Consider the following 72,089-nt stretch of genomic DNA (forward strand, 5'->3'; position numbering starts at 1 on the left):
GTGATACATTACATGACGTCCTCCGCCCTAGAACGTTTCCGCCGTTCTCGGTTTTGGGGTGTGACAGTATATGTCAAGGATAGTCGGAGTATAGTTAGCTTTTTGGTATTGTATGTGGATGACATACTACTCATAGGAAATGACATCCCAACTCTGCAGGAAGTTAAGTCCTGGCTTGGGAAGTGTTTCTCTATGAAGGAGCTAGGAGAAGCTGCCTGTATTCTAGGGATTAGGATCTTGAGAGACTGGAGGAAAAGATTAATTGGACATAGTCAGAGTACCTACTTGGATAAGTTGCTGAAGAGATTCAGCATGTAGGACTCCAAGAAAGGAGAGTTACCTATCTAGAGTAACACCAGATTGAGTAAGACACAAACCCTAGTACTGAGGCTGAGATAGAAGAAATGAGTCGAATACCTTATGCTTCGGCTGTAGGATCGATCATGTATGCTATGACGTGTACTCGACCTGATGTAGCCTTTGCTTTGGGCATGGTTAGCAAGTATCAGGGGAACCCTAGCAAGGCACACTGGACTGCGGTAAAGAATATCCTCAAGTACCTATGGAGGACTAAGGATTGGGTTCTTATCCTCGGTGGGAGTGATGACTTGAGAGTTGTAGGGTATAGTGATGCTAGCTTCCAGACTGATAGGGATAATTTCTGCTCTTAGTCAGGCTGGGTCTTTACCTTAAACGGAGGATCAATTTCTTGGAAGAGTTCCAAGCAAGAGACTGTGGCTGATTCCACTTGTGAATCAGAGATATAGTAGCGAGCAAGGCAGCAAAGGAGGCGATATGGCTGAAGAACTTCATTGGAGACCTTGGAGTTGTACTAGCTATTAAGGAGCCATTGGAAATTTTCTGTGACAGCAATAGTGCGGTTGCCTTAGCCAAGGAACCAGGGGATCACGGGAGATCCATACACATCGACAGAAAATACCATTTCATTAGACATCGTATAGAAGAAGGACTCCTCGTGGAAAAGAGGGTATCATCGGATGAGAATCCAGCAGATCCCCTCACGAAGGGACTGACTCGGGTTAAGCATCTCCAGCATGCTCGGAGCATAGGGTTGAAGGATGATATTAGATTTAGTAGTTAAATAACCTTGAAATTGTAAAATGTAATTGACATGACATTAGATGATGAATAAAAGGTGTTTTATTTATGAGTAAAGTGTTGCTATCTCTTGTCGATCGTTTAGTATATTTCTTTTGCATGTTTTGACTTCCAGAATAATTATGTTTGGAATATCATATTATTCGAACCTCCACAGTCGGTCATATGTCGGAAGTAGGTATGAATCAAGACTGTCATGATTGGTTGCAGAGGTCTAAGTTGTTGGACATGGCTACAACACTCACGAGTGCTCATATGTTCTGAGCATTGGACTCAACCCACGCTCACTGGAATCACTTCATGTAATTTATTTCGGGTGATCGTGAGACGGTAATATCATATAAGTCTTGAAACCTAGAGATATGATTTGTTACTTATGAGTTGGTTATGCATTGATTGTACGAAAACGCATTGGTAACTCGATGTTATAAAACATGCTCTTGTGTATAATTCAATGAGTAGTAGAACAAACATATGAGTCGACATTTATCTGTTCCTTCTTGGATTAGAAGCTGATATCTAGGCCCCTCGATGATTTTGTTTTGACCTATGTACCGGGCCCGGTCAGAACTAAGTTGATGTGTTGAATTAAGTTCTTTGTCAAACAAATCGGAAATCGGGAAACAAACTGTTGGACAATAAGTAAGACATTGTTCCATGTATTTGTCCGGCTGATATCTAGAACAGAGGATTGTATGATCACTTATCTTAATTGGTGTATCAACATCTTCTCAGTTTCGAGAGACCTTGAAAGAACCACGATTTCCGATCGGTTCCTGAAGTATTGCAGTTATAGTTATTAAACTTATCCAAGTGGGAGACTGTTGGATAAGGTGTCTAAGTCGATAACTATTTCTGGTATGTACTTGACCCGACCCGGCATGGTCCATTTGGGTTGCATGGCACCATGCAATTAGATAAACTAAAATGAGAGAAATAACACTTATGGTTTATTAATATATTATAAGTTCTAATATATTAATAATATTATTTAATTAGTTTGATCAAAAATTAATTTAGAATTAATTAAGTGATCAAAAGATAACTAATTAAATATATGGGTTGATTATGTAAATCATCCATAACTTGTATAGTGGGCTAAGAGGCTCCATGGATTATCAAGTTGGGTTAAACCCATAGGATGCTCCATGGGAGTTACAAACCCCTGGGTCATGGAAATGAAGACTCATGACACATTAGGGTTTACATGGTGTAACCCTAGATCTGTCAACACTATATAAGGAACCCATTCTCCACCAAAATCGGTTACACAAGAACAAGTGAGGGCTAGGCCGATTTTTCAAGTGTGTATTCTCTCAAAAAGTTCACTCCTTTACATTTGGTGTTGTGTGAAGCATTTGAGGCATCACACTTGGGGTGCTAGGCTCACAAGGTTTCAAGGATCATAAGCAACAACAAGGTATGTTATTCTATCTTTCATTCCAGTTAAAAATTGTTCCCCATGTATGCTAGATAGGAATATAACCTTGGAATTCAACTTTGCATGATAATTAGACAAACATAGATCCAAGGTTATTAGGGTTGCATGTAGACTTAGGAAGTGTTAGAATGCTCAAAACCCATCAATAGCATATGTAATCAGTCCTATATACCAAGCATATGGGATTTGATACATAATGTCTTACATAAAGACATGACACTTTATCATTCTCTTGCTATAATATTTCCATATATAGAACTTCAATATGTTGAATCATTTCAACATAACATTCATATATGTTTATGACTAAGTTCAACTAAAATTTCAATCTATGTTTTTAGATTTGAAATGAAGAATGAGTATCCTCTCCCTATAACTTTCCATAAAGAAACAATATCCAAACTTACAACTTTGCAAACTTGTAACCTTTGTTTCCTATAAAGAGTATTACAACCTTGCAATACTTAGTATAATAGTTACTGTTGGGTCTATTAGATTGCGTCATGGGCTCGGTCCTTAGCCCAGTTTGATTGTCGGTATTGGGCCTGTCCAACTATGCATATTTTTGTACTAGGGTTTAGTATATAATCTGCATGCATGCAGACTTAGTAGTTATCGCTTTCACTGTTTATTTGCTTCATAATTCTGTAAACCCTAGCTTGCCTCTACATCGAAAGTTCTTCATCGAGCTCTGCTGAGGCGTGACTCTGTTTTGAATCATCAGCATATATTTGATTCATATATGTTTTCATTCTCATATTGTTTTTGAATTGTTTGATTTCCATAATCGTGCTTGTGAAAGATCTAATCGATCTAAGAGTTTTAAACTCATCAATTCGTATCAGAGCGGGAAACTGTGTAATTCATACACATCTCTGCTGTCGAAAAAGTTCTTAGGGTTTTAATTCCCGTTGATTGACATTTATTGAGCTGTCACTTTTATTGATCTAACCCTAACGATATATTACAAGTTTGATCTTTTACAGGTTATCGATCAAAAGTATTTACATTGTCCATGGATGATTCACAGACCAATCCGATCAATATCTCCAACAGCATAAGGTCTACAACAAGAATACCGATCTTGTATACACAAGACTCTGAATTTTGGACGCATCACTTTGAAGACTACGTGATTGGACCGGAGGATAATAGTAATTTAATCTGGGAAGCTATTACTGCAGGCCCATTCGCTCACTCAAGCACATCTAAGATTGTTAAAACATAGAAAGAATACAATCATCTTGTCAATGATGTCAAAGATATTCCTCAGGATGAAAAGGAGAAGTTTCAATGCAATATCAAGGCCCTAAGGATGATAAGGTTTGCGCTGCAGTTGGACACATTTCGCTTAGTGAGTTCCTGTGCTACAGCCAAAGAGATTTGGGATAGATTGAAAGAATTATATTCCACAGACGAAGATTTGGAACACTCTATCCAAACTCTCTTGTTGTCTAAATTTGGTGAATTTAAGCAGAAGCCTGAAGAAAAACTTGTTCAAACTTTTAACCGCTTCAATCATCTTTTAAGTAAGATGATAAAGCATGGGATTGAAAGGAAAGTCATCGAACAAAAGGTTACTTTCATGAATGGTCTCAGACCTGAATGGATGGCTGTTGTGTCAACAGTCAAAGCTCATGAACAGTTCAAATCTTATTCTCTGGCAAAACTAGTGGGTATTTTAAAATCCCATGAGAATGCTTTATCTAAGGAAACGAATGTGGTTTCTAGTATGGGTTCTTTAGCTCTTGTCTCCAAAGGAAAAAGTTTGGTTGAAGAAGAAGAAGAATTAGATCTTGCAAATTATGATCTAACGAGTGAAGAATACGCCATGATGGTGTCCAATCCCAGAAAATTAATTAAGAAGAAATTCCCAGCCAATAAGAACCGAAATTGGCAGGGTAGTTACAGCACCGAAAGGATCAAGGAGGAACCGAAGATGGGGTCAAAGTTTGAAGAGTCAAAGAAGGAAGAAAAAGTTGGAGGATACTCAGGATTCGACTGCCATTACTGTGGAGGCAAAAATCATTTTGCTAAAGACTGTATGTTGAGAAAGAAAAAAGAAAAGACAAACGAAGAAGATGAGGAAGCGAGCCTCCTGAGAAGATTGGAGGAAATAAATAAAAGAAAGTTTGCTGCTAATAACTCTACCATGAATGCTTTAATTGTGCAGGATACAAACAACAGAAATGAATTTGGTGGTGTGGAGGTCTGATCCACAGATTCGGAGGATAATGAAGTCAGGAAGCCTACTCATGGAAATGCTATGCTGGAAAAAGAAGAACAAGCTACGGGAAGATGCTTTGTAGTGACCGAGGGTGTGTCCCAAATGAGAAGATACACAACTAATGGGGGAGTTGAAGAGGAGAGGGAGCGACAGGACAGGTGTTTTGCTGCCAAGCCTGTCAGTGCTCAGATCAACGAATGTGATGAGTTGATCAAAAAGGTACAAAACATTCTTGCTTCTCTAAAAATACCTGTTATAATTATGAAAAGGAATTAAATAACTTAAAATCAAAATTCTCAAGCATAAGTATCAGTCTCACCCAAACCCGTGTCACAAATTCTAACCTAACTGATCAAATCAGCAGGATTTCTTCAAAGAGTGAGGAACGAAGGATGTGGATCGAGCAAAAGGAAAAGGAGTTAATTAGATCTAAAGATGATTCTATTTATTTGCAAAGAGACAATCTTAAACTTCTTAAACAGTGAAATGTGTTTTGTTTAATTGCTAAAAGACTCTATTTTAACATCACTCAGTTGCATCTTGATTGTGAAATAGGGAAGAAGATACACAGTATGATTTTACCCTTCCTTGAATTTAAGGAGGATGAAATCAATGCTGAAGCATACAACTGTGAAAGTGTTGTATCTTATGATGAAGTGTCTCCAGCATATAAAATAGGTCTGGACAAAATTGAATCCTACATAAAGTCCAAGGACCACAAGGACATGCTCAAAAATTTGTTAGACGAAAATGATAGATTGAACTTGAGAGCCGAAACTATACAAAAATTTGACTCTTTGAATGCCAATTTAAGTTCAGAAAATAAAATTGATGTTGAAAATACATCTGAACTTAATGAGGATGATGATATGAGTGAAATCTCTATAGAGGATCTGGTGGACTGTTCTGAATTAGCCAAAAACGAACCTAAGTCACACAATAACCTAATTTCTGAAAACTCCGTTGAGTTTGCTTGTTCGTCTACCGACAAAACCAAAGTTCTCAAAGCTAAAGCTGTTGTATACCAAAAGGTTCAAACTACCCCAAACCAAGTCTACACAGTGCCAGGAGTCACTCCACAACAAACTATAGAGTTAAAAACTATGGTAGAAGAAGACAACGCTGGAGGATGTGACGAATTCTTCTGGTCGGCCCCAATAGACAACGCAAATGAGATGAAGGGTCTTTCTCAGAAAACATCATGGAGAGTAAAAGGTAGATACATACCTGAACCACTAAATGAGCCTACAAAGTATGATGTCCCGAGCACAAGTGGAACTAAAACCCCTTTGGACGAACCAATGCAAACCACTAGTGATACTTCTTCGGCAAAAAGTGAATGTTGTGCCCATACTTCGAAACGAAAGGCCAACATTCACAAAAATCCAAAATAGGTGGCTGATCGAAAGCATCAAAGAAATCTGAGATATAAGAAGAATCTCTCAGAGAGAAAACAGTTTTGGAATTCTCAAAATCCTAATTTTGTAAGGATAGAAAGGAAGCACAAATCACAAGAAGACTCAAGGAATCGAAAGAGAAGTTTCGGTCCCTCTTCAGGATGAATCAAAAGAGCAGTTTTGGTCCTCACCACAATACCAACCAAAAAGATGGTTTCGGTCCTTCATCTAATAGGAACTGAAAGGGTGGTTTCGGTCCATCGACTAAAAACAACCGAAAGGAGAGTTTCGGTCCTTCACCCATTCACAACCGCAAGAACGGTTTCGGTCCCTCAACCAATAACAACCGAAAGGAGAGTTTCGGTCCTTCACTCATTAACAACCGAAAGAATGGTTTCGGTCCCTCGTCTAATAACAACCGAAAGGAGAGTTTCGGTCCTTCATCCCATGGCAACCGAAATAGTGGTTTTGGTCCCCATCCATACAAGTCTAATCAGAAAAACCGGGATTCTAAAGTCACTTCTAAATTCAACTCTTCTCATTCAAATTCCAGTTCCCCAATCACTTCTAAGGGAAAAGAAAAACTCTACCATGAAGATAAAAATATTCCAAAAGCGAATCAAAAGAGCACCAATGTTAACATCAAAAACTCCAGTTCTACTAAATCAACAAAAATTAAAGTTTTCACCATTAAAAGGAAAGATGAAACAACTTTAAATAAACGTACACACATGGTTGATATTTCTCTTAATATTCCCTATCCTGTAAAAGGCTCACAAGGACCCAAGAAACTTTGGGTTCCTAAATCTGCTTAATATTTTGCAGGTTATAAGTGACGAGCAGTTTGACGAAGAATGGTACATCGATAGTGGTTGCTCGCGTCACATGACAGGAAGGAAGGAGGAATTGAGAGAGTTTCGTTCTCTCAAAGATGGTGGCATTGTAAAGTACGACAACAATTCTTTTGGAACTATCAAAGGCTATGGAATGATCACTAATGGCGAGTTCTCTATAAGGAAGGTAGCTTATGTTGAAGAACTCCAACACAATCTCATCAGCATATCACAACTGGTAGTTGGTACTGGATTAAAAGTATCATTCGACGATGAAGGCTCAGACATTGTCGAGAAAAGAACAAACAACATTCTGTTGAAATCATAGTGAAAGGAGGAAATGTATCCTTTGAACCTCAACCCGATAAGAGGTAAACCAGCTGTATGCTTACTAACAAAGGCTCACTCTAATGAAAGTTGGTTATGGCATAGAAGACTATCTCATCTGAACTTCAAGGATATCAACAAGCTGGTTTTGGGTGATCACGTTCGAGGTCTTCCAATTCTAAAATTTGATAAAGAACATACATGTGCAGCGTGTGAAATGGGAAAGCAGAGTCAGCAGAGTCATCCTTCTATTATCAACACTTAGGTGATAGAACCATTGGAGTTATTGCATATTGATCTATGTGGTCCATTGTCCATCGAAAGCATTAGAGGAAACAAATGATTTATCAAGATTTACATGGATTTTCTTTCTCAAGCAAAAGTCTGAAGCCACTCCAAAGCTCAAGCTCTTTATTAAATAGATAGAAACGCAACTAAGAAAAGTAGTTCGTAATATAAGGAGCTACAATGGCTTGGAATTCAAGAACAAAGATTTTGAAGGTTTTCTTGCTGAAAAGGGGACAACTCACAATTTCTCAGCCCCTTATACTCCACAACAAAATTGCATTGTTGAGAGGAGAAACTAGTCCTTCTGTGAAGCTGCTCGAACTATGTTATGCTTCGCGTCCTTACCTTTGTATTTCTGGGTTGATGCAATTGCGGCTGCATGTTACACTCAAAATAGATCATACTTGAATAAGCGGTTCTCACTTACTCCTTACGAGATCCTGAACAATCGAAAACCAAATGTGAAATTCTTTCATGTGTTCGGTTCAAGATGTTTCATTTTCAACTCCAAAGAGAATCGAAACAAGTTCGATGTTAAGGCGGATGAAGGAATTTTTTTAGGCTAGTCCCTGAACTCCAAGGCGTATAGTGTTCTCAATAAACGCTCAAAGAAAATTGAAGAAACATACTATGTCACCTTTGACGATAGTTATGTTAACAAAATGAAATCAACAGAAGCTGTATCACACGACATATTTCCAAAGAATGTCAGGTCACTATCTCTATCTCGAATCTTTTCGACCAATTCATGCTCCTATTTGATGAGCCTCAAAAGGTGATTGACTCTGAATCAACTGCAAAAGACAACAAAGTTGATAATCTGAAACAAGTTATAGACGATGCTGCTAAGGATATGGCTGAAGATCAATCCAAAGAAATCGAAGGCGCAGACACAAGCGAACCTTCTTGTGACCGTCCTAAAGTCCAGGGGAGGGTTCCTCTCCTCATCACGATCAAGGATCTTCATTCCAGGGGGAGAATTCATCGCCAAATACATCAAGCTCTACTGAAATTCCAGCCAATGAAGGGGATACAAATGCTGGTCCTGAACTGGAATCATTTGTCGAGGGGGAGAACACCAATATTGGTGATGGTGACATTCTGTCTGAACTAGAGGAAGAAATCAACGCTAAATTGGATCCTATCTATGATCCAAAGTTTCCTTCACTTATCAAATGGATCAAAGATCACCCTCAAAGTCAAATTATTGGGGAATCCTCAGAAAAAGTGTTAACTCGCTCTCAAATCAAAGCGAAACAGGTTGTACTCTTTTCAAAAGTCGAGTTTTGCATGTTCAATTCATTCGTTTCCAAAGTTGAACCAAAGACTGTTAACTCAGCTCTTGATCATTCAGACTAGGTTCAAGCTATGCAGGATGAGTTAAACGAGTTTGAACGAAACAAGGTATGGCGTCTTATTCCAACTCCAAAGGATGCTTCAGTTGTAGGTCTTAAATGGGTATTCAAAAACAAGATGGACAAAGAAGGGAATTGTCATTTGTAACAAAGCGAGGCTGGTCGTCAAAGGATATTGTCAGGAAGAGGGAATCGATTATGAAGAAACCTTCGCTCCCGTGGCAAGATTAGAATCTGTTCGTATCTTTCTTGTGTACGCTGCTCACAATAACTTTGAAGTCTTTCAAATGGACGTCAAATGTGCTTTCCTCAACGGTGAACTTGAAGAAACCGTATATGTTGAGCAACCGCTAGGCTTCGTGAATGAGAAGTATCCAGATCATTGTTATATTCTTGACAAAGTTGTATATGGCCTCAAACAGGCTCCTAGAGCATGGTATGAAACTCTCACTTGTTTCTTAAAAATTTCTAAATTCAAACAAGGTTCGGTTGACCCAACCTTCTTTCGTAAGCGAGAAGGTAACCACCTTATGATAGTCAAAATTTTTGTTGATGACATCATCTTTGGCTCCACGAATTCTAGCTTAACAGCTGAATTCAGAAAGTTGATGGAAACTAAATTTGAGATGAGCTCAATGGGTCCAATTAACTTTTTTCTTGGATTGAACATTAGACAGGGACCCGAAGGCATTTTTATTAATCAGGAAACATATACCAAGACTTTGCTAACCAAGTTTGGAGTGATGGGAGACTCCAAAGTGAAAGTGCCTATGGCTTTTGGAACTAAACTCACACCATCATTGGAGAAACCAGCAGCTCATATAACACTTTATCGACAGATGATTAGGTCTCTAATGTATCTTACAGCCAGTAGACCTGATATCATGTTCTCTGTCTGCTACTGTGCACGATTTGAAGCCAACCTACGAGAACCTCATCTTCAAGCCGTAAAGAATATCTTTCGCTATCTGAAGCGAACTTCCTCTCTCGGTGTGTGGTATCCAGCCAATTCAGGATTCTTTGTTCAAGCATTTTCAGATGCTGATTTAGGTGGCTGTGGATTAGATCGTAAAAGCACCACAGGAAGATGTCAATTCTAGATGGTAAATTAGTCAGTTGGCAATCGAAGAAACAAACCTGTGTTTCGCTTTCTACTGCAGAAGCTGAATATATTGCTGCAACATCCTGTACATCTCAAGTTGTATGGATACAAAGTCAACTTAGGGATTATGGGCTAAACATGAAGAAAATCCCGCTGTATTGTGACTCTAAAAGTGCGATTAGGATTTGTCACAACCCCGTGCAACATTCGAAGACTAAGCATATAGCACTGAGGTACCATTTCATCAAGGATCACATCGAAGATGGTAATGTAGAAATTCACTTCGTCAGAACGATTGATCAATTGGCAAACATATTCACGAAGCCTTGCCCGAAGCAAGCTTCAATAAGATTCTTCAAGGCCTAGGAATGATGCAAGCCGAATCTGTACTGAAATCGCCTTCGCTTCCGTAAAGGTAACTAGCAAAATAGAGCGAACCGAAATGAACCGAACGTTCGGTCTATTTCGCGTTTGGTCTACTTCGGGAGAAGTTCGATCATGAACCGAAATGAACCGAACGCTCGGTCTATTTCGGGTCCGGTCCTTCTGAACTCGTTCGTTTTCCTTTTAAGGCATTTCAACTGTTTTCTTATGTACACCTTTTCATTACTTCTTTTCTACTTACTTCAATTGGTCTATTCTCACATAATTCAAAAATATTTTTTATTTTTTAATTTTATTTTAATTTTTTTTAATGTCTTTATTTTTTTAAGTATGATTCTCGATGGCACAGCTAAGGCAGGTAAATGGTTTTATTAGTTAGGAGTCCCTAGAAGCATGCTGCTGTATGTTGACTAAAGCCTCGACAGATTTTGAGTGAAGCCTTAATAACATGATATATACCAATCGTGTTTTCCCAATCCAGGCTATCAAATTCACTCTAATCGTGAGCCACCTTACTCTACTCAAATTGAGTTTAGAGTATTCTGCTTAGTCCTTTTCTTTAGAGCAGAGGTACATTTGCTTCTTATACCATCTTCATCATTTTTGTCCACTATAATTCGTTTCCACAATATAACCCCTGAGACTTTTAGTATTAACCACTGAGGTTTATGGTTATACCAAGTCTATGTTCATGATCTTAGTTTCATGTCACCATGTACTAAGTGAAACCCAAAGTTCAACACCACTAATGTATTGACGGTGAATTCAAAAATTCAAGATCTTACTTGTTACCATATGAAATCTTTTTTTTCCTTGAGTGATCTTTATGAGCTTGCCTTTCACCAAGGCTTCTCTAACCCTAAAAGATCCAATTTAATATTTTTTTTGACATTTCTTCCTTCCCTCGTCACTATAAAATTTATCATACCTACTTGTTCAACAGATCACAATGATCTCACAAGTACTTCATTCAGTTTCGGTCTTATGTTAAGTATCGAAATTATGATTTGAAGCAAAAGCCACCCTCTTTAACCTTCAAAAGATGCCTTTCAAAACTTCTCAACAAGTTATTGATCGTTATTCAATGGGAAACCAAACAAGCACTTTAATGTCTCTCTTGACTTTGAAGGAAGTGATTTTTGCCCATAATCAATTGTTTTATGTCTGCTTACGACATCACAGATTATCCCTAAAATTTTATTTTATTTCTTTATCTTTTACACCCTATGCACGAAAATTTTCAATTTTCCAAATTCTAGTTCTGTTCAGAATGATCATTAAAACGCTAAGGGCTACAAAGATTCAAACGTCGTGTGGAAAAACTATTGGGATAAAGTGGAAGCTGACTCAGCGGCTATCCAAACAGTTTTGCGATTTGAAAAAGTACATTTTATGGAATGGCGTGTAAAAAGGAAACGTCCTTTCTCTTTTCTGCGTCATTTTCGGCATGCCAACTGTTCACCCATCAAGTAAGGCGCTATTTTTGAGATACTCCAAGATTTCAGCCGGATTTTTCTCTCTCTCCTTGTACATATAAAAGGAAATGGAACGCTACTGTCTCTACTTTTATCATTTTCATAATCTCTCAAAGAACACCGGTGATTCTCTGCAACTGTTAATCATCTTCTCCAAGCTACAACAATGGTAGACTCATCATCCGTTCATGATACTTCAGTTCGTCAACCTCTTCTCACCATCAAACCCCAACAGAACCTGATCATTGATCTCACCCCATTTGTTTATGAGCCCTATATGCTGTATGTGGTTGAGTGTCTCAAATACTCACCACTCGTCGACGCATTGACTAAAGTTGAAGTTGTTCCCATGTCGTGCTTGTTTCTTGTCTACTCTATTGCCTTCTATAACATGATTAATGAACGCATTCACTTTGAACTCCACGATGAGAAGACCTACATCTCCAAGCATCAATTATGTGCCCTAATTGGTCTTTCTCAAGATCCATCTCTGGTAAACCCTAACTCTATTACAACTGGTCAATTGTTTTCCATGTTCTATCAAATAGGGTATACTGAAATCCTAACCACCATTACGAAGTTCAAGAAGTCCTACCTTCCTCCTCAATGGAATGGCCTTTTTACGCTGTTGTTCAAGGGGCTTTCTGGGCGAAGCGCTGGCTCTGATGGTGCCAGCAAGTCCTTCATGACGGTAATGTATAGGTTATACAATGGTATTGACCTAGATTATGGGTCCATTATCTGGCAGCAGTTGGTCCAAAGCTTGGTCTCTTCATCCAGGCATTCTGAGATATCCTGTGGGCGTTTTTGGTCTCTCATCACCAATTGGGAAATGGACCGCCTTCGTGTTCCAATAATGGCGGACTCCTTGCTCTCATCCACTGCTACCTTTCATATGACAAAAATTATCATCACGGATCCCACCGTTTATTGGATCCATTCCTGAAGCAATGCTCAGTCGTATTTCTGAGTCGAGTAAAGTTCTTCAACAGTACTGGAAGCGTCCATCTGTTGGCCCAAGAGAACTTACTCCGGCCATGATTCGTTCAATTGAAGAGGCTGACAAGCCAGCCAAGAGAGGTAAGAAGCCTGAAACACAGAAGGAAGGTCTGATCATTAAACCAACTAAGGGGCAAACCCCCAAGAAGCGGAAAACTGATAAAGCTGCCACTTCTCAGGCTCAACCGAAGAAGCAGTTGAAGCCTGCTAGGAGACTTATTCTTCAATCCTCCAGTGATTCAGATTCAGAATATGTTCCCCCTATGCAGAAGAACGCTCCTCTTTCAGAATCTGAGGGCGAAAGTTCTGACGATGAGGCTTCGGGCCGAGGTGCTACTCCGCCTCGCTCCCCTACCCCAGAAATTCCATTTCGCTCTAATCCTCCTTCCCCTCCACCTGTAACAATCCCAGTCTCCATCCCTCCTATCTCTCCAATTACCACCTCTCAACCATTTACTACCACTCCTATTCCTACTCCCATTTTCACAGATACCACCACTACCACCACTACCGCAAAACCTCACTCAACTGTTCCCAATCCACCTGCAACCGAACCTCCCGTCACAACCGAACCTCCACCTTCTTCAAAACCCTTATCTCCCACACAATCTACTGAAATAACCCCTATTCTAGGTGGTGAGGATTTGGAATTTGATTCCACATATTTCAGTCCTTATCGAGTGCAGAGCGATGATGATGACGATGAGCCTGTTACATAACGTCATCTCAAGGCAGTAAACGAAAAGCTTGATCAACTACTTTCATCCTCTTCCTCTAGTGCCTATTTTGAAGCTGCCTTGAAGGCCTTGTTCTCCTCGGTCGTCACCGAACACAGTGCTACTTTATCTGCTGCAGCCAAGGGAATCGAAGCCTCTACTTCCTAATGTCAACAAGCCTCTCTTGCTGTTGATGCCTCTACTAAGGAGTGCAAGGAAGCGACCGCAAAATTCGATAAACTAGTCTCCGAAGCTCATTTATTTCTAGAATCCTTGGAGGCTGCTACTGCCAAAAACGCTCAAACAGTCAATGCTTTAGTAGAGAACCTTCAAAAGTCTCTTCAATCTGAGCGCTCGAACCTTGAAGCGGAACGCCAAGCCATTGAAAAAGCCAATGAAACACTCCATGCTAATGTCGACGATCACTTAACTCAACTGGAGGCGGATTTAGCTATGGAGAATCTCATTGTGGATGAGCTAGACAGACGTACTGCCCAGCTTAAATTGCAAACACACAAGTTGCGTACTGCTAATGCTGAGATTGATGACCTCAGGTCATAAAAGGAGGTCATTAGGAGTTCTGCTGCAGATGTTCACTCTATCCTTCTTCATCTTATTGAGGCTCATGATCCGATCATTACTATAACTGTCAGGCGTCATCTGGCGGACAAGCTTAGACCGGCATTGGACTTTATTAGCCGTATCGAGGATGTTCCGATGACCGGGGACCAACCGAAACAAGGGGGAGAGAAAGTGACAACGCAACCTCCTCCCTCTGGATCAAAACCATCTACTGAACCGAAGGGTAATGAAGCTTCGGTCAGTAACAAAGACAAAAAGAAGAAGAAAATTGGCGATGACGACACAGACAATGAAGATGATGTCTATGTCGAGAATAATCCCAAGAATCCCTTCCAGAAGGTTAAGACCTCTGAAAAAGAATTGGAAGAAAACATCAAGAAACATCAAGCTAACCTAGAGCTGAAGCGAAAGGAGACGGAGCTCCTAGAAAAGAAAAAGTCCATGTTTCCTGTGTGGACAATAGACTCTCTTCAAAGATGTGCAATTGATGAGCCAAGCATTCTCTGGCTTGAGCCAATAATGTCCTTTGGTCTTGATAATTCCAAGGATGCAAAGTTCGATATGCCAATCACACGAAAGGCATTTGTCTTCCACTACTTTAACTCGACTATTGCTATTCCTTCCCCAGATGCGAAGGTAGATACGGATCTTCTGGAGTTTTACTTGGAGTTTGCTCAACCCTAATACCTGACTTGGAGCTCAAAGAAAATAACCACCGTCAAGGTAATGAAGCCCTATTAAGTAGGGAAATTTATTAATGTCAAATTCTGGGTGCCTCGAGGAACCGAAGGCTCGGTCTACCATTTTACCCTCGCTGATCTACCAAACCTTAATCCTCACGACTGGATACTCCTCAATAACATTCTTCTGTTGAATCCTCTGGAGTATCAGCCAATAATTAATCATGTCAAGCGTATGCTTGTTTGCTACATACATGAGGTAGCGAAGATGGACTAGGAGATTGCCTCTGCCATACACAAGCGAACAACGATCAAGCCTATGGGCAGAGCTGGCAATGTCAATACCATGATCAAGGGGAAAATCGATTTAAAGTATCACACAGTTATGTTCCTCAGGGGCGAAGGTCAAGAATGTCTGTTCGCTCTTGTAGACAAACACCTCTTCTCAATGTCTTGTCTTGAGCATATCCTTGAGATCATTCAGAGGTGCGATCAGAACAATGCTGCTGATAAGAAGTTATTTACCGACATGCTGAGGTGGTACATACAATTTAGACAAACTCTTCTCGCCATAATTCCGCGTTTGTTTAAAGTTATAAAGACGGTGAAGCCCACTAAGAGGAAATAATCTCTCGCCTCATATGACGCTAAGGGGGAGATTGTTGGGTCTATTAGATTGCGTCATGGGCTCGGTCCTTAGCCCAATTTGATTGCCGGTATTGGGCCTGTCCAACCGTGCATATTTTTGTACTAGGGTTTAGTATATAAGTTGCATGCATGACGACTTAGTAGTTATCGCTTTCACTGTTTATTTGTTTCATAATTCTGTAAACCCTAGCTCGCCTCTACAACGGAAGTTCTTCATCGAGCTCTGCTGAGGCGTGACTCTGTTTTGAATCATCAACATATATTTGATTCAGATTTGTGTTCATTCTCATATTGTTTTTGAATTGTTTGATTTCCATAATCGTGCTTGTGAAAGATCTAATCGATCTAAGAGTTTTAAACTCATCAGTTACGTTCCCACTAGCTTAACAATTATACTCTTTCTAGCATAACAATTTTGTTTACTTTAGGACAGCCCTTATGCTCCCACTAGCCTTGACGTGTACCCATAAATCAGCTGGACTTCTAGAAATCAATACTTATTGACTTTCTTACCAAATTTCAGATTTCTGATACTTGGTGCTTCGAAAAGTCTTTTCCAAACTTCTCAAGCTCATACACCTTTCTTATTAAATAGCACGAGCGTGTGTTTGAACCTTTTAGAACTTAAAATAATAAGTCCCGAATGTTCAAACTATTTGCCATTTCTCACAATTCCAAGTTGGAAGAGGGATGCCGTAATCATAATCGAATTTGAGAATGCAATTATCACAACTGCTAAATCTAATCCTTTAAAATCTACTTAGTGAAAGCATTTCCTCACAATCATTTACATGAATTGGAGAGAAACCTTTTGCCACTTAGATTTTATGGTGTATATGTTCATATCCATGTCAATCTGTCATTTCGGACCACTATCATAAGAAAAGTTTTATGACAAATTCAAACTTATATGGACTGAACTTGCTTAATCTTAATTTCTTGCCATCTGGTAGCACATGGGTCCTACCATTGCTTCCATGTTATTCAACAGCTCATCCATACCAATCAAAGAACTTTCACTGAGCAAGGTGCATTGCCTTATGCAAACAATTGAGAACTCATAGAAGTCACATGCATAATCAACTTAAATTGGAATGGGCACAGAAACAAGAATATGTCAATCACGATAGGTTATAAACCTCATGTTGTGTGCTAGTGATAACTAAAAGGTTTATTCTTGATTAGTTCTTGAAACAATTCAAGACCATTAAGACTCCCACTACCTTCTTGACATATAAGATTCTCATGTCAAGAAACATTCCTTGATAAACAAATATTCAAGATTTAGTGTGAGATCCTATCAAGAGAACACTTCTTGTAATTGGTCTTAGTTGATCTTTGTTTTATCCAAAACATCACAGCTACCAATTTCAAATGTGTAAGAAACATTTCTACTCCACATTTCATGAGGCATTATAAACCTACTTAAGATATGTCACTCAATGTACAATCTTGGAGTATGACTCTAAGACTTGATAATGGAACGAAGTATGACTCATCTTCTTGATTTAATTATTTCAACAATTACCGATTCCTCTTCTTGGTCATACTTATGCACTAATGTATCCTTAGAGGATCAATTGTGACATGTTTCCATAATCAATATGATGATTATAAAACAAGATACTCAAGTACTCTCCTTTCCTTTTAGAGTGGAGAACCTTTTATCTTTATGCCTTATTTGATTCTTCTTATTCGTTCGGATATACTTTGAATCCTTTCAATGTATCAAAATTATACTTCAATCTTGTAAGCATAATCATATTTACTGAGCTTTCAGTAAATCATGACGAATAGACTTTATCGTCCTTTGTGGTGGATCTGACGAGTTCACATCAATATGTACTAGATCCTTTTATCTTTCACTTAAGTTACATACTTATGTAAATGTAACACCCGTGTTTACGGGCTAAGCATTAGTGAAGTGATGTAATAGTCAGGTCAACCATTGTAACCTATTTTGATGAAATAAAGATGAATTACTTGAATATTATGTGAATTATGTGAATTTATGTGCTTTATATTTGTTTATAATGACATAATAAATAAAAGATAAAAAAAAGCGTCAAAATTTAAGTGTTAGATAAACCCGATATCGATGAAGAAAGTTGTAGTGGTCGTGACAAGGATTCTTGAACATATAAAGAATGCCGAAATTCGAGTTATAACGAAGAAGTTATGGCTTGTCGAAGTTTCTCAACAGAACCGGCACGACACTGTGTGGCGTAAATAGTGAATTTACAATAGAGTGATTTTAGCCTTAGCAATCTAAACAAAATTCGTAGTATACGTTAAACAACGAGCGTCCATAAAAAGAACACCTAAATCTGACTTCATATGAGGAAGTTATGATTTTTCTAAGTTTCGGCTTAGCAGTGTGCAGCCCGGAGTTCGAATATTAGATCGAGCGATTTTTAGCCGACACAACCTAAACGAGAATCAAAGATCTCGTTAATAGTAGCGTAACGGTAAAAAGACAGACAAAAACGGACGTCGGATGAAGAATTTATGAATATTTAATGGACTATTCCTGTCCCGGCCTATTAAAAATATAACTTTAAAAATAAAGTCAAAATTAGCCGACAGAGTCTGAACGAAAGTCATAGAGTATGGTCCCGCCTACGTATGGATTTAAAGAACGATGAAAACAGAGCTTGTATGCGAAAGTTACGAATTTTAGAAGCCGAGTGTGTAAAATGCGAAGGTTGTGCGAGGGTATAGGGTACTCCCCACGTACGAGCCTTGTGCGGTTCCGAAGCGAGCCACTTAGAACCACCACATTTCGGACACATGTCTTGTATGAATGCGCATCATCTGAAGGCTAAGCCTAGTGGACCGAAGTACGCCCCACGTACCCGAGGATTACGCCCAACGTACCTGCGAGGCTCCGCGTATAAAAGGGCTGCGAGGGAAACCGATTTTCTCATCCCTTCCATCAATTCTTTCTCTCTCTACTATCTCTCTATACTAACCTAACCCCCCCCCCCCTCAAAGCCTAGGGTACCCCCTAACACCCAAAGGAAGCCCCAGAGCTCCGGAAGGCTCCGAGAAAAGAGCTTTTCGGCTCAGAAACTCCGCTTCGGCGAAGCCCGGTTTTCGAGAAAAACCCGCTGTAAGTGAAATACACTTACCTAATTTTTAATATAGCTTTTATTTAAATATATTAATGTTATTAGGACTTTTGAATAAATATCTGAGCTATTATTATGAGTTATATAAGTGTCGTTATAATATCTTTTTAACTACTCGCGGTACGGGGAATCTGGTTTGGAGGGCGGCTTGGGTTGTTGGATTTCAGAAGTGCTATATGCCAAAATGGTCCTACCCCCCGGTGTTTCATATCTGGCCCTTTTCTGTACATGGTGGGTGAAAAGTATTGTTTTAACGCTTATATAATAGTAATAATAGCAAGACTATTAATTAGTCTCGGTGAAAATTAGACTAAACTCTAGTGGTAATGATACTAGGTTTTGTCAAAGGAAATTGTTTTAAGTAAACGAAGCGTTGTCTGAGTGCAGAGTCACCACCTTTACAGGTGAGTGCATAGTTAATTTCATCTTGGACATAGATATGAAGTATTTTATATAAATTACGTGCTATGTGTGCATATTATCTGAATACTTGTTGTCTACGTTGGATGAACATTTTTATACATGTTTTAAATGATTTAAACTGTATATGTATTTTATATCTACAATAATGTTGGGGTAAAACATGGTTAGATGTAATAGACGATGTATGATAAAATGATGAGAGGCCTTGATGTTGATGTTGATCCAGTCATCTAGCGGAGTATAGATGACGACCACAGACTTTTCTAGACAGTCTAGTGGAACACTAGCAGGCTCGCAACCTTTAGGTGTTTGTGAATGATGTGTTCACCGATGTACTCCATCCCCCTCATGGTTGCCTTAAGGACATTTATTGCTAAGGAACCCCCTCGGTAGTAGTGTGCACCCTAGTGATCAGCAATAAATGTCCTTAAGGCAACCGATTCTTCCTTTTGATAGAATCCCCTCTCCTTCTGCTTGTATTTCTCCTCCTTAGCCTTCTTGTATTCTTCGTATGGGAGCCATTCCTTCTTCGGTTTCCGCCAATTCTCGTCGTATCGATCGCCACTTGAATAGAACACTTGAGCCTTCTTATTTCCATTTTCATCCAAATCACAATCCTTTGTGAGATGGGGCCCTCTACAATTCTCACATCCAACCCGTATAGCATGGATTTTTTGATCCATTTTTGTCATCCTTCTATCTAGACTATCGAGCTTAGCTATCAGTGCCGCCATGCTATCATTTTCCGAGTTCACTACCGCCGACTTGCTTCATTTCTTGGATTGTGGTATTCTCTAGAATGCTTAGAGAATTCTTCAATTAGCTCCTTGATTACCGGGGGCGCCTTCTTCGTGAGCGGGCCTTGTGAGTCGAGAAATTGCCTTGTAGTGACATTGACTCCATCATAGAAGATGGAGACCTCTTGTTGGCTATTGAGGTCATGGTGTGGGCAATTCCTAAGCAAGCTCTTGTATCTTTCCCAAGCTTCATACAGAGATTCTCCAGGTTGTTGCTCGAAGTTGGCAATGGCTTTCTTTGGCCCATGTGGTGACCGATCCGGGAGGAAGTGACTTTAGCCAATCCTTTGCAGCACCTTTGAACGTGACTGGAAGCATGCGAAGAAGTTGGGTCTCGCATGGAACATTCGGTACGTTGAAGTAGTCAGCCACATCATTCACTTCGTCCAAGTGCTTGTAGGCATCTTCATGGTCCTTCCCATAAAAAGGAATCTCCTTTAGTTGAGCGAGAATATGGCCTTTTAGTTCAAATGTAGCGGTTGTGGGAATTGCAGGTTGCACAAGTCCCGGGCCGGTGTCATCGCGCATCCTCTTCTTCCATTACCCCATGGGGAGTTCATCGATATTAGCCATAGCTAAATCGTCTTCAAACTCGGATTCGTGCTCGTATGTGGGTTCTTCTTCTTCCTCGGTCTCGTACTCAGTGTCTTCTTGAATTGGGTCTTCGATTGTCAAAGAGGCACTGGATGCTCCTGATTTGCTGCTCCTCTTCTTGCTGAAAACGGATTTGAGGTTTTTGAGTGGCAAGTTCTTTGAAGAAGCGGATTCTCCAACGGTTTTGCCTTTGCTCCTCCTTAGTGCGGATTCCGGGTCTTCAAGAGGAGGGACCAGAGGTGTATCAGATCCTCGGGTCATGAAACAACTATAAACAAAAATAAAATAAAACATTAAAACTGTAACAGCGATGTACTCGCCGAGTCGGCACGAGTGCACTCGGCGAGTTCAAGGCAAAACACAGAAAATTTTTTCTAGTTACTTTAAAAACGAATTTTTATCAAAACTTATACTACTTACTAAATTACCTTTTAAATAACTTTGTGTAAGATAAATCCCACACAAAGGATCAATAAAACTAGAATTTAACGTTAATTTTAGAACCGTTCCCCGACAACGACGCCAAAAACTTGATGTGTGCAAACTCACTTAGTTTTAAACCTACTTTTAATTATAAAATAAACACACGAAGGCAGTGAACCTATCAATTGTGGTATAGTTAAATAAGTAGGATATCGAACACAGGGAACGGAAAATTAAAACTAAAAACTAATTCTATCTAAATTAACTAATAAGTAGGGGGTTTTCTTCTAGTTTTACAAGACTAGAAAACTTACTAACTATTACTTAATTTAAAACATAGGAAAACAAAGAATTAACTAGATTCAATAATGGGAAAGAACTTCTGTTTAGTTCAACTCAATTGATGCTATGGTTGATTTCAAGGTAATAGTGCAATGGATTAACTCTTTTGTTGGTTACCGATTCAATTGATTAGATTCGCATTCACTACACTAATCCTTAGCAAATAAACTAACTTAAACAGTGGCCAGTTGTCTAATTTAATTAAATTCACTAGATTAATTATTCGGGTTAATTTAGACTTGCAATAGTTAACTAATTTGGTTCTTTAATTAACTTCTTGTTGATGGTCATCACACAAGCTCATACATGAATTTACTTAATTTTCTTATTGACTCTAGTTTCATGTTCATTATTCCTAGACATATGACAAAGTGATCACATAGCATATGAGGTTGATAATTAATAGATGTTCATGCTAATCAATTACCTTCCTATTAACAGAAAATTAATTATCATTCACACATAAGGTTCTTTAGCAAACTAAAATAACAAAAATCACCAACTTTAAATTAATCCTACCAAGAATCAAACCATAGTATCAATTTTGTATCCCCAAACAGAAGTTTAAGAGTTTTAGCTCTTGATTGAAGTAAATAACAACAAACCAACAGATTCTAATTGTTTAACCATAATGAAAAACAAAAGATTAAGTAGAATGATGAAATTTGCCTCAAATCTCCTTCGTAATTGGATTCTAGCTTCTAACTTCGTCCTCTGGGGTTTTTCTGACTCTTTAATCGCAACTAACCACTTCTGAATTGTTCCAAAATTCTCCTCTATCGTTCTGAGGAGTTATCTTTATATATACGAATCGACTCGTCGAGTCAGGTGTCGACTCGTCGAGTCCATCTCACAGTCCCCATATGCGATAAGTCTCTGGCTCTCCGAGTCATTATCTTCTCGAATATTCGTGTGGAATCGCCGAGTAGTCGACCCTACTCGCCGAGTAGGTGTTATTTTTTGTGTTTTTTTCTTCTTTGTTCCATTCTCGAGCTCTCAACCGCTTCTCCTGCTTCCTTGTGCTTCCGAGCTTCATTTTTTGACTAAAAATATAAGTCAAACACTTTTAAGTACCTTTTGTCCATGAAATGCAATAATTTAGCTAATAAATGAATAAAAATCTACACTTAATATGAACTTTTAAACAAAGCATAAACAAAATCGGTCATTTCTGGCCGTGAAAATGGGGATGTCATAGTTGGTATCAGAGCATTAGTTTAAGCGAACTAGGAATTTGTAGGATTTCTAGACTTAAACTTAGAAAGCTAAGCGATGATAGTGAGATGAGTGTCTACTATATTTTAGACACGAGCACTAGCGTATTTTAGGAAAGATGCCTAATATACTTTTATATGCTAAAAGTTTTTTACCTGATATGCTATTATGTGTTCGGATCTATGGTATGTTGCTGACCGGATCTGGAAACCTTATGTGCTTAGGATTCTAAACGTACGACTACAATATTAGAACTAACATGTAAACGTTTCAGAGAGATATGGATGATTTAAACGTCTATCGAAAATATAGATCTAAATTCACCTATTTCGATGTATAGATCAAAATGGAAAGAACCCGAAGTGGAGTCAGGAATGCAAATGGAAACAGGAATCAACATCCCCCATTGATTGAGAAAATACCTATTTTGGTAGCCGCTACTGAACCACTCACGATGGCCGGAGTACAAGCGATGATCCAAATGTTGTTGGATCGTCAAATGGAGGAGACCAGACGTTTACTTCAACAGAATCGAGAGGAAGCTACAATACTGATCAAACATCCTGAACTAAATGATGGGAAGTCAGAAGGAGGGAACTAAAGTGGGACCGTTGATCTAGCCAACCCACCGATATTTAGAAGAAACAACCAGGATAGAGGAAAGGATGAACGTGGTTGCAAATACAAGGATTTAATGGCATCCAAACCACCATGTCTTTCTGGAAGCCCAACACCGGTGGAAGTTATGGACAGGATCTCCAAGATGGAGGCAATGTTTGAAAGTTGCGAGTGTAGCAACAGGTAGAAGACCACTCTCACGGTTCCCCTATTAAAATATGGAGTACTGAGTTGGTGGAAGTTACTAGCCGATTCAATGCCCAAGGGCGAAGTGAACAAAATTTCTTGGGAGGATTTCTTGGTGCAGCTGAAGATGTCATAGTGCTCTGAGCAGGATCTTATGGAAATCAACAATGAGTTCCAAAATCTGAATAAGGGAAAAATGAGTGTCACTGAGTATGCTACAAGTTTTACGGGAAAGATGAAGCTTGTTCCTTACCTATTTCCAACCAAACTCTCCAAGGTTAACAAGTTTGCCCGTGAATTACCAGTGGACTTTGGTTTGATGGTCAAGCAAGCAACCACTCTGAAAGCCGCCATCTGGGCTGCTAAGAATGTGGACACCCAGATAAGATAGAATGGTCTATAAAAATAGAGGTTAGTGAGAAAAGAAAATTTGATGGGTCATCGAAATTCAACAAGAAGAGAAAGTTCTCAAAGTCTGGTACTAAGAAGTTTGGAGGAGGTGAAGCCAAATGGTGCGACAAATGCAAGAAGATGCACCATGGGAAATGTGATGGGGAGGTCACTTGTTTCAAATGTGGAAAGCCTGGGCACTATGCCAATGAATGCACCCTTGCCAAGAAAGTTTGTTATGAGTGCAAAGAAGAGGGGCACATCTTGAGGGACTTCCCGAAGAAGAAGGAGGCAACAAGACCCAACATTCCACTGAAACCGACGGCGAGAGCCTTCCAAATGACGCTTGAAGCTGCGAACGAGGCAGCAGATGTCGCTTTAGGTACCTTTCTTGTAAATGCATTACCTGCCAATATACTATTTGATTCGGGAGCAAACTACATGTCACACCCCAAAACCAGAACGGCGGAAACGTTCTGGGGTGGATGACATCATGTCAAGTATCACAACACATGCATTATAGTAATCAAAGTACAATAACCATTGAATTAATAGAAATAGTTTTACATGGTTTACATTACAATACAACAAAGTAATACAAGTATTAATATAGGTACAGCTTGGTACTAAATTGTCTTCATCAGAAGCTCCGAGGATGTACTTGTCTAATGCTGACCTAAGAATACAAGTTATTTGCAAAGCGAGTTTCAACATTTTTACAAATGCTGGTGAGTTCATAAGTATTTAGTGTCATTTTATTCAAATAACTTTAATAAAAGTGGTAGTTTTAGAGTATCCATTAAATTAGTGTCTTTTCCAGAAAATCCTATATCATTATCAAAAAGTAGTTTTCCCTTAATCACTATCATTATCAAAATACAAAATTTGATTATTAAAGAAAGCAAGAGAAATCAGGGAAAATAACATATGCCTCAGCATTGAAACTGCTGACTAAGGCAAAAGGACTCATAGACTCCAGGAGAGTATCGAACAAACGACACGCCAAGCTCAGTCTAACAAAGGGAGACACAGACCCCAGACTGTACCAAATGAAAGGTACGGCTAGCAAGGTCTAAAAATAGAGACTACAGACCCCAGACAGTATCAAATGAAAGACACAGCTAGTAAGGTCTAAAACAAGGAGTACAGACCCCAGACTGTATCAAATAAAAGATACAGCTAGCAAGGTCTAAAAATAGTGTGACTCTAAGAGTGGGTTTTCAGCATACAGTGTAAAGTACATTGTAAAATACAGTGAGAAATACCGTTACCTTAAGGCCATGAATTATAAGGTAACCTGGGATACTCGTAACCATACTAACCGACACTAGACTACCTGACGCCCTACAAGCGTCAATATAAAATATGACATTTGTCACCCCTTGGCTTGGTAGGCCGTGGAATGTAGCTAGCAGTCAAGGTGCGGGGGTGTAAATCCCGTATAGATCTATACACACAATGTCTATTCTCCCTACAGGAGACTCTGGTTACCAACTAGACGACGGAGAAGGCCGTGTCCCGAAGATGCATCCCAAATAGTGGGTAGTGGGTTTCCAATATAAGTGTTGAACTAGAGGTAGAGACTCATAACTGAACTAACTAATGTAAACCTATATGTCTATGCTTGCATACATAATATATAACTAATAAATCAAACGACCTTCGGACGGCCATCCGATCCCACCAGACCACATCTCAACGAAGAAAAGGAAATAGGGCGGACAAGCCTTCCTAAGTCCTTCCATCATTATTTATATGCATCTATACAAGCACAGAGATACATCTAACTACGTCTGAGTGTTTAACAAGTGGAAATGTATTGTGAAGTATAACCGAATCGTGATGTATAAGCGAATCGTGAGGTATATCCGAACAGTGTGGGATAACCGAATCGTGAAGTGTGAACGAACAGTGTGGAATAACCGAATCGTGAAGTATAAATGAACAGTGTGGAATAACCGAATCGTGAAGTGTGAACGAACAGTGTGGAATAACCGAATCGTGAAGTATAAATGAACAGTGTGAATAACCGAATCGTAAAGTATAAGCGTTACCAAATATAAGTGTATCACGAAGTGGAAACGTTATCAGGTAGGAGTTTAAACTAAGTAAAAGCGAAGCAGCGGTATCTAACAAGTAAGAGTATTCGGCATGAAAGAGAACTTTGATGAAAACCTTGGAAAAACCTTTATACTTAAGAAAATCACAACTTGGTATTGTTTGGTAAAATAAGTTTGAAAACCTTTAGAAATTCTTTGGGAACCTTTCATAAACCAGTTTAAAATGAACTTTGATAAAACAGTATAAGTAAGAGTTTTGAACAAGTAAAAACATTTTAGAAAACCATTTATAGTATCCTACTCGGTAAAACAGTTTACAGTGTGGTAAATCCTTGTGCATGCGGGTTATCAATCACATGTGATTGATATGATAACTGGCATGTTTAACTTGTATTCCCCCCCCTATAAAACATGTAAAAACATTTAAAAGGTTCACTCAGGGGTATGAACTCACCTGATGTAAGTGGATCCGACGAAGGTGCCGGTTGGGTGCTCGGTGTCAAGTAAAGACTTGAATACACTTAGTGACCTATTAACCTATGGTAACATATGTTTTCATACAATTAGTATATATAATACCAATTATACAAGTACACGCATCCTAAAGTGCGGAAAACACTTTGATTAAGTGTTTGGGGTGTCCCAGGTAACATTTAAGGGCTTGAATGGCTTAGGAATGGAGTTTACTCTTCAAGAGTAAACTCTATATATAGAGTTCACGGCTCTGGGACAACTCCCCATGAGTTTACGGCCGTAAACTCATGGTGAGGGTGTTCTAGGATGCTAGATGGTCTCATATCAATTGTAGATTTATACTAGGTCCCAAAATAAATTATATGAATGGATTTAACGCTTCACATGGACCATTTGAGGAGTTTACGACCCTAAACTAGGAATTTATGGCCGTAAGCTCCTATATACTCATTCTTTTGGTGTTTTGAAGTCTTAAATGGTAGAGGATAAAATCCTATGCATTTTTCCAAGTCAAATGGGGACTTTTTGGGCACCACTTAACCACTTTATAGGAGTTTACGGCCCAGGTACCCTTTCATCAGGGGTTTACGGCCATGAACTCCTTATGGAGTTGTTTTAATTGAGTTTAAGGCCCCTAACTTGTTGGTGGTTGATTCTTGAACTTATTCTAAGGCCATTGGTGTGTTTAAGTGGCTTTTAAACACTCAAATATGAGTTTACTCCCCATGAGGAGGAGTTTACGGCCCAAGTATGTTCTTGGGCAGTAAAATCATGTTTACTCTTCAAAAACTCGTTTCAAGGTGTTCTAAGTCCGAATATGTAAGCCTGAAAGTCATATCCAAGTCTTAAGGGCAATTTGGAGGGGTTTTGGGGCTTAAAAACCCCATTAAATGGTGTTCATGGTCCAAGAGTGTTCTTGGGCCGTAAACACTTCATTCTGTCCCTAATTTATGATTTAAACTCGAATTTGCAGGCTAGATATGCTATATTACAAGTTAGGATAGTTGGCTTACTCATTTGGGGCTTGAAACAGACGATTTTTGGCTCGAATTTAAGTTGTAGAGAGAGAGAGTGGAGAGAGTGTAAAAAGTCTCTAATGGAATCCACTCACCCTTATATAGGGGTTGGAGTTGAAGCTCAGTGGGAATCTACCCGATACTGCCGTTAAACGGGGCTTTTGGTTGCACCCGATTTAGTGGTCGTAATAAAATTAACTTTTTCCAAATTAATATGGAAATGTAACTTAAGTGTTTTTACTTTACTTTATTACGACAAATAACGACATAGAATATAAATAAATAAAACATTTATTTATTTTACGACCTCAAATTAACGGAACTTTTATAAAATGAAATATTCCGTTAACAGTAACGGGGTAATGTAACGGAATAAACATTTGGTTGTCACATCATCCCCCCGTTAGAGGGAATTTCGTCCCGAAATTCAGGTCTAGGCAAGGAAGTAGGTATGAATGATAGAGGAAGGAGGGTACTTCCTATTCGGTTTGTCCTCGCATTCCCAAGTGAACTATGGTCTGTGTTTGTCATTCCAATAAACCTTCACCTACGGGATGCGGATTCCGTCTCGTGTAGTTAGTGGGTTCCGACTGGTGTATTTACGAGGTTAGGGTTCTCAATGGTCTCTATCAAGATGAGTGGGATACGAAGAGTGACGTTGGGTAAACACATATCAAGTCTAAGAAGTGGATCGATCGGTTGTGAAACTTGTGGAATATCCGGAAGTAGTAGTGGTCTGACGAGGGTTGGACCAAATCTCCGCGAGGATTCTCAGATGGTCCTAAGCTCTCGGAAGGGTAGAGCTTTTCAGTACTTAGAACATAGTGTACTTCTATGGCAAGATCACCACTGGCGTGATCGCCATTCCGAAGTTCCTAACGTTCTCTCCCATACTGGTAGTGCAGTCCTTCAGGTTGGTTCTTAGGAAGCTCAAGTTTTCCTTGGTTTCGCGTTTTCCTATCAATTGGCTTTTACAGGCTTTTCTAGGTCATCGAATGGGTTATGTGACTACGGTTTTCTGTTTGCTGTAGAGTGTCTATCTCAAGCTCGTGCAAAATGAACCTGCACAATGAATCTTGAGATATTCCCAACGGAAACCCTCATGGTTAGGGAGATAGGCTTTCACTAGATGAGTGTTGGACTATCTCGGGAAGTGGTTCTACTATTTCTGCGTGAGATAGTATTCGTGGAACACCTAATAGTCCAATGAATCTCTAAGACTTTGGTTTATTCTAGTGCGGAAAGTGCATGCTCCTGCATAACCCCTCGACTAACACCAAGGCTGGTGTTAAGTCTATAATCTGTTCGGGATCTGGGTCATGAGGCTTAACGCAACTACTTTCGCACTTTGATCAAGTATTCTTGGTTGCGGAGGTTATCCTGTGGTTCTCGGTATTCTAGTGTTTACTTCGGAGAATGAAGTCTATCGTCTACAGGGCGACGATGATTTCCTCCATGCGAGAGGGTGGAGGATCTTAGGCACTACTAGTCTATAACAGGGTGGAAGAAGTGCCTGAGTAGTGCGAGAATCTACTGCAGCTACTCTTCCGAAGGTTCTGAGTTTTCCCGGTCTAGGTCAAATCTAATGAGTATAGGTTCCCATCACTCGGAACTTTAATCTCTTTACTAACTGAGGGTGTTAGCTACTATGTGGGCTTAACCTGTATGACAGCAAATTTCAGATTTGTGGTCATTATAGTAGCTCAACCCACAGTGGTTCTCTTAACTCCAACTCCTATTTTATGGAATAGGATGAAGGGATTTACTATGAGGTTCGTGGTAGAGCTCATACTTGGCTTAACCACTAATACTTGGTGTATGCATTCCATATATAATTGAGGTCGGCAGGATGATCAATTGTGTGACCCCACCCCAGACCCACGACCCAACGAGGAACAGGGAGTAGGGAGGAAGCACACATCTTAAATCTTTTTGATCTCAACTATATACCACCTTTATGCATATGCCTAGTTATAGTGGTCAGTCTCATGAGTTCTATCCTCTGGGTTCACGAACCTGATGTGCGAGGTGCGAAGGGTCTTTCTGGGGAATCTACGAAGTATGCTTCAAATGGTTATTGTCTTCTGGAGTTTCCTGCAGTGGCTTTCGCTTCGGTTTCCATATGACTAAGAGGGGTCGGTCAACAGCGCGCGGTACCCTTCTCTTGGGTACTTCGGAAGGTTTGAGATAAGAGGGACGACTGACGGATCACATTAGGTTTGGTTATTTGTATTATGTTTAGGTTCAGAAGAACCTTTATTTGCCGACATGGCTATGGAGAAAGATCTTTTTACACAACACTAGGGATGTACGCATGGTTGCACTACGTCAAACCATGATCGATGGAGTCGTCGAAGTTGGCACACTTTGACGTGATATAAAATGAAGATCAATAGAGTCATGCGCCGATCAGACACACAAGTTCTAGGCGTCTCGGGTTTCGTCCCGTGTATCACTGCTGCGGATACTTGGACCGATAGAGTCGACACGGAACTATAGAGAGTCCTAAGTGTTTCCGAGTAGAGTACCTTTTCATGAATGGATTCTCATGAGGCATTTCTATAATCGCCTAACATATACTAGTCATGTATAGTTAAGGTGGGGAGGATTGTTGACTGAGCGACTCTGCCCTAAATCCACAACCAAACGAGGAACAGGAAATGAGGCGACATTCACTCACTCTAGGTCTATCCATCTTAAATATACATGGCCGTAACGTATATGTTTAGCCCTTATAGTTTTACCTGATGAATTTTAAATTTTATAACAGTGCGACAACTTTCGCCTTAATGGGGAAATATTTACATTAGAATTAGCCTTTTAATGTTTTGCGTTGGTTATTTGAGATTGAGAGACGTACCAAAAATCTACCGGGTTCCTTGATGCTTCTCCTTAAGCAGTAGAGTTAGGCTCCTCCTGTGCCTTTGTTGTTTCCTTCTGTTGGGCAATCCCTTTTGAAGTGTCCAATCTCACCACATAGACGACAAACTGGATTGGTCGTCACATTGGTGATTGGTGCAATACGCTCCACCGGAGTTCTGCATACACGAGCAGTATGCCCCTTCATGTTGCACCTAGCACATAAGAGTTCCCGACATATACCATGATGATGGTAGCTACACTTGCCGCAGTGGGAAGGTTTCCTAGGTATGGTCTTTTTGAAGTCAGGAGGGAAGGATTGACATGGGTATTGAATGTCTTAGCTCGTTGTCCTTCGGAAGGTCCTTGAGCCGAGGTACCTCCCTCCTCGATTTTGAGTTTTCTCTTCAGTGGATTCAGTTGAGGTTCTTGGGTGGCTGGGTATGCAGGGGTTGGTTGCTGCTGTCCATTGCTAGGATCGGGATTCCCGGTAGGGCCCTTGCTAACATTGGCGTTGTTAGCATTCAGGTGAGCCATGACAGCTGCTACGGCTGCCGAGACTGCAGCTTGGAACGTAGCTTCATCGAATAAGAGAGTAGGTTTCTTGCTTGTGGACTGGTTACGCTTCTTTGGAGGCATGGCTTTCCTACACGGAAAGGTATACAAGATAATGAGAGACGATGACTAACCATGGACATATCTGTCCCGACTGTATTAGGCATAAATTTTTTCCTGTGCCTCGGGTACTGGTTGTCTGAGTGTCGACCTACATCCCTATGATGTAGTCCTGGTAATCAAGGTAGGAGTATGGGTATCAGGAAAAGGCCATTAGATGCGATTCGTTCCTACTTAGTCACCTTTTAAACTGGGAAAGGTTTCACTCTCCGACTTGGAGAGATTTGAGAAGAGTTCGGAACGAAACCGCGGAAAGAGAGGCTTATAAAGACTTATGGCTAAATACCCTCAATAGAGGTGCGGGGATCCGCTCTAATTGTGTAACTGGCAACGGGAAACGACGATTTACCTAACACATAGCGTGGGTAGTGTAACCACTAACTCACCATATTGTATTATTTTATAGGTGTATTAGCGTGACGAACACGAGGAAAAGACACTTCTCGGGTTCCATGTACTGGCTCCCTCTGTCTGCCTCGTATCTTCGACTGGAATCGGCGTTGTTTTCCTTCGGGTAATTACCTAGGGTTCTCTTCTCGTATGGACATATTGAATCTCTACTACGCCTTGCTTCCGAATCCGACTCTGGGTGTCATCACCTCATGATGGATGATTGGAAATCTCGAAAGTTTAGGCGAATTTCTCATCGATGTACCTAAAAAGATATAGGCACTTGGTGAATTCAATAGTCTCGACCCAGTTCATTTATTTCCGAACTAGAAACCTTCTCAATGAACCTCCTCTGGGTCTGAATCAACTCTTCTGTCAGTCACTGAAGTGGATAGGGTTTTCTACAGGGTTCGTGCGAGTATGGAAATGTCTAATGAATCCTAAAAGATTATTAACATTTCACCGGATGATCCATATCGAGTCCTGCTACGATTACACAGGATATACAAATCATATATAGCTTAGATCCGATAGGCCTTCGAATATGTGATACTACTCTATATCCACATCCCAACGAGGAAACGGAAGTAGAGCGAAACCACACATTCTTAGCCTATGGGATCATTAGTATATATAACCTTGGGAGTACACTCTCTGTAATTGTAGGTATATCAATAAGGATCTTTTTAGTTCTTCACACAACGTTAGTTATGGATCCTAAAATACCCCTATGGTATTTTAATTTCTTGTTTGGTTCTTATCTTCTGAATATGGTTATGGGATTAGTGTGAATCTTTTAGTGTTCCAAAATACTCCTATAGTATTTTGACTTTATGTTTGGCTCTAGCATTCCGAGTTGGTAAGTTTCAGACCTGTTGCACACCACTATCACTCCCAAGCACATGTTCATCACATCTCGAATAATTGTAGTTGATCAAGTTACATTTATTCCAGCTTACGATTACATAACTGCCCAAGTTTGACGGTAATGCTCAACATCCGAAGACTTTTATTATTGTTCTTCTTGTGATACTTGTGTTCGAGTGTTTAGATTCTGGATGTTCTTATACTTTGGTAAAATATGGTTATATTTTAAAGTATAATTCTTGGTCAAAGTGTTTTATCCCTTTTGTATTTATAGACTGTATATCTTTTATGAATTGATATACTTAGCTCACTATAAACAATGCTCTGATACCAATCTGTCACACCCCAAAACCGGAACGGCGGAAACGTTCTGGGGTGGATGACGTCATGCCAAGTATCACAACACATGCATTATAGTAATCAAAGTACTGTTGGATTAGTGTCTAAGTCCATAACTATTTTGGTATGTACTTGACCCGATTATGAGCATGGTCCTTTTGGGTTGCCTTCACCATATCAATATGTAGGATGAATTAAGGAGAGAGAGGTTTAAATATGATTTATTAATATATTATGAGAATAATATATTAAAGGAGAAATCATATTGTTTAATTAATATTAGTCAAGAATTAATTGATAATTAATTTTGTGGCTAAAAGAGATTAATTAAATTTAGGGGACTGAACTGCAATTATTGGATAATTGAGTTATTGGGCTAAGGAATGCTAAAGGAACAAGGGGTGAACGAAATTATGATGGAAGCCCATCATATTTTCGTCCATGGCCTTATCCAGAAGGTTCCATGGGCTGCTTAGAGTTTAAGTTGTCCATTAGGGTTTTGACTGAAACCCTAGCAGCCCACACAAGTATATAAAGGACCCTTTAGGCCCCAAAAACGAGGGGAACTGATTCTCTAGGGTTTCTAGTCGTTTTTGGGTAGCCTCCTTTCTTCTCCTCTTCATCCAAGTTGTATATGGTGTTTGTGACTCCATTAGAGGTGCAGCACTTGAGGCACTAAGCTTTTGAAGCCAATCCAAGCAAGGAATTGATTGTTATTGCTATATAACAATCAAAGGTAATTCTCTAAACCCTAATTCAGTTTATAATATGTTAGATGTTAGTTTATTAGTCTTGGATTCAAAGCATGTACAATAGAGAAACCTAGATCCAAGCATTAGGGTTTGTATGAGCACATAGGATTGTTCTTATGCCTACAACCCATCAAGTACAACAACCATTGCATTAATAGTAATAGTTTTACATGGTTTACATTACAATACAACAAAGTAATACAAGTATTAATATATGTACAGCTTGGTACTAAACTGTCTTCGTCAAAAGCTCCGAGGATGTACCTGTCTAATGCTGACCTGAGAATACAAGTTATTTGAAAAGCAAGTATCAGCATTTTTACAAATGCTGGTGAGTTCATAAGTATTTAGTGTCATTTTATTCAAATAACTTTAATAAAAGTGGTAGTTTTAGAGTATCCATTAAATTAGTGTCTTTTCCAGAAAATCCTATATTTTCTTTAATAAAAGCAGTCTTCTACCAAGACTGGACGGAGTTATGTGGTAAAAAGTAGTTTTCCCTTAATCGCTATCATTATCAAAATACAAAATTTGATTATTAAAGAAAGCAAGAGAAATCAGGGAAAATAACATATGCCTTAGCAGTGAAGACTGCTGACTAAGGCAAAAGGACTCATAGACTCCAGGAGAGTATCGAACAAACAACACGCCTGACTCAGTCTAACTAAGGGAGACACAGACCCAGACGGTACCAAATGAAAGGTATGGCTAGCAAGGTCTAAAAAGAGACACTACAGACCCCAGACAGTATCAAATGAAAGACACAGCTAGTAAGGTCTAAAACAAGGAATACAAACCCCAGACAGTATCAAATAAAAGATACAGCCAGTAAGGTCTTAAAATAGTGTGACTATGAGAGTGGGTTTTCAGCATACAGTGTAAAGTACAGTGTATAATATAGTGTGAAATACCGTTACCTTAAGGCCATGAATTATAAGGTAACCTGGGATACTCGTAACCATACTAACCGACACTAGAGTACCTGACGCCCTACAAGCGTCAATATAAAATATGACATTTGTCACCCTTTGGCTTGGTAGGCCTGGACTGTAGCTAGCAGTCAGGGTGTGGGGGTGTCAATCCCATATAGATCTATACACACAATGTCCGCTCTCCCTACAGGAGACTCTGGTTACCAACTAGACGACGAAGAAGGCCGTGTCCCGAAGATGCATCCCAAATAGTGGGTAGTGGGTTTCCAATATAAGTGTTGAACTAAGGGTAGAGACTCATAACTGAACTGACTAATGTAAACTTATATGTCTATGCTTGCATACATAATATATAACTAATAAATCAAACAACCTTCGGACGACCATTCGATCCCACCAGACCACATCTCAACGAAGAAAAGGAAATAGGGCGGACAAGCCTTCCTAAGTCCTTCAATCATTATTTATATGCATCTATACAAGCACAGACATACATCTAACTACGTCTGAGTGTTTAACAAGTGGAAATGTATCGTGAAGTATAACCGAATCGTGATGTATAAGCAAATCGTGAGGTATATCCGAACAGTGTGGGATAACCGAATCGTGAAGTGTGAACGAACAGTGTGGAATAACCGAATCGTGAAGTATAAATGAACAGTGTGGAATAACCGAATCGTGAAGTGTGAACGAACAGTGTGGAATAACCGAATCGTGAAGTATAAATGAACATTGTGAATAACCGAATCGTAAAGTATAAATGAACAGTGTGAATAACCGAATCGTAAAGTATAAGCGTTACCAAATATAAGTGTATCACGAAGTGGAAACGTTATCAGGTAGGAGTTTAAACTAAGTAAAAGCGAAGCAACGGTATCTAACAAGTAAGAGTATTCGGCATGAAAGAGAACTTTGATGAAAACCTTGGAAAAACCTTTATACTTAAGAAAATCACAACTTGGTATTCTTTGGTAAAATAAGTTTGAAAACCTTTAGAAATTCTTTGGGAACCATTCATAAACCAGTTTAAAATGAACTTTGATAAAACAGTATAAGTAAGAGTTTTGAACAAGTAAAAACATTTTAGAAAACCATTTATAGTATCCTACTCGGTAAAACAGTTTACAGTGTGGTAAATCCTTGTGCATGCGGGTTATCCATCACATGTGATTGATATGATAACTGGCATGTTTAACTTGTATTCCCCCCCCCTATAAAACATGTAAAAACATTTAAAAGGTTCATTCAGGGGTATGAACTCACCTGATGTAAGTGGATCCGACGAAGGTGCGGTTGGGTGCTCGGTGTCAAGTAAAGACTTGAAAACACTTAGTGACCTATTAACCTATGGTAACATATGTTTTCATACAATTAGTATATATAATACCAATTAAACAAGTACACGCATCCTAAAGTGCGGAAAACACTTTGATTAAGTGTTTGGGGTGTCCCAGGTAACATTTAAGGGCTTGAATGGCATAGGAATGGAGTTTACTCTTCAAGAGTAAACTCTATATATAGAGTTCACGGCTCTGGGACAACTCCCCATGAGTTTACGGCCGTAAACTCATGGTGAGGGTGTTCTAGGATGCTAGAGGGTCTCATATCAATTGTAGATTTATACTAGGTCCCAAAATAAATTATATGAATGGATTTAAGGCTTCACATGGACCATTTGAGGAGTTTACGGCCCTAAAATAGGAGTTTATGGCCGTAAGCTCCTATATACTCATTCTTTGGGTGTTTTGAAGTCTTAAACGGTAGAGGATAAAATCCTATGCATTTTTCCAAGTCAAATGGGGACTTTTTGGGCACCATTTAACCCCTTTATAGGAGTTTACGGCCCAGGTACCCTTTCATCAGGGGTTTACGGCCATGAACTCCTTATGGAGTTGTTTTAATTGAGTTTAAGGCCCCTAACTTGTTGGTGGTTGATTCTTGAATTTATTCTAAGGCCATTGGTGTGTTTAAGTGGCTTTTAAACACTCAAATATGAGTTTAGTCCCCATGAAGAGGAGGTTATGGCCCAAGTATGTTCTTGGGCAGTAAAATCATGTTTACTCTTCAAAAACTCATTTCAAGGTGTTCTAAGTCCGAATATGTAAGCCTAAAAGTCATATCTAAGCCTTAGGGGCAATTTGGAGGGGTTTTGGGGCTTAAAAACCCCCATTAAATGGTGTTCACGGTCCAAGAGTGTTCTTGGGCTGTAAACACTTCATTTTGTCCCTAATTTATGATTTAAACTCGAATTTGCAGGCTAGATATGCTATATTACAAGTTAGGATAGTTGGCTTACTCGTTTGGGGCTTGAGACGGACGATTTTTGGCTCGAATTTAAGTTGTGGAGAGAGAGAGAGTGGAGAGAGTTTAAAATGTCTCTAATGGACTCCACTCACCCTTATATAGGGGTTGGAATTGAAGCTCAGTGGGAATCTACCCGATACTGCCGTTAAACGGGGCTTTTGGTCGCACCCGATTTAGTGGTCGTAATAAAATGAACTTTTTCCAAATTAATATGGAAATGTAACTTAAGTGTTTTTACTTTATTTTATTATGACGAATAACGACATAGAATATAAATAAATAAATGTTTATTTATTTTACGACCTCAAATTAACGGAACATTTATAAAATGGAATATTCCGTTAACGGTAACGGGGTAATGTAACGGAATAAACTTTGGGTTGTCACACTACTCCTTTGTATCACATAGATTCAGTGGGAAACTACCATTACCTGTAGAAAACTTGATAATGCCCTAATTGTGGAAGTTGCCAATGGCAAGTTCATACATGTTATTGATCATATTAAGAACATTGTCATCGACTAAAACGAAAACGAATTTCTCGAAGAGTTGTTGCCCATAGAGTTAAACGGTTTCGACATCGTTCTGGGAATGGATTGGCTTAGCGCCAACGATGCCGAGATACTTTCCCAAAGAAGATAGTAAGAGTAAACCCACCTGGAATAGAGTCATTTATGGTCTACGAGGACAAATGCTGAGTGAATTCTGGAATCGTTTCCCTAATGAAAGCCAGAAAATGGTTTTCCAAAGGATACACATCATACTTGGCATTCGTGATCGATGCTAAGAAGAAAAAGAAGGAGATCTGAAGTATATCGGTGTTGTGTGACTATCCAGAGGTCTTTCACGAAGATCTTCCTGGATTACCACCAGATAGACAAGTAGAGTTCCGAATAGACTTGTTACCAGAAACGACACCCATAGCGAAAGCACCATACCGATTAGCACCGAAGGAGATGAAGGAGCTTGTAACGCAACTTTAGGAGTTGTTGGACAAGAGTTTCATAAGACCTAGTTCATCACCCTAGGGAGCTCCGACGTTATTTGTGAAATAAAAAGATGGAAGCATTAGAATGTGCATAGACTATAGAGAGCTAAACAAGGCAACGGTAAAGAACAAGTACCCATTGCCGAGGATTGTTGACCTATTCGATCAGCTGCAAGGTTCGAGCTATTTCTCAAAGATCAATCTTAGGTCAAGATATCGTCAGCTGAAGGTAAGAGAGCAAGATATTGAGAAAACTGCATTCAGAACAAGATATGGACACTATGAGTTTTTGATTATGTCGTTTGGATTAACCAATGCTCCACCAGCATTCATGGATTTGATGAACAAGGTTTGTTAACCATTCCTTGATAAATTTGTGATAGTGTTCATAGACGACATTCTGATTTACTCAAAACTCCAGGAGGAGCATGTCGAGCATCTACGGGAAGTACTAGAAGTATTGAAGAAGGAGAAGTTGTATGCTAAGTTCTCCAAATGGAAATTTTGTATCTGAGAAATCCAGTTCTTGGGTCATGTGGTTAACCAAGAAGGGATAATGGTTGACCTAGCAAAGATCGAAGTTGTGATGAAGTAGGAACGACCGAAAAGTCCCATGGATATTTGAAGCTTTCTAGGATTAGCCAGATATTACCAAAGATTTATCCAAGGCTTTTCTTTGATAGATGCTCCATTGACAGCTTTGACCCAAAAAATAAGCTACATATACATGGACCGAGAAGCACGAAGAAGCATTCGAGAAGGTAAAAAAGAAGCTATGTGAAGCACCGATTCTTTCTCTACCCGATGGAGTTGATGACTTTGCAGTTTATAGCGACGCATCTTGAGTTGGGTTGGGTTGTGTTCTGACCGAAAGAGAAAAGGTGATAACATATGCATCTCGACATATGAAGGAGCATGAAAAGAACTACCCAACTCATGATCTGGAGTTTGCAGCGGTAGTTTTCACCCTAACGATATGGAGGCATTACCTCTGTAGCACGAAGTGCAAACTTTTCACTGATCATAAGTGTCTCCAGTATCTCTTTAATCATAAGGAATTGAACATGAGACAACGACTCTGGCTAGCGTTACTCAAGGACTACGACTGCGAGATACTTTACCACCTCGATAAAGCAAATGTTGTAGCCGATGCTTTAAGTTGAAAAGTCAACCTTGAAAGAAAAAGGCCAAGAGCGATGAGAATAGAAGTTGTCTCGACAATTGTGGAAAGCATAAAGAAAGCTTAAGAAGAAGCTTCGGAGAAAAATGACCGAAAGGAAGAACGTTTGGGAAAAATGTTGGAGTTCGGTACAAACAATCAAGGATTGAATGTATTCCAAGATAGAATTCGGGTACCAAAAATGGGAAGAGTAAGAGATCTTCTGATGGAAGAAGCTCACAAGACCATGTACTTGAGTCATCCCGATAGCACTAAAATGTATAGGGATCTAAAACCCTACTACTGGTTGCCGACGATGAAGCTTGATTTTGCAAAGTATGTGGCCGAGTGTGTAACATGTGCGAGAGTTATGGCAGAACATTAGAAATCATATGGGAGTTTAGAACCTTTACCTTTACCCATGGGTAAATGGGAAGAGATCTGATGGGTTTTGAGCATAATAACAAGTAGCACATGGTTCCTGGTACATAAATCTTATTTGAGTATTTTCCATTTTTAGCCTTGGACTCGGCGAGTCATAGGTCCGACTCGCCGAGTAGAGACAGGACCCGGGACACGTTTAAGTTGGCGACTCGGCGAGTCCATATCCTATACTCGGCGAGTCACCGCTGTTGGATGAAACCCTAAGTTTCAGGGGTTTGCGCCCTATTTAAGCCTCATGTCCGCCCCCCCCCCCCCTTCACCCTCAGAAGCTCTCCTTACATTCTAGCTCTTGTTCTTGTGAGTTTGAGACATTTTAGTGTGTGTTCTTGAAGATTTTGAGAAGGAAGTGGAATAGATCAAGAGGAAGGGAAGGAAGCCAAGCATCTTAGTGTTCTCTCAGTGATTTCTTTGAGGTAAAACTCGTTTTCCCTCTGTTTCTATGCTTATTACTCCATTAAAGTCTTTCTTGAGCCCTTCCCCAAGTTGAGTTGTGCATTGTTGGATGATTGAAGATGTTTAGCCTTTAGATCTAGACCCTATTCAGTCCCTGGAACATGGATCTACCGCCTTTATGGACCCATGTTGCTTGTACACTCTAGATCTACCCCTTTTAGTGCACTTTAAGCCTTAAAAACCTTATTTGTGATGATCTACACGTAAAGTTGGAAACTTTACGTGTAAACCAGGCCCTAGGAGCCCAGATCTATGAATGGCATGGACTGGATTCGAGCAAAATCACGTATATGGCTCTTGCATGAAGCAGACTCGGCGAGTCGCTCATCTGACTCAGCGAGTCTCTGAGTTGTCCCCTTTTTCGTCGTGTCGAGTTGTGTAGAGAGTCCAGGGTGGACTCGATGAGTTGGAAGCCAAAACTAACCCATAAGGGAACTCGGCGAGTCGATGCCCAGACTCAACGAGTTCAAGGCAATCTCCTTAGATCAAGAACAGACTCGGCGAGTTGTTCATACAACTCGGTGAGTCGCAGCATAAGTGTCCTTCGGATGAAGACGAACTCGGCGAGTTGTTCATATAAATCGACGAGTAGGATGAAGGACTTGAACATCAGTTTAGAAGGAGAACTCGTCGAGTCAGCGCCTAACTCGACGAGTAGAAATGGGATTCAGGGCAATCGTTTGGGTAGGAACTCGGCGAGTTGGAGAGCCAACTCGGCGAGTCGGGTCAACTGAAAGTTGACTCTGACTTTAACTCATGACATGATCAGGGGTAAAATGGTCATTTTACCCAAAGGGCCGTTAGCAATGTTTGATTGAGTATGTTGTGGGAATTGCAGCCGGAGGATTTCCGGAGCAGCAGCAGCAGCAGTAGACAGTTAGTTCCCGATCAGATCAGCAGCTACTTTGAGGTGAGTTACCTTCCACTAGCGGTGGGTCTACGGCCACAATGCCGGCCCACCAGTAGGAGTCGTATGTTAGATGATTGTCTTTGTGATATCATCTAGGTTTGCTGCTACCTAATATATTATATGCTAGCATGATATGTTTTATGTGATAGAGATAGAGATCGGTTGTTAGGACCGAAGGGCAGTTCGGACACCCCAGAAATGTCTGACAGTATATGATTATGTGTTTGCATGCTGGCTTGTTATGTATATGCAATAGAGGTAGTAGGAGGGGACCAGTCCCCGAGTTTGGTTGTTAGGACCGAAGGGTAGTTCAGACACCCCAGATATATTTGATAATATGTTATGTATGATATATGTGTTAGTAGCAGTAGGGGGTGAAATAGTCCCTGAGGATCGGTTGTCAGGACCGACGGGTAGTTAGCACCCTAGAATAGCTAGACACGGGTAGTCAGCACCCCAGAATGGCTTGACACGGGTGGGACGGCACCCCAGAATGGCCGCACGGGTAGTCGGCACCCCAGAATGGCCGTACCGGGTAGTCAGGCACCCCAGAATAGCCTGGCAGTATGTATGTTATGCGTTGTATGGTATGTGGTACGATCGGGGAACTCACTAAGCCTTGTGCTTACGTTTTTCAGTTGTTGTTTCAGTTACCTCTTCAGCCAAGGGGAAGGAGCAGGCGCGGTAGCGGCTCATCACACACACTCTTTGATTCCGCATTTATGAGTTTAACCTGGGATTGATACTCTAACATTTTGGTTGTTTAACTGTTATGGATTTCGAATTCGTTTTTCGATGTGAAATGGTTTAATTAAGCAATGTTTTAATTATTAATGTTTTCTAAAGTAATGTTTTAAAAACGAACTTTTTGGACGTGAAAATTGGGCCGTTACAAGTTGGTATCAGAGCCCTGGTTTGAGGGATTCGAACACACCTTCGGGGGTGTTTGAACTCAAATCGAGGGATTAAAAAGATTTTCCAAAAAGGAAAATGTTTTCTAAAATTGAGAAAAGAGTTTTGAGGAAGAACGAAGTGTGTGATGTGCGCGACCAGCCTAGCTCAAGTAAGTATTCCCCAAAGTACCCATACAAGTTTATGCTATGTTTATCAGCTTTCGTAGAACAGCATGCTAGAATAGGACTAAGGATCTAGGAGTGATGCCTTATGTGCCTGCTTTATATGTTTCAGTTGTAAGAGAAATTGCATGCTAGTATTGAGTAGACAGTAGTAGGATAGCCTGTTAGGTTATGCCTGATAGTATGAGTTTAGCTCTGTATGCTAGATCAGTTTTTCTCTATGAGAGCGGATTTGCTTGAGATTGTTCCCTTAGTTCAAATGCTACTTGCTTTGTGCTTTGTGGGACTCTGAGTAGTGGGAGTTAGCCATTAGATGAATACGTCACGTCACATGTGATCAGGGTTGAATAATCTTAGAGTGTTGGATTTGGCCCTATTGCGCAACTCTCGTTTGAGTCTAACCGTTGTAGGGATGAGCCTGTTACTCGAAGGATTATTCGAGCCTCACCACATGTGATGGTATTCAGGTAATGGTTAATTGGCACTACTAAGAGGCCTTCAACAGCTGAGGACCTGGTAGGGTGGAGCCTGAGATTTCCCTAGGGCAAGCCTAGGATAAGTATAGCAGTGATCAGCCGTAGTGGAAGGGATCTGGTGGAGTCGACGCAGTCCTTCAAGAAGGTACGGATAGATGTGGAAGGTAGTATGGGCCCGTACTACTGAAAGAAGAGGATCCGTACCCGAACCAAGGAAGGCCAAGATAAGACCAGGGAACTTGTAAGTAGTTGTGATCCCTCAGGAAGTATCAGTAATCACTAATGATTGTTATTATGTATTGCAGAGTGGTGGTACTTCGATCGAGGCCGATAGATGGCGGTTCAGGAGATGGGTCAGGTTCGGGATCATGTTCCGAGCCGGTGGATGAGGGACTATGCAAGTTCATCGCGTTAGAGATTACCAGAGGCATCCTTGAGTCGACCCCCATCATATTTGGGTCGATCAAGGAAGGGATCATCGAGTTGATGGAGGATCGCCTCGGGGTAGTGGTGCGCCAGATTTCGCATGCTGTCCTTTAAGGACTTCTGGGGCAGTGGTGCGCCAGATTTCCATGGGGTGAAAGACCCTATTGCTGCCAGGCGATGGATCACAGACATCGAGTCTGCACAGTTGACGAGCTTCTGCCCCGAGGGGTCGAAGGTGAGGTATGTAGCAGGGTGTTTACGAGACCGAGCTCGAGATTGGTGGGAGTCAGTGGGTAACTCGTTGGGAGCCTCAGCTATCGAGGCTATGACCTGGTCGGACTTTGTGAACAGGTTCAGGGCAGAGTTGCGCCGACGGTCGAGCTTCAGCAGCTGGCAGAGAGTTTTTAGACATGAGACAGACGACGGAGACCGTGGCGGAGATCACCGCCAAGTTCTGGGAGAGGGCACTGTTGGTGCCCCAGTATGCGGGCGATGAGGACATGAGGAGGACCCGCTATCATGGCATGCTCTGGGCTGATATCCGGGAGCACGTTAGTTTTTCAGCTTGCCCCACCTTGGACTCCATGATTGCCAGGGCGAGGGAGAGAGAGATAGATTTGGAGCACATCCGGAAACGGAAGTCAGAGGAGGGACAGACAGGAGGGGCTTCGGGGAAGAAGCCCAAGGGATCAGATGGTAGGCCGAAAGGCCAGTCAGAACCGAGCCGCTGCCAAAAATGCGGCAGGCCGCACGAGGGGGCGTGCAGGTTGGGATCATCAGGCTGCTACAAGTGCGGCAAGTCTGGGCACTTTAGCAGGGATTGCACTGCTCTGGCAGCAGTTATTCAGACGTCTGAGTTGCTGTGTTTCCACTGCAACCAGAGGGGCCACAAGAAGGCCAATTGCCCCCAGTTGACAGTTTCAGCGCCAGTGAAGGTGCCAGCTCCAGCGACCCTGCAGATCACGGATAGCCGGAAGGGCAAGGCAGAGGCTCTAGTGGTGAGGAGCCGAGCATTTCAGCTGACTACTGAGGAGGCACGCGCCGCACCCGATGTGGTGACGGTATGATTCTTTCCCTCTATTTTATTTTTATGATGTTACGATATTGATATGTGCTCCGTATGTATATGTATCCATTAGGATGATTCCATGTGAACGGCATCCCAGTTCAGGTGTTGTTCGACTCGGGTGCATCCCGATCATTTGTTTCCCTTGTGCTTAGCAAGAAGTTTCATGGGTCTTCGGGCGAGTTAGATTGCCCTTTAGAGGTAGAGATTGCTGATGATCGATCAGTGCGAGCATCGATGGTATTTCGAGATTGCGTATTGCGTTTGTTTGAGGAGCGCTACTTGGTAGACTTGGTTCCCATTCAGTTGCGTGGGAACAAGGTGATTATAGGCATGGATAGGTTGAGCCTTAATGGGGCGGTGATAGATTGTGTTCAGCAGCTAGTGCGAGTCAGGACCCCAGGTGGGGGAGAGTTAGTGATTCATGGCGAGAGGCCACATTGCGGACCCACTGTATGTTCAGCAGCAAGGGCTAGGCACTATCTTCAGCAGGGATGCGTAGGATATGTCGCGTATGTGACAGATACCCGGGAGGCGGGTAAGGCGACGATGAGTGAGGTTCCGGTGGTGCGAGATTTTGCGGATGTCTTTTCAGAGGAGATTCCTGGGATACCTACGGAGCGACAGGTGGAGTTCAGGATTGACCTCGTTCCTGGTGCGGCTCCGATAGCCAAGGCACCATATCGGTTGGATCCTCCTGAGATGCAAGAGTTGTCTACACAGCTACAGGAGCTGTTAGACAAGGGATTCATTCGGCCGAGCAGTTCGCCCTGGGGAGCCCCGATTCTGTTCGTGAAAAAGAAGGACGGGTCGCATCGGATGTGTATAGATTACCGGGAGCTGAACAAGGTAACAGTGAAGAACCGTTACCCACTCCCGAGGATTGATGATCTCTTTGACCAGCTTCAGGGAGCATCTTGGTTCTCCAAGATTGATTTGCGTTCGGGTTATCATCAGATGAGGGTCAGGGAGGAGGATACGCAGAATACAACGTTTCGAACGCACTATGGCCATTATGAGTTCGTGGTGATGCCGTTTGGGCTCACCAATGCTCCTGCCACGTTCATGGACCTCATGAACCGCGTATGCAGACTGATGCTGGATCGGTCTGTGATAGTCTTTATCGATGACATCTTGGTTTATTCCAAGACGCAGGAAGAGTATGAGGAGCATCTGAGAGAGGTATTGGAGACCCTGAGGAGTGAGAGCTTGTATGCCAAGTTCCCCAAGTGTGAGTTTTGGTTGCGCGGGGTGCAATTTCTCGGGCATCTTGTCAACCAGTACGGGATTCTGGTCGATCCGGCCAAGGTCGAGGTCGTGATGAGATGGGAGGTCCCGAAGTCTCCATCTGAGATTCGGAGTTTCTTAGGACTGGCAGGCTATTATCGGAGGTTCATTAAGGATTTCTCCAAAATAGCCGTACCCCTGACACGGTTGACGAAGAAAGCCGTGGTCTTTCGGTAGGGACCCTAGCAGCAGGCTGCGTTTGAGACACTGAGACAGATATTGTGCGAGGCGCCGATCTTAGCCCTGCCAGAGGGCGTAGAGGATTTTGTGGTTTATTGTGACGCGTCCGTTTCAGGGTTGGGCGCGGTGCTGATGCAGAGGGGGCATGTCATTGCCTACGCTTCGAGGCAGCTCAAGCCTCACGAGGCGAACTACCCGACGCATGACCTAGAATTGGGGGCGGTGGTTTTCGCCCTCAAGATTTGGCGGTATTACCTCTACGGGGTTCGATGTACCATCCACATGGACCACAAGAGTTTGAGGTACCTCATGGATCAGCCGAATCTGAACATGAGGCATTGTCAGTGGTTGGACGTGGTGAAGGATTATGATTGTGAGATCCTTTACCACGCGGGGAAGGCCAACGTGGTGGCCGATGCACTTAGCCGCAAGGCGGCGCCGATCAGGGATATTTGCATGAGGATGACCGTAGTGATTCCCCTATTGGAGCAAATTCGAGAGGCTCAACAGGAGGCTATCAAGGAGGAACATCGGAAGAGCGAGCATGTGGTGGGTCAGGTTTCCTCCTTCGATTATGATAGCCGAGGACTATTGACACTACACCGTAGGGTGTGGGTGTTGTATCACGGAGGTGTGCGCCAGATCTTGATGGAAGAGGCACACAAGTCCCGATTCTCTATTCATCCCGGGGCGACGAAGATGTATAGGGATCTTCGTCCAGATTATTGGTGGCCATGCATGAAGCGGGATGTGGCATGGTACGTGGAGCGGTGCTTGACCTGCAGGAAGATCAAGGCCGAACATCAGAGACCACATGGCAAGATGCAGCCGTTGGACATCCCATTGTGGAAATGGGAAGATATCACCATGGATTTTATCACGAAGCTTCCCAGGACCGCGCGTGGAGTGGATTCGATTTGGGTCATCGTGGATCGATTGACCAAGAGTGCTCACTTTATCCTGATTCAGGAGAGCATATCGGCCGAGAAATTGGCCGACATCTATATCAGGGAGATCGTGGCGCGGCACGGGGTGCCAGTATCGGTTATCTTGGTAAGGGATGTGCGTTTTACTTTCAGGTTTTGGAAGAGATTTCTTGACGAGTTGGGCACTCGTTTACATTTTAGCACCGCCTTTCACCCGCAAACGGATGGTCAGAGCGAGCGGACCATCCAGACATTGGAGGATATGTTGCGGGCATGCGTGTTAAATTTCGGTGGTAGCTGGGATACCTATCTTCCCTTGGCCGAGTTCTCTTACAACAACAGCTACCACGCGAGTATTGACGGTCCCCTATTTGAGATGTTGTATGGTCGGAGGTGCAGGACCCCGATATGCTGGGGTGAAGTTGGCCAGAGAGTCATGGGGAGCACCAAAGTGGTGCTCAAGACGACCGAGAGGATCCAGCAGGTTTGGATCAGGCTTCAGACTGCTCAGAGTCGGCAGAAAAGCTACGCCGACAAGCGCCGATCCGACCTGGAGTTCTAGGTCGGGGATATGGTTCTCCTAAAGGTGTCACCGTGGAAGGGCGTCATTCAATTCAAGAAGCGAGGCAAGTTGGGCCCGAGGTTTATTTGGCCGTTTAGGGTTGTAGCCCGGGTGGGCAAGGTGGCGTATAGGCTGGATCTGCCAGTCGAGCTCAGCCAGATCCACAGCACTTTCCATGTTTCTCAGTTGCAGAAGTGCCTAGTGTACGATTCAGCAGTAGTGTCGTTAGAGGATATACAGGAGGATGACAGCCTGAATTACATTGTGCGCCCTCTCGAAATCCTTGACAGGAAGTCGAAGGATTTGAGGAACAAGAGGGTGGAGCTAGTGAAGGTGGAATGGCAGCACTGCAAGGGTTCAAAATGGACTTGGGAGCCGGTGGACGAGATGAAGGAGCATTACCCCGAGCTGTTTCAGGATCGAGCAGCAGATTTCGAGGACAAAGTCTAAAATAAGTGGGGGAGATTTGTAGCACCTAGTTCCTGGTACGTAAATCTTATGTGAGTATTTTCCAATTTTGGTCTTGGACTCGGCGAGTCATAGATCCGACTCGCCGAGTAGAGATGGGACCCGGGACACGTTTAAGTTGGCGAATCGGGGAGTCCATATCCTAGACTTGGCGAGTCACCACTGTTGGATGAAACTCTATGTTTCAGGGGTTTGCACCCTATTTAAGCCTCATGTCCGCCCCAAGCCAGCCCCCCTTCACCCTCAGAAGCTCTCCTTACATTCTAGCTCTTGTTCTTGTGAGTTTGAGACATTTTAGTGTGTGTTCTTGAAGATTTTGAGAAGGAAGTGGAGTAGATCAAGAGGAAGGGAACGAAGCCAATCATCTTAGTGTTCTCTCAGTGATTTCTTTGAGGTAAAACTCGTTTTCCTTCTGTTTCTATGATTATTACTCCATTAAAGTCTTTCTTGAGCCCTTCCCCAAGTTCAGTTGTGCATTGTTGGATGATTCAAGATGTTTAGCCTTCAGATATAGACCCTATTCAGTCCCTAAAACATGGATCTACCGCCTTTATGGACCCATGTTGCTTGTACACTCTAGATCTACCCCTTTTAGTGCACTTTAAGCCTTAAAAACCTTATTGGTGATGATCTACACGTAAAGTTGGAAACTTTACGTGTAAACCAGGCCCTAGGAGCCCAGATCTACGAATGGCATGGACTGGATTCGAGCAAAATCACGTATATGGCTCTTGCATGAAGCAGACTCGGCGAGTCGCTCATCTGACTCGGCGAGTCTAGTCGCGAGTCTCCGAGTTGTCCCCTTTTTCATCGTGTCGAGTTGTGTAGTGCGTCTAGGGTGGAGTCGGTGAGTTGGAATCCAAAACTCACCCATAAGGGAACTCGGTGAGTCGATGCCCAGACTCCGCGAGTTCAAGGCAATCTCCTTAGATCAAGAACAGACTCGGCGAGTTGTTCATACAACTCGGTGACTCGTAGCATAAGTGTCCTTCAGATGAAGACGAACACGACGAGTTGTTCATACAACTCGGCAAGTAGGATGAAGGACTTGAACATCAGTTTAGAAGGAGAACTCGTCGAGTCAGCGCCTAACTCGACGAGTAGAAATGGGATTCAGGGCAATCGTTTGGGTAGGAACTCGGCGAGTTGGAGAGCCAACTCGGCGAGTCGGGTCAACTGAAAGTTGACTCTGACTTTAACTCATGACATGATCAGGGGTAAAATGGTCATTTTACCCAAAGGGCAGTTAGCAGTGTTTGATTGAGTATGTTGTGGGAATTGCAGCCGGAGCATTTTCGGAGCAACAGCAGCAACAGTAGACAGTAAGTTCCCGATCAGATCAGCAGCTACTTTGAGGTGAGTTACCTTCCAGTAGCGGTGGGTCTACGGCCACAATGGCAGCCCACCAATAGGAGTCGTATGTTAGATGATTGTCTTTGTGATATCATCTAGGTTTGCTGCTACCTGATATATTATATGCAAGCATGATACGTTTTATGTGATAGAGATAGAGATCGGTTGTTAGGACCGAAGGGCAGTTTGGACACCCTAGAAATGTCTGACAGTATATGATTATGTGTTTGCATGCTGGCTTGTTATGTATATGCAATAGAGGTAGTAGGAGGGGACCGGTCCCCGAGTTCGGACCGAAGGGTAGTTCAGACACCCCAGATATATTTGATAATATGTTATGTATGATATATGTGTTAGTAGCAGTAGGGGTGAAATAGTCCCCCGAGGATCGGTTGTCAGGACCGACGGGTAGTCAGCACCCCAGAATAGCTAGACACGGGTAGTCAGCACCCCAGAATGGCTTGACATGGGTGGGACGGCACCCCAGAATGGCCGCACGGGTAGTCGGCACCCCAGAATGGCCGTACCGGGTAGTCAGGCACCCCAGAATAGCCTGGCAGTATGTATGTTATGCGTTGTATGGTATGTGGTACGATGGGGGAACTCACTAAGCCTTGTGCTTACATTTTGGTTGTTTAACTGTTATGGATTTCAAATTCGGTTTTCGATGTGAAATGGTTTAATTAAGCAATGTTTTAATTATTAATGTTTTCTAAAGTAATGTTTTAAAAACGAAATTTTTGGACGTGAAAATTGGGCCGTTACATAACATTCCTATGTGTACATGAAAACCCTAAAGATTTGGATCTAGGTTTCTCTATTGTATATGCAAATCATTCAAACCTTATGAACCCTAATACTAGCATAACAAAATCGAAAATCACTATCTAACAAGTTTAGACGATTACCTTTGATTAGTAGAAAGAATCTTGAAGCTTGAGAGCCTAGTATCACAATTGTAATACCCCTAATCGATCACAAACACCAATGCAAGAAGGATGATCTTGGATGGAGGAGATGGAGGCACAAAATCGACTCTAAGAACTCTAGGGTTTCACTGGTAGTCGATTTTTGATGTCCTAGGGTCCCTTTTATAGGTAAGCTGCTAGGGTTTCAGTCAAAACCCTAATTGGATAGCTTAGGCCTTAAGCAGTCCATTAGAACCTTGTGGAACAAGGCCCTAGACGATTTCAAGGTGGGCTTTCATCCCAATTTCGTCCACCCTATTATCTATAAGGCTCCACAGCCCAAAATCCAATTATCTAATAATTGCAATTCCAGTCCCTTATGTTCAATTAATATCTTTTGATCACAAAATAAATTCTTAATTGATTCTTGACCAATATTAATTTAACAAATATGATTTCTCTTTTAATATATTATTCTTATAATATATTAATAAAGCATATTATCCTCTCTCTCTCTCTCTCTCGACTAATCATCCAGTCAAGTTGCTTTGGTGAAGGCAACCCAAAAGGACCATGCTACTATCGGGTCAAGTACATACCAAATATAGTTATGGGCTTAGACACCTAATCCAAAAGTCTCCCGGTTGGATAAGTCTAATAACTATAATTGCAAGTACGACTTCAAAATCCGATTAGCAATCATAGCTCTCAAAAGCCTATGTCAACTGTGACCCAGTAAAATGACATATCCTTTATATAAGGTATCGTATAGTCCTCCGTTCTCAAGATATCGTGTGGACAATCACATGGAACATAAACATACTTATTGTCCAGCAGTTTGTTTCTCAATCTCTGATTTGTATGACTTAGAACTTAATTGAAAACATCAACTTTGTCCTGACCGGGCCCAACATATAAGTCAAACCAAATCATCGAGGGGTCCAAGATATCGCTCCTACCCTTGTGAGGTAAAAGGAACAAATAAACTTCGGCTCATATGCTTGTACTATTTTCTCATCAAATCGTACACAATAATACATTTTATAACATCAAGTTACTGATGTGTTTAGACATTATCAATGCACAACCAACTCGCAAACAACAACTCATATATCTTGGTTTAACGACTATATGATATTATCTTCTTATAATCACTCATGATTAGATTCCATGAAGTGATTCAGGTAAGCGTGAGTTTATTCCAATACTCAAATCTTATTTCATAAGCACTCATGAACATTGCAACAAACTTTTGCAATGTCTAACCACCTTAGACAATCTACACGCCAATTCATGACAGTATTCTTTCATACCTACTTCCAATGTATGATTGAATGTGGATGGTTCGAATAATCTTATTATTCAAGAAGTCAAAACATGCAAAGTGAAACAATAGTAAATAATCAACACAAGATAGTGACTTTACTCATAAATAAAAACACCTTTATTTAATCATCAAATGTCGATTACAATTTATCTATTACAACTTTCTCAACCTATCTAATCACAAAAACTAATATCGTCCTTCAGCCCAATGCTCCTAGCGTGCTGCAAGTGCTTAACCCTACTCAGTCCCTTCATAAGGGGATCTGTTGGGTTATCCTCTGACGATACCCTCTTCACTACGAGGAGTCCCACTTCCACACAATGTATAATAAAATGATATTTCATGTCAATATGTCTGGATCTGCCATGATCCCTCGTTTCCTTGGTTAAGGCAACCGCACCTTCATTATCGCAGAAAATCTCCATAGGCTCCTTTATGGCAGGTAGAACTCCAAGATCTCCGATGAAGTTCTTTAGCCGTGTCGCCTCCTTTGACGCTTCACTTGCTGCTATGTACTTTGATTCGCACGTTGAATCAGCCACAGTTTCCTGCTTGGAACTTTTCCATGTCACTGCTCCTCCATTTAGGGTAAAGACCTAGCCCGACTGAGATCGACAATTATCTCGGTCTATTTGAAAACTGGCGTCACTTTACCCTCGTACTCAAGTCATCATTCCCACCGAGGACAAGGGACCATTCCTTGGTCCTTCATAGGTACTTAAGAATATTCTTTATTGCGGTCCAATGGGCTCTACCAGGGTTCCCTTGATATCTGCCGACCATGCTCAAAGTGAAGACCACATCAGGGCAAGTAAAAGTCATAACATATAGGATTGAGACAACTGAGGAAGCGTAAGGTAGTCGGCTCATCTCTGCTATCTCAGTCTGTGTACTCGGGCTCTGAGTCTTACTCAGTTTGGCATTGCTTTGGATTGGTAACTCCCCTTTCTTTGAATTCTCCATGCTGAAATGTTTCAATACTTTATCCAAGTAAGTACTGGACTAAGTCCTATTAAACTCTTACTCCTGTTTTTCAGAATCCTTATCCCTAGGATATAGGCAGCTTCTCTGAGGTCCTTCATAGCGAATCACTTCCCAAGATAGGACTTAACCTCATGCAAGGTCGGGATGTCGTTTCCTATGAGCAGTATGTCATCAACATATAACACGAGAAAGCTAACTTTGCTCCCACTAGCTTTGACATATATGCAGGACTCATCCTCGCTCCTCATAAAGCCAAACTCTTTGACTTTCTCATCGAAACAAAGACTCAATCTGCGAGATGCTTGTTTCAATCTATAAATGGATTTTCCAAGCTTGCACACTCTATTAGGATGCTTCGCATCGACAAAACCCTCTGACTGACTCATGTAGACATCCTCAGCCAACTTCCCATTAAGGAAAGCGGTTTTGACATCCATCTGCCATATTTCATAATCATGAAACCCAACTATGTCTAGCATTACCACCCTAATAGACTTTATCTCCGCAACTAGTGAGTAGGTCTCATCATAGTCAACTCTAGGAGTTTGAGTAAAGCCCTTCGCAACTAATCGTGCCTTACACATGTGCACTTTCCCATCCTTGTGGGTATTCTTCTTGAAGATCCACTTACACCCGGCCGTCTTACGACCTGGTAGATTCTCAACCAAGTTCCAAACTTGATTGTCATACATGGACTGAATCTCGCTGTCCATCGCCTCTTTCCACTTTTCATACTCCGAGCCTGCCATGGCTTCCTTGTAGCTGTTAGGCTCATCCAAATTTACTAGTGTACTATCACTAATAAACGTATCACCCTCAGCAGTAATATGGAATCCATAAAACTCAGGTGGATGGCTAACTCTACCGGAACGTCTAAGAGGTAAGGACTCGTCAACTGGTTCAACAGGAGTTTCCTCCTTAGGTTGATCGCTAGTTTTGGAGGTTCCTTCATCACTTGAATCTTGAAGCTCATCAAGATCAATTTGCCTCCCATTGTCCTTTTGGCATATGAGCTCTCTCTTGTGAAAGACTCATCTCCTCTCAATGAAGACAACCATGTCACTCGGTCGATAGAAGAGATATCCAAAGGACTTCTGTGGGTAGCCGATGAAAATACACCGCTCATTACGAGGTTCGAGCTTGTCGTGACTCTCTTGTCTTACGAAAGCCACACAACCACAAACCTTGAAATGTGCCAATGAGGGAGCTTTCCTTGTACACATCTCGTGAGGTGTTTTGGCAACCTTCTTCGTAGGGACTAGGTTAAGGATATGGGCGGCAGTCTCTAAGACACACCCCCAGAAAGAGATAGGTAGTGAAGAATGACTCATCATGGAATCAACCATGTCCAACAAGGTACGATTGCCTCTCTCAGCCATGCCATTAAGTTTTGGTGTCCTAGGTGGCGTCAATTGTGAATCTATTCTACATTCTTTTAGATACACGTGGAACTCGATACTAAGATACTCTCCTCCCCGATCGAATCATAGCATCTTTATATTCCTTCCTAGCTGATTCTCTACATCTTGTTTAAACTCTTTGAACTTTTCAAAGGTTTCTGACTTATGTTTGATTAAGTAGATATACCCATATCTGCTATAATCATCAGTAAAAGTCACATAGAAGCGGCAAGCATCCCTTGTGGTGGATCTAAAGGGCCCACACACATCAGTATGTATGAGATCCAACAAACCCTCACCCCTCTCTCAAGTACTAGTTAAGGGTGGCTTCCTCATCTTTCCAAGTAAACTAGATTCGTACGTGTCATCTGATTTTAGGTAAAATGACTCCAACACTCCATCCTTTTGTAGTTGGGCTATGTGTTTCTGGTTCACATATCCAAGATGACAATGCCACAAGCATGCTTTGTCTAAACTATTGGACGAATCGATTAGCAATACGTTATTTCCTAAGTTATCAACAATCATCATAGTTTCATATATTCCATTACAAGGAAATGCTTCAAAATAGAAATCACCATTCAACTAAGCACTAATAGAACCAATTTCATTGTTAAACGAAAATATAAAACCTTGTTTATACAAACCATGAAAAGAAATAATGTTTCTCGCCATCTCAGACGAGTAGAAACAATTATTAAAATCTAACCCTAACCCACTACTAAGCACTAAAGAATAAGTCCCAATCTTGGTCACAGGCGATGCTTTCCTATTTCCCAAGATCAGGTTCATCTTCGCATGCTCCACATCACTACTTCCTTTTAGACCCTGCAAATCAGAACAAATGTGAAAACCACATCCTGTATCAAGGACCCAAGAAATAGCATGTGATGAGTTATTATATTGAATAGTATAAATACCTGCAAAGTTGGGTTTTACTTTCCCATCTCTAATGTCCTGCAAGTATTTCGGGAAGCTTTGTTTCCAGTGTCCTTTCTCATGGCAGTATAAGCACTCTGCTTCTTTGGGGTCGGCTGAGGGAGTAGCAGAACCAAATTTGGTCCCACTAGAAGAGGATCCATCATGGGGCTTGCCCTTGAAGCTCTTGGAAGGAGCCTTCCTCTTCTTTCCTTTACCTTTCCCAATAGCCAAGACAGGGTCAGCAGTAGGAGGACTTGGTGTAACAGACTTGTCTTTTAAACTGCTCTCAACAGTTCACAAGAGACCTTGAAGCTTGCTAAGTGTGACCTCCTCCTTGTTCAAATGGTAGGTCAAACAAAGCTGGTTGTAACAAGGATGTAACATCATGTTTCGAATGGTCTGAGATTAGGGTTTGTCGACTGCAAACCGGGCATGAGGAAGTCTCGGGGCTGCGACAAGTTGCTTGAAGAGTAGGGTTTCTCGTCGCCTTTTCATGGATATGAGGTTCAAGAGAAATGGATTTATAACAAGGGATCTATGGCAGTTTGAAGATTGGGCAAGATAAGTCCTTAAATTGAAAAAGGTGGCAGCGGACTACGCTGGGCGTACGTGTGTATACACTTCGCGTACTCATGCGCGTGACTTTTTAGCAAGAGCCACCTAGTACGCTGGGCGTACTAGGCATAGAAGGTAAAGCCCTAATTGAGGAGTGTCCCTACATAAAGAATGAGATGGCCTCATTCCTAGCCACCATTCTCATACAACAAACCCTTCTAACACTAAATCTTCGTTCTTGTAGCTTGTGAGTGCATTTGAGAGATTGTGAGTGTATTTGAGAGCTTGTGAGTGAATTCTTTTGTTCTTGAAGTGAAGAAGAAGCTTTGGAGAAGAAGGAGTGAGAGTCCAGGACCTTGGATCTGAGCATATCTGTGTGGGGAGCTTCATATAGAGGTATAAAGCTTCAAGCATTCTCACTCTTTTGATTTCTTCATCTTTATAGAGTATTTTAGGGTTTTGTCCCAAAAAGATGGAGACTTTATGAGATATTGAGCTCCAGAGACCATGATCAACACCCTTTGAGTGTATTTAGCAGATTAATGTCATAAAATTCCAATCTTGGGCATTAGAATCAAGTCATGCATGAGATATGGCCTTTATTAGAAAAGAGGATGAGTGTTTTGAGTGTTTGTGACCAAATCAGCCATGCAAAGGCTTAAAGTCACTGACTTTATGGAGTAAGAGATAATAGGGAGTCCAGATCTGAGAAATGAGTTAAGCTCTTAACGCGTTAAGACCAAGGGAATGGAATAAAGCAAAACTGGGCGTACGCCTCGTGTACTACATTGGTGTCCCTGATCAGTTTCATGCATGCGTGAGTACGTTGAGCGTACCAAGAGAGGTACGCCCCACATAATTTTACTATGGGCTTTTGGGTTCGATCTTATTATGGGCCTTGAGGATTGGACCTGAATCTTTGGGCTTGTGAATAGAGACTATGAGTAGAGAAATGTTATAATTATGCCTTGGTCCCTTGAGTTGGGCTTGTCACTTGGACTTGAGAATTGGACCTCAGGAGAGCCCATTAATTATTGGGCCTTGATAGGCCCAATGGGTTTTAGGTAATTGATGGGTTGGTTAGTGGTCAACGTTTAGACCTAATGAGTGTGAATTTGGACTTAGTTCCTAAATAGGTTAATTGTTGGTTTGGCACAGAGTTAATGGGTGGGCGTAGCAAAAACGTTTTTAGGGGTTGTTCATGATCCGAGGTGAGTCTTTTCACTATACTTACCATGAGTGGTATGTATGAGTGATCGGAGGGTCTAATGTGTTTACTAGAGTTATGCATCCTTCCTGTGTGTTATATATGTTGTATTATGTGTTACTAAGACCGGACTGGAGGGTCCAATGAGCCGTGAGACCGGAGGGTCCAACGAGCCGTGAGACCGAAGGGTCCACACTGAGACCAGACTGGAGGGTCCAACGAGCCGTGAGACCGGAGGTTCTTCATTGAGACAGGACCAAAGGGTCCAATGAGCTATAGCCTTGAGAGGCTTATTATTTGTGTAAGTGGTATTCTGTGGAACTCACTAAGCTTTTGTAACATCCTGTTCCAGATCGTTTGTGATCAGGGTTCGTGGGCTGTAAACCTGGCATGAGGAGGTCTCGGGTTGCGACGAGCTTCTTGGAGCTTAGGGCACATCGTCACCTTTCTGTGGGTTTGAGGTTTGTGGTAATCGGGCTTATATCGAAGAAGCGATGACAGTTTGAAGATTGGGCAAGATAAGTCCTTCAATAGAAAATGGTGGCAGCGGAGTACGTTAGGCGTACTTATGTGTACGCTTAGCGTACTCATGCGCATGACTTTTAAGCAGAGCCACCTAGTACGCTGGGCGTACTAGGCACATAATGGAAAACCCGAATTTTGGTGTGTCCGTATAAAAGAATGAGATGGCCTCATTCCTGGCCACCATTCCCAAACACCAAACCCTCCTAACCCTAAATCTTCGTTCTTATAGCTGGAGAGTGCATTTGAGAGCTTGTGAGTGTAATCTTGTGTTCTTGAAGTTGAGAATAAGCTTTGGAAGACAAGGAGTGAGAGCCCAGAAGTTTGGATCTGAGCTTAGCTGTGTCGAAAGCTTCACATGAACGTATAAAGCTTCAAGCTTTCTCACCCTTTTGATTTGTGCATTTATATGGAGTATTTTAGGGTTTTCTCCTAAAATATGGAGACTTTATGAGATAAGGGGTCAACAGACCTTGATCTACCCCCTTTTCAGTGTATTTGTGGAGTAGAGTCATAAAAATCCAATCTTCGACGTTATGAGTAGGCCATGCATGAGTTATGTGCTTCATGAGGAAAAAGGATGGGTGTTTTGAGTGTTTGTGACCTAATCAACCATGGAAAGGCTTAAAGTCACTAACATTAAGGATTAAGAGACATTAGGGAGTCCAGATCTGAAAAATGAGCTAAGGACTTAACGGGTTAAGACCAGGGGAATGGTCTAAAGCAAACTGAGTGTACGCCCAGCATAAGATCCAGTACGCTCCGCGTACTGGGTTGATGTCCTGATCAGTTTCATGCATGCGTGATTACGCTGAGAGTACCAAGAGAGGTACGCCCCGTGTAACTCCTCTGTTGGCATTTGGGCTAGAGCTTATGTTGGGCCTTAAGGGTGGGCCTGAATCTTTGGGCTTGGGTGTTGGAGACTATGAGCAGGGAAAATATTATAATTATGTATTAGGCCCTTGAGTAGGGCTGGTCACTTGGACTTGAGAATTAGGCCTCGGGAGAGCCCATTCATTATTGGGCCTTGTTGGGCCAAATGAGTTTCAGGGTGTTAATAGGCTAGTTAGTGGATTGCCTTTTTACCTAATGAGTGAGAGTTTGAACTTAGTTCCTAATTGAGTTAATTGTGGGTTTGGCACAAAGTTAAAGGTCGGTGCATAGCAGCAGCGTTATAGGGGTTGTTCATCATCCGAGGTGAATCTTCTCACTATACTTTACCTAGATTGGTAATTATATGTGACCATAGGGTCTTACGTGCTTGCTTCAGTTATGTATTTTATGTGTGATATATGTGTTGTATGCTATATTATGTGATATTTAGACGATATCGGAGGGTCTAACGAACTATGAACCGGAGGGTTCTCAACCAGACCGGACCAGAGGGTCCAACGAACAATAGGACTGGAGGGTCGCAACCAGACCGGACCTGAGGGTCCAACGATGTCACACCCCAAAACCGGAACGGTGAAAACGTTCTGGGGTGGATGACGTCATGTCAAGTATCACAACATATGCAGTATAGTAATCAAAGTACAACAACCATTGCATTAATAGTAATGGTTTTAAATAAGTTAATTATACAGAGGCATCAAAGTAATACAAGTAAAAATATAGGTGCAGCTTGGTACTAGGCTGTCTCCACAAAAGCTCCTGGGATGTAGCTGTCTATTGTTGACATGAGAATACAAGTTATTTTGAAAGCGAGTATCAGCATTTTTATAAATGCTGGTGAGTTCATAAGTATTTAGTGTCATTTGTGTATGTAAGCCTTTTATTCAAAATAACTTTATAAAAGTAGTAGTTTAGAATCTACGGTGTATTAGCGTCCTTTCCAGAAAATCCTATATTTTCTAAATAAAAGCAGTCTTCTACCAAGACTTGACAGAGTTATGTTTTAAAGAGTAATCTTCCCTGAAATACTATCATTACCCAAAAAACAGTAATTGAGTTTAAAGAAAATATGAGAAATCATAGACTAAAATACTAGGGGAAAATAACGTATGCCTCAGCAGAAAATACTGCTGACTAAGGCAAAAGAAATCATAGACTGCAGGAGAGTATCGAATGAATGATACGCCTGGCTCAGTCTAATAAAAGGAAACACAGAACCTAGACGGTATCAAATGTACGATACAGCTAGCAAGGTCTAAAACAAAGAAACACAGACCACAGACAGTATCAAATGAAAGATAGAGCTAGCAAGGTCAAAGACAAAGGAACACATACCCCAGACAGTATCAAATGAAAGATACAACTAGCAAGGTCTAAAACAAAGAGTAATTCTAAGAGTGTTGTTTCCAGAATGCAGTGTTAATTATCGTTACCTTAAGGCCATGAATTATAAGGTAAACATGGAGATACTCGTAACCATACTGATTGACACTAGAGTACTTGACGCCCTGCAAGCGTCGGAATAAATGTGACATTTGTCACCCCTTGGCTTGGTAGGCCATGGACTATAGCTAGCAGTCAGGGTACGGGAGTGTCAGTCCTATATAGATCTATACACACAATTCCCGCTCTCCCTACAGTAGACTCTGGTTACCAACTCGACGACGGGGAGATCCGTGTCTTGAAGATGCATCTTGTATAGTGAATTCTGATGTAGGTATTGGACTAACGATAGAGACTCATGACTGAACTTACTCCTTTGGAATTCGCATACTAGAAAGAGTAAATAGAGCTTCCTAACTATTCCTATAATAGTTACTAGTGTCTTTGATCTATGAGTGATGAGTAGGAGGATGCCCTTGCTACCCAAGGGAAATGAACCGGGCGATGTAAACCTTTATGTCTATACATGTATACATAATATATAATTAATGATTAAACGACCTTTGGACGGATATCTGATCCCACCAGACCACATCCAAACAAGGAAAAGGAAATAGGGCGAACTAGCCTTCATAAGTCCTTTAAACATTATTTATATAACTATACACGTACAAACATGCATTTAACGAAGTGGAAGCATTTAACGAAGTAGAAGCGTTTAACGAAGTAGGAGTATTTAACAAAGCAGAAACATCTAACGAAGCAGATATATAGAAGCATAGAAGAAAACTTTGAAAAACCATTAAACTTTAGAAAATTGTGACTTGATATCCTTTTGTGAAATAAGCTTGAAGACCTTTGGATATCCTTTGAAAACCTTTCATAAACAAGTTTTGAATGTAATTTTGATAAAACAATATAAGTAAAGAAAGCATTTGTTTAAAATGTTGTTGTAACTGGTTTTGAATTAAAACATACAGCACGAGAGGTAATCTGAGAAAAGATTTAAACAAGTAAAAACGTTTTGGAAAACCATCTATGGTATTATACTTGGTAAACAACTGAAAGTGTGATAAATCCTTTTTGCATGCGGGTTATCAATCATATATAATTGATATGATAACTAGCATGTTGTAATTTGTATCCCCCCATAAATGCATGCAAAAACATTTAAAAGGTTCATTCAGGGGTATGAAGTCACCTGTTGTAAGTGGATCGGGCGGAGGTGCCGGTTGGGTGCTCGGTGTCAAGTAAGACTTGAACACACTCAATGATCTATTAACATATGATGACATATGTTTACATACAATTAGTAATTATAATACTAATTAAAAATGTATAAGCATCCTAATGTGCATAAAACACTTTGGTCAAGTGCTAGGAGTGTCCTGGGTAACATCTGAGGGAGTGTATGGCCTAGTTAGGGAGTTTACTCTTCAAGAGTAAACTCTTTATAGAGATTACGGCCCTAAGACCTTATCCTCATTAGTTTACGGCCATAAACTCATGGGTGGTGTGTTCTTTGATGCATTAAGGTCTTATCTCACTCATAGAATTAGGCTAGGTTCAATTCTAGGGCATAGGAAGTGGTTTAGGCTCCAAATGGACCATTTTAGGGTGTTTACGGTTCATGACCACTCCTTGAGGAGTTTATGGCCGTAAACACATGAGTTTACGGTCGTAAACTAATGCTAGCCCATTCCTTTTGTTGTTTGGTGGTTCTAAGTCATGCATGCAAGGTTCTAGTCACTTATATGAGCATATGAAGGTGTTAAAGGCACTTAAACACCTTGGAAAGGTGTTTACAGTCTAAGGAGGTGTTCTTGGGGAGTTTACTACCTTAAACACATGAGTTTACAGCAGTAAACTCATCTTAGTCCATGAATCATGTCTTTGGTGCATCAAACGAAGGATTACAAGGCTCTACGCACTCACGGAAGCTTTTAGAGGTGTTTGAGGGGTAGTTTAACACTTAAATAAGTGTTTATGGTCCATGAAGATGGGTTTACAGTCTAAGGATGTTCTTAGACCATAAACTCATGTTTACTCCCCATTTGGTACGATTTTGGTGTTCTAAGTCCTTTCATGCAAGCCCCTAAGTCATTGCTAAGCACTAGAAGTGGTTTGGAAGGGTTTTTGGGCATCAAAACCCTCTTTCAAGGTGTTTACGGTTTTGGGATGCTCCCAAGACCGTAAACTCTTGTTCTTGGGGTTTTTGGATGTTTAAGCCACGAATTTGGAAGCTAGATGTTATAAACAACAAGCTAGGAAGGTTAACTTACCGATTTGAAGCTCGAAGGGGCGCTTTTTTGACAAAAACCCGTTTTGTAGAGAGAGAAACTGGAGAGAGAGAGAGAGAATGTGTCTAAGGTGGGAAAAAGGTGGGAATGAAACCCACTCAACCCTTATATAGGGTGGAGTTTATGGCCTGGTTGGGGTTCACCTGACACCAACCGCGAACCGGGTTTTCACGACTATCGCTAATCACGACAAATTTTAAAATTATACAGCCTTAATTTTGGTTCGCTTGACGAATATTATTTAAAATATTCTAACGGGTTTAAATCCGGTCAAAAATATTTTTGGGATAAATTTGGCTAATTTTTGACGTAATTAATTTCGACGTTAAAACTAACGGAAATTTTTGGGTTGTCACATCATCCCCCCGTTAGAGGGAATTTTGTCTCGAAATTTAGGTTTAGGCAAGGAAGTAGGTATGAACGATCGGGTAGAGGTATGAGGGTACTTCCTATTCGAATGGTCCTCGCGCTCCCAAGTGAACTCCGGTCTTCGCTTGGCGTTCCAACGGACCTTCACTAGTGGGATGCGGCTTCGTTATGCTCGCTTGATTCCTTGGTACACAGTTTCCTATGGGTTTTTCTACGAAGTTAGGGTTCCCAATGGTTTCTATCAAGATGAGTGGCGTCGGGAAAACACTTATCATGTCTAAGAAGTGGATTGATTTGGGGTGAAACTTGTGGAATTTCCGAAAGTGGTAGTAGTCTGACGAGGGTTAGACCAATCTTTGTAAAGAATCTCGGATGGTCCTAAGCTCTCAAAAGGGTAGAGCTTTCCAGTACTTAGAACATAGTGTACTTCTATGGCGTGATTGCCATTCTGAAGTCCCAAACGTTCTCTCATACTGGGAGTGTAGTCCTTCAGGTTGGTTCTTAGAAAGCTCGGGTTGTCCTTGGATTTGTGTTTACTGTCAATTGGCTTTCAGGGGTTTGCTAGATCATCAGATGGATTGCATGTCTACTGGTATCGATTTTTTGCAGGGGTCTATCTCAACATAGTGCAAAACGAATCTGCACTCCTGGTTGTTGAGACATTTCTAATGAAAACCCTCGTACTCGGGGAGATAGGGTTTCACTAGACGAGTGCTCAGAAAGTTTTTAAACTTCCCATCAACGTCTAGTTGACGCTTTCACGACATGATTCCTAACCGGAAAGAATCATGCTCTTACTAGCCCTACTGATTCAAGAATAACAGGCTCTGCTCAGGGCTAACTCAATCCTTAGAGATTTTCTGAAGTGCTAGACTATCTCAGGAGGTGGTTCTACTATTTCTGTATGAGATAGTATTCTTGGAACACCTATTAGTCCAGTGAATCTCTAAGACATGCCCTATTCCCTAAGGCGACGGTTTATTCCAGTTGCAGAAGGTGCGGGCTCTTGCATAACCCATCGACTAACGCCTAGACTGGTGTTAAGTCTATAATCTCTTCGGGATCTGGGTTATAAGGCTTAACACAACCTACTTTCGCACTTTATTCAAGTATTCTTGGCTGTGGAGGTTATCCTGTGGTTCTCGGTATTCTAGTGTTTGTTGGATATAGTGTCTAAGTCCATAACTTTATTTGGTATGTACTTGATCCGACCCGGCATGGTCCATTTGGGTTGCATGGCATTGCAATACTTGGATAGACTAAATGAGAGAATATGGCACTTATGATTATTAATATATTATAAGTTCTAATATATTAATAATAGTATTATTTGATTAGTATTTGATCAAGTGTTAATCTAGTATTAATTTGGTGATCAAAGTGAGACTAATTAAATATATAAGGGTTGATTATGACAATCATCAATTCTTTTATGGTGGATTAATGATCCATGGTTTATGGGTTATGGATGTAACCATTTGGAGGTCCATGGATAGTCCATGGGAGTTACAAACCCATGGGTCATGAGAAATGAAGAGTCATGACAATTAAGAGTATTCATGTGAAAACCGTAATTGTGACACCACTATAAAAGGGACCCTTTGGCTAGTGAAATCGGTGCTAGTAAGGTTACTAGAGAGGGCATAACCGATTTTGAGTGCTAGAAGTATTCTCTCAAGTTATTCCAAGTTTTGTGGTGTTGTGTGAAGCATTTGAGGCACAACATTTGGGGTGCTAAGCTCATAAAGTCTTGAAGGAATCCAAGCAACAACAAGGTATGTATTTCTACTAGTTTTATATTTTATGTAATCCCCATGCCATGCTAGTTAGGATATAACCTTGAAAAAGAAATTTGCATGTATATAGAGAAAACATAGATTCAAGGTTATTAGGGTTGCATGTACACTTAGGAAGTGTTAGAATGCTCAAAACCCATCAGTGGTATCAGAGCCTAGGATTGTTTTCTGTATACTTGATGCAAAACTGCTTGAAAATCGAAAATTCTGCTCACTGTCAACTGGACTCGCCGAGTCCATGTACAAATTCATCCTACTCGTCGAGTAGGATCATGCACTCGACGAGTAGGTGCATGATGGGCAGTCTTTTCGTGTTTTGTTGCTGGAAATGGATTAGAATCATTATCCCAATTTGTTTTGGACTTGTAAAATCTGTTTTTCAAAATGATAATGATTATGTTAATCTATTTTACATGACTTTTAACAATTTCAAAGTATTATATATGTTCATATGATTTCTTGAAATTGCTTGACATGAATTTGTGTTCTTATGAGTTTTTAGAAGATCATAGGAATTATGTGTAACCACCATGTGTGTTTAATTCTTGATCTTAATTGTAATGATGGTGTTTATAACTTTGCCTCAAGTTATGGATAACCAAAGGTCACTTCTTTAAATTATGATTAATGAACTAAAGAGGATTCATAAAATGAAGAGTCTTCATTTTATGAACCATTAAAACTCGTAAGTTACAAAATTGAAGAGACTTGGAATAGTTTCAATTCTTGCCCTCGAGTTTTGGAATTTGAAAAGTCTTACACTCTAATACTTTAATTCCAAATTAAACCTTAGATTTTTAAAAAGTTAAAAAATCAACACTTATACTATTATTATAATTTTATTATATAGATATGTATAAGAATATGTCGTTCTTACTGTTGGTAGGCCTTATTCATGAAGCCGGTCTATAAGGGGGGGTATAAGGTTGTTGCCTATAAAATGGTGACTTAATGGGTATCCACTCTCACCCACCGCTTCCTTGATCGGTGGAGGGTCGTTAGCCGAACGGGTAGGATATGACTTTAAATTCTCATTAAAAGTATAATGAATTATAAAGTAACTATACATTATAAATTCCCAATCTTAGTTACTTTAGGAAAATGTGAAATTGGTGCTAGCCCATAAAATTACACTTTGTACCTTACCAAGTCGTTAGTGGAGCGTGTGTGGTTAACCGGCACACTAACATGGACTAGTAAGAGTGGCAAAGGGTAACTTGACTTTATTATAGATCGGTGGAGCGTGTGTGGTTAACCGGCACATCGATTAGGTAATATTGTTAAGGGTACTAAGTCAATTTGTATGGTTATTCACACCTTGTTTGTGATCCTCGGCATCCCAGTCACAAACTTGAGAGGGCACATTCGAGATTCAAACATGCCATTGAAAAGTTCAATGTATCTCAAAAGATCTAGGAGTTTCGAAACCAATAAAACCTAATAATAAAATATTTCGTCTTATGGTGGAAATTGGTAAATCGTCATTTACCTACCTTCAAATATTTTATAGTGTGGATTACGGCATCCCTCTTCCACCTATAAATAGTTTGTTGGATCCTAGCCTTAATATTTCATTTGGGTGACTTATTAAGGACTCTTAATCTAATGAAACTTATCTTCCTTCTATTCTAGATGTCTTCCAATAACGCTGCTAGCTCAAACCCTACAGGCTCCTTTTCCCTAATGAACTTGTGTGGTAAGGTCATCTTTGGTGGATCCAACTTTAATGAGTGGATCAGAAACATCAGAATGATTACCCGCTATGAGGACAAAGAATATGTCCTTGATAGGGAGCTTAAGGTTGTTAATGAAGCCACTGCTACTCCATAAGAGCTTGCGGAGTTCATTGCGCATGAGAAGGATGCCACCAAGGTGTCCTGCATCATGATGGCAATAATGACTCCGGAACTCCAAAAATCTTATGAAGATTTCTACCCCTATGAGATGCACCTAGATCTGATGGAAAGATACCATCAGAGCGCGCGTCAAGAGAGGTATGAAATCATTTCCTCCATGATAACCGCACGGATGAAGGATGGTGAACCCATCATCGGTCACTTGCAGAAGATGCAGAGGTTTGTTGACCGGTTACTAAAGCTCAATGTTGACTTCCCTGAGGAATTGGCGATTGACATCATTCTCCATTCCTTACCTTCAAGTTATGATCAGTTTCGTATGACTTATCATATGAATAAGGAGGAAGTCAGACTTAGAAAACTTCAAGGACTCTTAAGGACAGCTGAAAATGGCCTTAAGGGTAAAGCGGTTGCTACTTCTACTCCTTTAACAACCCCTGTTCTTGCAATTGGGCAAGGGAAGGGTAAGAAGAGGAAAAGCCCTTCAAAGGGTACCAAGGGTAAGACTCTTGATGGTTCCTCTTCAAGTGGGACAAAGAAAGGTCCCATTACTCCTTCTTCGAACCCAAAGGAAGCACAGTGCTTCTATTGCCAAGATAAGGGACACTTCAAGCGAAGCTGCGCCAAATATCTGCAAGATGTAAAGGATGGGAAGGTTAAACCCACCCATGCAGGTATTTACACAATATTGTCTAACAACTCATCTAATGCTAATTCTTGGGTGCTTGATACAGGATGTGGTATTAACATTTGTACTGATTTGCAGGCACTAAGAAGAAGTGAGCAAGTGGAGCACGGGAAGATAAACTTAGTCATGGGCAATAGGAAAGCATCACCTGTTACCAAGATAGGAGTTTATTCTTTGTTGCTTAATAATGGGTTAATGTTAGATTTGAATAAGTGTTGTTACTCGCCCGAAATGGCGAGAAATATTATTTCCTTTCATGGCTTGTACAAACAAGGTTTTACATTTTCATTTGATAATAAAATGGTGCTATTAATGTTTATTACAATGATGTATTTTACTTTAAAGCAATACCATGTGATGGTGTATATGAAGTCGTGAATGTTGTAGACAATCTAGGAAATAATGTGTTGTATATTGATTCTTCTGATAGCTTGGATAAAGCATCCTTGTGGCATTGTCGTCTTGGACATGTTAGCAAGAAGCGCATAGGCCAACTCCAAAAGGTTGGAGTCTTGGAATCATTTGACCTCAAGTCAGATGATAGTTGCGAGTCTTGTTTACTTGGAAAAATGACAAAGTCGACCTTGACAAGTACTTGTGATAGGGGTGAAGGTTTGTTGGACCTTGTACACACGGATGTGTGTGGGCCCTTCAGAGTTGCTACAAGGGATGCTAATCGTTATTATGTGACTTTTACTAATGATTACAGTAGATATGGATATATTTACTTAATCAAGCATAAGTCAGAAACCTTTGAAAAGTTCAAAGAGTTTAAGCAGGAAGTTGAGAATCAATTGGGCAGGAACATCAAGATGCTCCGATCTGATCGGGGTGGAGAGTATCTTAGCATTGAGTTCCTTGACTATCTTAAGGAATGTGGGATTGTCTCGCAATTGACACCTCCCAGGACACCACAGTTGAATGGTGTAGCTGAGAGGCGCAATCGAACCTTGTTGGATATCGTTCGTTCCATGATCAGTCGAGCATCATTACCAATCTCTTTCTGGGGGTATGCCTTAGAGACTGCCGCCCATATCATTAATCTAGTCCCTACTAAAAAGGTTGCCAAAACACCTCACGAGATGTGGACTGGGAAAGTTCCCAATTTGGACCACATCAAGATTTGGGGTTGTGAAGCTTTTGTGAGGCGTGAGACTCATGACAAGCTTGAACCCCGAAGCTAGAGGTGTATTTTCATCGGCTACCCACAGAGATCCTTTGGTTACCTCTTCTACAGACCCAGTGATAATGTGGTCTTTGTAGCAAGAAGAGGACTCTTTCGTGAGAGAGAATTCATAAGACAAGGGGACAGTGGGAGGCAAATTGACCTTGAAGAGCTTCAAGAGTAAAGTGGTGAAGGAACCTCAAATACTATCAGCCAACCTGAGGAGGAAACTCCTGTTGAGCCGATAGATGAGTCTGTACCTCCAAGACGTTCCACTAGGGTGAGGAACACACCTGAATTTTATTATGGTTATCACATCACCACTGAAGGTGATACATCTATTAGTGATAGTACACTGATAGATTTGGATGAACCTAATAATTATAAGGAAGCCATGGCAGGCCCTGAGTCTGCGAAATGGAAGGAGGCTATGGACAGCGAGATTCAGTCCATTTATGACAATCAAGTTTGGAACTTGGTTGACAATGTACCAGGTCGTAACACAGTTGGGTGCAAATGGATCTTCAAGAAGAAGACCGACATGGATGGGAAAGTACACACTTATAAAGCGCGACTGGTTGCGAAGGGCTTTACTCAAACTCCGGGAGTGGACTATGATGAGACCTTCTCACCAGTAGCTAAGATTAAGTCTATTAGAGTGTTGTTAGCCATAGCTGCATTTCATGACTATGAAATATGGCAAATGGATGTCAAAACCGCTTTCCTTAATGGGAAGTTGGCTGAGGATGTTTACATGGCTCATCCAGAGGGTTTTGTCGATCCAAAATACCCTAATACAGTGTGTAAGCTTGAAAAATCCATTTATGGATTGAAACAAGCATCTCACAGGTGGAATCTTTGCTTTGATGAGAAAGTCAAAGAGTTTGGCTTTTCTAGGAGTGAGGATGAGTCTTGTGTGTATGTCAGGGCTAGTGGGAGCATAGTTAGCTTCTTGGTGTTGTATGTGGATGACATACTTCTCATAGGAAACGACATCCCAACTTTGCAGGAGGTTAAGGCCTGGCTTGGGAAGTGTTTTGCTATGAAGGACCTTGGGGAAGCTGCCTATATCCTAGGAATAAGGATATTGAGAGATAGGAGTAAGAGACTAATTGGACTTAGTCAAAGTACTTATGTGGATAAGGTACTGAAGAGGTTCAGTATGCAAGATTCCAAGAAAGGAGAATTACCAATCCAGAGTAATGCCAAGTTAAGTAAGACTCAGAGTCCGAGTACAAAGGCTGAGATAGCTGAAATGAGTCAGATACCATATGCTTCCGCTGTGGGCTCGATCATGTATGCTATGACTTGTACTCGCCCTGATGTGGACTTTGCTTTGAGCATGGTCAGTAGATATCAAGGGAACCCCGGCAAGGCACACTGGACAGCGGTGGCTGAAGAACTTCATCGGAGACCTTGGAGACCTTGGAGTTGTACCAGCTAGAAAGGAGCCAATGGAAATTTTCTGTGACAGTGAAAGTGCGGTTGCTTTGGCTAAAGAACCAAGAGATCACGGGAGATCTAGGCACATTGACAGAAAATACCATTTCATCAGACATAGAATAGAAGAAGGACTCCTCGTGGCAAAGAGGGTATCATCAGATGAGAACCCGACAGATCCCCTCACGAAGGGACTGAGCAGGGTTAAGCATTAGCAGCATGCAAGGCGCATTGGGCTGAAGGATGATATTAGTTTCAATAATTAGATTCCTAAAACTTGTAAAATGTAATTGACATTTGATGATAAATAAAATTTGTTATTTATTTGTGAGTAAGGTGTTACTATCTTGTGTTGATTGTTTACTATGTTTCAATTTTGCATGTTTTTACTTCCAGAATAATTATGTTATGGTATATATCATATTATTCAAACCATCCACAGTCGGTCAAACTTTGGAAGTAAGTATTGATTCAAGACTGTCATGAATCTGGCTTGTATGATTTGTCTAAAGTGCTTTAGACAATGCAATGGTTGCTACAACATTCATGAGTACTCATAAGGGCTGAGTATTGGATTCAACCCACGCTCACTTGCATCACTTCATGGAATTTATCTCGAGTGATCGTGAGACGGTAATATCATATAAATCTTCAAACCTAGAGATATGAGTTGTTGACTATGAGTTGGTTATTCATTGATTGTACGGAAACACATTGGTAACTCGATGTTATAAAACGTGCCTTTGTGAGTAATTCAACAAGTAGTTAGTACAAGCATATCAGTCGAAGTTTATCTGTTCCTTCCAGAAATAGAAGCGATATCTGGGCCCCTCGATGATTTGGTTTTGACCCATGTACTGGGCCCGATCAGAACCTAATTGATGTGTTCAATTTAGTTCTATGTCGAAACAAATCGGAGATCGAGAAACAAATGTTGGAAAATAAGTAAGACCATGTTCCATGTGTTTGTCCGACTGATATCATGAGAGCAGAGGATTATATGATCACTTATCTTAAATGGCGTATCATCATCATCTTAGTTCTGAGAGACTTTGAAAGAGCTACAATTGCTAGTCGGATTTTGAAGCCATATTTGAAAATATAGTTATTAGACTTATCCAAGTGGGAGACTGTTGGATATAATGTCTAAGTCCATAACTTTATTTGGTATGTACTTGATCCGACCCGGCATGGTCCATTTGGGTTGCATGGCATTGCAATACTTGGATAGACTAAATGAGAGAATATGGCACTTATGATTATTAATATATTATAAGTTCTTATATATTAATAATAGTATTATTTAATTAGTATTTGATCAAGTGTTAATCTAGTATTAATTTGGTGATCAAAGTGAGACTGATTAAATATATAAGGGTTGATTATGACAATCATCAATTCTTTTATGGTGGATTAATGATCCATGGTTTATGGGTTATGGATGTAACCATTTGGAGCTCCATGGATAGTCCATGGTAGTTACAAACCCATGGGTCATGAGAAATGAAGAGTCATGACAATTAAGAGTATTCATGTGAAAACCTTAATTGTGACACTACTATAAAAGGGACCCTTTGGCTAGTGAAATCGGTGCTAGTAAGGTTACTAGAGAGGGCATAACCGACTTTGAGTGCTAGAAGTATTCTCTCAAGTTATTCCAAGTTTTGTGGTGTTGTGTGAAGCATTTGAGGCACAACATTTGGGGTGCTAGGCTCACAAAGTCTTGAAGGAATCCAAGCAACAACAAGGTATGTATTTCTACTAGTTTTATATTTTTTGTAATCCCCATGCCATGCTAGTTAGGATATAACCTTGAAAAAGAAATTTGCATGTATATAGAGAAAACATAGATTCAAGGTTATTAGGGTTGCATGTACACTTAGGAAGTGTTAGAATGCTCAAAACCCATCAGTGTTCACTTCGGAAAATGCAGTCTATTGTCTACTGGGCGATGGTGACCTCTTCCACGTAAGGGGTCGGAGTGTCCTAGGCACTACTCGTCGGTAACGGGGTGGACGAGGTGCCTGAGTAGTGCGAGCATCTTCTGCAACTACTCTTTCGGTGGTACCGAGTTTTCTCGATCTAGTTCAGATCTAATGAGTATAGGGTTCCGTCACTCGGAACTTTAATCTCCTCATCCACTCTTCTCAGAGTTTAACTCCTCACAGCTTTCGGATCTCCGGGATATCCGCTGAGATGCTTAATTCGTGGGATTAAAGGTGAGTGGATGGTCGTAGTCAATGTCCTTGACTCTTACGACTCAGATTTCCTTACCAACCGAGGGTGTTAGCTAGTATGTTGGCTTAACCGGTATAACAAAAAATTTCAGATTTGTGGTCATTATAGTAGCTCCACCCACCGTGGTTCTCTTGACTCTAGCTCCTATTCTATGGAATAGGATGAAGGGTTTTACTTTGAGGTTCGGGGTAGGGCTCATACTCGGCTTAACCAATAATACTTGGTGTATGCAAGCCGTATATAATTGAGGTCGGCAGGATGTTCAGTTCTGCAACTCCACCCCAGACCCACAACCTAACGAGGAACAGGGAGTAGGGAGGAAGCACACATCTTAAATCTTTTTGATCTCAATTATATACTGCCCTAATGCCTATACTCAGTTATAGTGGTCAGCCCCATGAGTTCTATCCTCTTGATTCACGAACCTGATCGCGAGGTGCGAAGGCTCTTGTGGGGGATCTACGGAGTATGGCTCGGGTGGTTATCGTCTTTTGGAATACATGCAGTGTCTTTCGCTTTGGTTTCTATCTGTCTAAGAAGGGTTGGTTAACAGCGCGCGGATGAAATAAGAGGGACAACTGACGTATCACATTAGTCTTTATTACATTTTATTATGTTTAGGTTCAGAAAATCCTTTATTTGTCGAAATGGCTACGATGAAAGTTCTTTTTACACAGCACTAAGGATTTACACATGGTTGCATGAAGTCGAACCATGATTGATAAAGGCATCGAAGTTGGCATACATCGACATGATATAGAATGAGGATCGAAAGGGTCATGTGTTGAACGGGCACACAAGTTCTAGGCGTCTCGGGTTTCGTCCCGTGTATCCCTGTCACGGATACTTGGACCGATAGAGTCGACGCAGAACTGAGGGTCCTGAGTGTTCCTGAGCAGAGTACCTTTCATGAATGGATTCTCATGAGGCCTTTCTATAATCGCCTAACATATACTAGTCATGTATAATTTAAGGTGGGGAGGACTGTTGACTGAGCGACTCCGCCTTAAATCCACAACCAAACGAGGAACAGGAAATGAGGCGACATTCACTCACTCTAGGTCTATCCATCTCAATTATACATGGTCGTAACGTATATATCTAGCCATTATAGTTTTACCTGATGAAATTTTAAATTTTATAACCGTGCTGCGACTTTCGCCTTAACGGGGAAGTATTTACATTTAGAATTAGCCTTTTAATGTTTTCGGTTAGTTATTTAGGATTGAGAGACGTACCAAAATCTACCGGGTTCCTTGATGCTTCTCTCCAAGCATTAGAGTTAGACTCCTCCTGTGTCCTTGTCTTTGCTTTCCGTTGGGCAGTCCCTTTTGAAGTGTCCCATTTCACCACATAGGTGGCATACTGGGTTGGTCGTCACATTGGTGGTTGATGTAATAAACTCAATCGGGGTTCTGCAGATACGAGAGGTGTGCCCCGTCCTGTCGCAACTAGCACAGAAGAGTTCTCGACATATACCATGATGATGGTAGCTACACTTGCTGCAGTGGGGAAGGTTTCCTAGGTATGGTCTAATAGGTGTCGGGATGGAAGGGTTGGTAGGGGTATTGACTGTCTCAGCTCGTTGCCCTTCGGAAGGTCCTTGAGCCTGATGGGTTTTGAGCATTCTAACACTTCCTAAGTGTACATGCAACCCTAATAACCTTGGATCTATGTTTGTCTAATTATCATGCAAAGTTGAATTCCAAGGTTATATTCCTATCTAGCATACATGGGGAACAATTTTAACTTGAATCATAGATAGAATAACTTACCTTGTTGTTGCTTGTGTTCCTTGAAACCTTGTGAGCCTAGCACCCCAAGTGTGATGCCTCAAATGCTTCACACAACACCAAATGCTCTTGGAAAGACTCTTGAGATAACACACACTTCTCAAAATCGGCCAAGCCCTCTAGTTTCTTAGTGTTCAACTTGTGTAGCCAATTTTGTGGAGAATGGGACTCTTATATAGTGTTGGCACATCTAGGGTTACACCATGTA

The 72,089-nt window shown here is 41.1% G+C and overlaps 1 non-coding gene across 1 annotated transcript; it reads left to right on the top strand.

Moving 5' to 3' along the window:
• The first annotated feature begins 20,062 nt into the window (after nt 1-20,062).
• LOC111891943 (small nucleolar RNA R71) lies at nt 20,063-20,169 on the top strand. Its single transcript, XR_002850397.1, has one exon. It is a non-coding gene; the product is annotated as a small nucleolar RNA R71 (small nucleolar RNA).
• Nucleotides 20,170-72,089: the final 51,920 nt, after the last annotated feature.

Source organism: Lactuca sativa, chromosome 1 (assembly GCF_002870075.4).
Source record: "Lactuca sativa cultivar Salinas chromosome 1, Lsat_Salinas_v11, whole genome shotgun sequence".
Taxonomy (NCBI): domain Eukaryota; kingdom Viridiplantae; phylum Streptophyta; class Magnoliopsida; order Asterales; family Asteraceae; genus Lactuca; species Lactuca sativa.